A 72089-nucleotide genomic window follows, 5' to 3' on the forward strand; every position below is an offset into this window, starting at 1 on the left:
CATGAGAGAAGAACTTATGTGAACTCAAAATAACTAAAAAAAGTGGTAGTGTGTTCATATCTAGCATCCCAATCTACCCGATAGAGAGCATGGGTCCTGCTTTAACCAGACCTGCAGAGCCTGGAAGAGCCCAAACATGCTGTCACAAGTGAGGCTTCTGCACCACCTCCTCCGCACTGACTGTTTCAATTCGGACTCCAATTCCCTTAAACCCACTTACCTGGGACTGATTGCAAACACACACCTGCTAATCACCATCCTCTCTCCATATGAGCACACCAAACATACACATCAGCGAGAAGTCTTGATTTGCCTAGGTAATCATTTGCATTTATTCATTGTGGATTATTATTTACGTTGTGACCTGTATTGTTTACTGGACTGTGATTCTCTGCTTCCAGCCCTGATCATGGCCAGTACTGTTTATGATTTCATTTCCTGTGTTTCCTTGCTGTTAAATAAACTGCAAATTTATCCTCACTCTCCAAGGCTGACTCATCATTACACATGCATTTATTTTTATAATTTTTTCACTCAGAAATATATCAACAGAGATACATTAGTTGAGTGGAGCCCAAGGTGAGTACCAGAGCCTAAGCCAAATCAGAGAAAGGGAATGAGGCTGACATTGTATAACCCTTACCATACAGGATTTTAGAAAGTGTGCAAAGTGCTTAGAGTGCACACTTACCACAGTGTGGATTTAAGAATGTGCAAAAAAGCTTAGCGTGTGCACTTACCATAGCATGGATGTAGAAAGATTCCCAAGCATCTGCTCACATATGCTCAGAAGTCTTCAGACACTCAATTGGGAGTGGTAGGCTCAAAGACAAACCTCTGAGGTGAGTGAAGCACTGCCTGGCTTTAACCAAATGGAGGTAACTTATCAGGGAAGCAGCAATTGGTCCAACTATGTTGTCACTGCCACAGAGCTCAAGTGCGGAGGGTTCAACCCCTAGCAAAGAGAGAGAGGAAACCAGCTCGACCGAAGTGACCAATAGCTCAGGGTAGAGGACCTAGCCAGAATCTGTGAGCTCAAAGGGACCTTCTCCTCAGTGAGGGCAGAGAGCTGTTTCTTCTCAGTGCCAGAGCACTCAGGAAGAGTTTCCGCAGAAATGCCGCCCCCTTATACCTCAGGGAACCCAGTGCACTGAGACCCACTCCACAGAGGGGTGACCCGCTGGCTCACCATGATGGCAGTACTATGCAATAAGAGGACTGCAGAATGGAATAAACCCGCTTGACACCTCAGTGAGAAGAGCCCCATCTTGACACAGGAAGCTCCTACAAACATGGATATGGCGTCCGAGTCAGTGCCGCCTAAGAGGCGTAAGCCTTGGTCAGGTGGATTTGATGGTGGTTATAGGGGAATTTAGGAATGGTAAGATGAGATATTAAGGCAGATATTAAGCCCCCTGAAGGAGATGAGATGTTTAGATCTTTCTCTGGTTCGGACAAGAGTGTTGGGAATGCATTGTCTGGATCACCTCCCTCAGATCTTGCCTACCTCCCATTAACCTGTGCATATTGCTAACCCCACCCACACGAGACGTGACACTAGCCTTCTGTGCCCATCTCTGATCCTCACACCGAGACCTGTTTTGAAGGCCGCTGAGTGCACCTTCACCTCCCAAAACTTCTCGACCACCGTTTCTACGGACGTATCAAAAAGTTCTGAATGTGAAACTAGAGTATCAAGTAGAAAGCTGTGCCATGTTCCATAACCTGAAATAATTCATTATTCGCAGGACAGGAGGATTGGGAGGGCTCAGCCTCAACTTTGAAATCACATCCTTAAAGTCATCGGCCTGATCCGCCTGCGATCCCTACAAACTCATCTTCTCCATGCCTCAGCAGCGGCGGCTCCTGAACAACTGCCCCTGTTTCCCCGAAAAGAGAGACAGACAAGAGCAGAGCTTTTTCATCAAAAAAATGCTTGCAGTGGATAGAGACTCCCCTCGAGGACATTACGTGGGTGCTCTTCACCAAAACAAACAATGCAGAGATCATCAGGTGTCAGATAACGAGGACACGGATCCACCTCTTAATCGTCTTGCTACTGCATGCCTTAACATGGGAAGAAAAGATTGTTCTTACCACAGGAATGCACGCTTCAAACAGAACAGTCACTTGAAAATGAAGAAGAGGATGACGTGTTCTCCTGGCGCCTATACTGTGGGCACCCCGGAAAAGGCTGTTGCCGGCCATTGTGTCGTTGTTGTTTTGAGTGTATGCTTCAGACATTGGTCAAGTCGAGGCATTCCCCATAGTGACCCCTCGAGGATTCAGTTCGAATTCCCTTGAAAGGGAACTGAATTATGGCTTGACTATATAGCCTATTTTTTCTTGCTAGACTGTAATGTAGAAATTGCTTATGAATAGGATCATTATTTTTATGTTGAAAAATAAAACAATTTTACAACCCGTTTATCCACATCCATCCCAAGCACAACCCCCTGGAAATAAAGTAGAAAATAAGGTAGTTGAGTGAAAGCATTATGGTTTGTTTAATTCATGCTTAGAGAAAGGCATTGAGGCCATGGCAAGAAGATAACATATCCAGCATCCAGTTGACCACACAGTCATGCTTTATTTCAACATCCAAAATAATTAAAAACATCTCGAAATACTATACATGTACAAAATAAGTACAGATCCTTTGTTGGAAACTGTCTGAAGGTCTTTTTCGCATTTGTGGTTATTCTTTTTTGCCACCTTGATAAACCTTTCACTGGAAACAAATCAAACAAACAAAATCAAAAAGTGAAAAGAGATGTGCATTGCATTTTGAAAGTAGAAATAAAATCTGGAAATGGGGGGAAGTGGCATGTACAGACAAAAATAAAACTTCTCAGGAATGGGAAACGGAAATGAGACGAACTGGCAATCAGTCCATTCGCTTAAGCCATATCAGATTAAGTGCAAATCTACAGTAACCAGCCGTTTTATTCTCCTCATCTGCTGACACTTTGGTAAATGCATCACATTGACATTCTGTTGACAATTAGCACCAAAACGGCCCTGCGAGTGACAGCACCAAATCAAGCGCTTGGTTTTCTAGCAAACAAACACACCACAGACAGGACCTGGAGAGCAAGTAGCACCGTTTCATACCTGTTACTAATCGCTAACTTCACGTGAATTAAAAAAAAAAAAAAAAAGTCCCATTGTGTTCCCCCCCAACATCTGTTTCTGTCCTGAGGTAGCCTTTATATCAAGATGACGTTGCACCATTGAGCTAACTGTGATGTTTGGTGAGTTTCCTCACTTAGAAGGAACAAGACACTCGGCTGTCGTTTGTCATATTTATTCAACACCAGAGAATGGTACATTAGCATTTGCGTGTTTCTCATTGTCCTTTTGCAGTGGTTAAAAAAAAAACGGCACAAAAAGTCACCAGATGGTCATTTTTCTGTGGACTCCAGGGGGTGGGGCAATTTACATGTATATATTATTTTCTTGTTGTCAGCTGATGCAAAGGATTCTCGATAAGTGTCCATGATGGCGATGCAGTGGTCCTCAATTTAGGTTTAAGAACTTTTTTTTTTTCGAGATTGGAATGGCACCGTCCTCAGGGATTCAGGGTTAAGCACATGGACCGATTGCAGCCGAATAAGAGTTCGGGATTTTTTTATGAACAGGAAAAGATTTGAAGATGACTGCTAGAAAAAACAAAACAGCAAAGTCCAGATTTTTCTTTTTACAAGAAGCAGACTGGGCCAACTTCTACACCGAATTCCTGATCGGGAGCACCAATGTCCATAGGAGCGATATCAATGATCGGCAGACGAGATGTTTTCGTTGTCTTATAGTCAATGACTGTCTTGCCCCATGTGCCAGTGTGTGACTGCGGAGAAAAACAAGGAAGAAAAAGACGGATGCAATTAGAAGAGAAGCATTCGTGCATTTTTGTAGTTCAAACCCCAAATTGACTATCCTGACATCAATCTGTGGTTAAAAACCAAGCTCAGGATATTTTACCACTTTATTCTACAACAGACAACAGAAAATGTATCGGTGACATCAGTGAGCTGTCATAAACTGTCATATACATTGCTAAGAACTGAACAACTTTAAAGATGATTTTCTCAATATTTAGATTTTTTTGCTCCCTCAGATTCCAGATTTTCAAATACTGGTATCTCAGACAGTATTGTCCTCCTAACAAACCAGACACCAATGGAGAGATGATTTATTCAGCTTCTAGATGATGTATAGATCTCAATTTCACGAAATAGACCCTTGTGACGGGTTTTGTGTTCCAGGGTGGTCATATATGATGAACAAGCTCTCACCGTGCAGCCGTCCTCGCTGACTCTGTATGTGAAGCGGCTGTTGCCCTCTGCTCTGATCTCGATGTCGTTGGAGCCCTGCAGCAGCAGAGCCTTCTTCAGGTTCCCTGTGGTCTGGTCCATGTAGGCGATGCTGTTCTTGCAGTGGTAGGTGATGTTCTGAGAAGCCTCGTTGGACATCAGACGCATGAAGGTCAGCTGGATGCTAACATCCTCAGGATCAGAGCCCTCGCTGCCATACTGGAACTGTACAGAAGACACAGCAGAACATGACTACCGTCGCAGGGTTCCAGAGCACCAGAGAACTTGCTGTAGTTTTGTACTTTCATGTTCCAAAGATCTTATGCTTGAGTGGAAATGGGTAAACATGTATTTAAATATTATTTCAAATGTCAAATATATTTCAAACAATGTAATATGTTTTATAAACTCTCAGGTTTCTTCTCAGACTGTAACTCTCTCTATAAGCTCTTGATGTACCTGGAAGCCATTGGGCATGGACTCTCCGAACCACACGTGCTTCTTCTCTCTGATGTTCTTGCTGGTGTACCAGTTCTTCATGGGAACGGTGTTCTGAGATGGGTTGACGCAGGTCTCACCGGTCTCCATGTTGCAGAAGACTTTGATGGCATCCAGAGGAGAGCCCTCGTTGGGATCCACCCAGTAGGAACCTTGCAGCAAACACAGGTTCCAGTGAATTTCAGAGCTTCAAAGTGCAAGACAAGTACGACACACAGTGCTGGCCAAAACGATAAGAACACAGTATGTCCAGCAGCTAAAGAATGGTTTTGAGTCAGTTATTTCTATCTTATGCTGTAGTGTGTCAGTAGGAAATATCAGGCCACATTCCCAAACATTAATTTAGCCAGTAATTATAATAATGCAGTGAGTTTTAGCTTGCTACGACTAGTGTCCAGGAGTCTGAAGCTGCTGACCGCTCTTCCAGTCTGGATGGCTCATCCTCACGTCACGGCACATGCGGACAGGGTTGGTCTTGGTTCCCTCGGGGCTGCGGATGTTCTCGATCTTCTGGCTCAGAGTTTTTAGGCTGGTGTCCACCTCGGTGTCGCGGTCACGAACGCTGGCGTCGTCGGCTCTGTAGCCTCCACGCAGAGGATCTGGACCCTTCTCTCCCAGAGGCATGTGGTGGAACTGCTCGCCGATGCCTGGGGGGCCAGGAGGCCCTGGGGGTCCGGGGAGACCAGGAGCACCCTGGGGAACAGAGAAAACCACATCAGACCAAAAGCTGAGAAGATTAATTTAGCAGTAAAACTGATTTCAGACTTACAGCAGCTCCCATTTCTCCAGAGCGACCTCGGGGTCCAGGAGGTCCAACAGGTCCAGGCACACCATTCATACCATCCTTGCCAGGCATGCCATTGGAGCCAGAAGGTCCCTATCAGCAGAAGAAAACCATTTGAGGATTAAATCACAGCTTGTCAATATGTTACATGGTGCATATATTTAGCAAAACGCTCCTCTCTAGATCTCTCCAGCTGACTAGCACGTTTATGGCCAGCAAATGTTTATTCTGAGGTAAATGTGACATTGTTTATGAACTGTTATATTCAAATCTGATGAGAAAGGACATGGATTCCAGTAAGTTGTACTCTTTCTTTAAACACATCTTCAGATGTTCATGCTGAAACTGTTATTAGAGCGGAGGAGACGCTTGTTGAACAGTGATTTCACTCACATCAAACACAGCCAAAACAGCATTTATTGTTAGATTTTTCCAATAAAATGGTAAGAATTTGACTTTGTTTCTTATTAAGAGTAACAAAGTACAAAACGTATTGTGATTTATTGTATACAATGTTCCATTCGTTGACTGAGAACTGTCTAGATGAATTGATTCTTGGGATTTAAGAATCTATATTGTATTGAAAAAATTTGAATTGATTAAAATCGAGAAAAGTATACTTTTATGGTATTTTGAGGTGTCGCACACCTTACTATTGTTGTATGGAAAATAGCAGCATGCACATTCTTCCGAACATCTACTTTCGTCTTTCACTGTACTGTGAAAGCTCTTTGGAAATTAATTAGACTTTATATAAAGTTCATCATCCATGTGCTACTTACACGAGGTCCAGCAGGGCCAGATGGTCCGGCGGGTCCTTGGTCACCAGGGGCGCCCTAAAAACGTTTAGAAATCAACGTGAGTAAGACACTTGGAGTATTTGTGAAGGAGTTTGTGGAGATGTTTAGACTGACTCACAGGGGGTCCAGGAACTCCAGCCATTCCAGTGAAGCCGCGGTGTCCCTTCATGCCTCGCTCTCCGGCCTCTCCAGCCTCACCCTTATCTCCTCGAGGACCAGCTGGACCCTGCAGGACAGAGACCACAACCATCAGCCTGCGGAGGCACAACAAGCTGGAGAACTGATCAAACGAGAAGCTCATACTAGAGCACCACGAGCACCAGCAGGACCGGCAGGACCAGCAGAACCAGCGGGACCCTGGAAGAGGAAAGAAGATAGTACAGAAATGATACTAAAGCAATACGTATACCATGGCACCTGTGTTTCATTATTTGATCAATTTAAAAATGCAAACAGAGGTTTTTGATTCAAAGGATTCTGGTTAAATGATGTATTAATTTTTTAGAATCTGCTTGCGTATAGAAACTCACAGCCTCTCCACGATCTCCAGTCTTGCCCGATGGACCCATGGGGCCGGGAGCTCCAGGAGCACCAGGGGCCCCAGGAGGACCGGAGTTGCCATTCTCACCGCGGTCTCCCTACAGCAAACACAGAACTGCTCGTTCATATCTACAGCTTAGGCATTCATTGGTTACATATAGGATAATACATGCTCCCAGATTGGATCCGGCTGGATTGGACAGGGTTGCGCTCACCTTCGGTCCAGGAGGACCGTCACGGCCAGGAGCACCATCATGTCCAGGGTTACCCTGCACACATGAGGCACATCACACACATGACTCCATCTTCCTGCGCAGAATGAAGCTGATTCTGGTAAAAGGAAACTCTCAAGACGGGTGGAGTTATCTCACCTCACGACCAGCTTCACCTGGAGCTCCACCCAGTCCAGGAGGACCCATGGGTCCCGGAGGCCCCCGCTCTCCAACAAGCCCCGAGGGCCCCTGCTTCCCTGGCTCTCCCTGAGGAGATGAAGGGCATGCTCTTTATAATAACACCATTAGAATAACAATTATGCATAATTACATGCATGTAACCCCAAGTCACATAGTAAGTACATGTAGTTAATTAATATCACTCAGTCCTTAAATCTATAATTACACTGTAACAAAGACAACTTAAAATAAAGTGTAACCTAAAATAAATTTAACTGTAATCTGTTACAGTTACTGAGAAAAAAAGTGTAGTTAAATTAGAGTTACTCATGAAAATGTTAACAATTACACACATCTGAACACATCTGAGGTTACATCTGAATATTTTCACACACGTATAGATTGATTGATTTTGCTCCAAAATTGCAGTGCTTGCTATAAAATAAGAGACATGAACGAACAGTGTAGGACACGATTTTTCCATAACTGTTTTATTTCCTATCTGGGTTTGTGTATATGCTTGATTTTTTTAAGATGAACTGTTTTTTCCAAATCATTGTTAGATGCAGTGTTTCCTGTGCAAAGATTTGATTTAAACAACTATAAACGTAACTATTAAACTATATCTTATGATTTTAAACCTGTATTTAAACTTAGAATGATCTCGAAGTAAGACGACTCGTGTTATTGTTGGCTGTAGATGATTGGGCATGTATGAATCCATCAATGGTGTGGAGCAATTAAGCCTTCGGTTTGGTGATGCTGAACATTTTTATAAAACATTATGAAATCAAATGTGCACATCAGTGAATCCTGCTCAATATGATCAGGAACATGCATTAATAAAGTAAATGATTTCAATGTGTTAAAACAGCAAATCTGAATCAAATGACTTACAGAAGGTCCGGGGAGACCTCCGAATCCTCTCTCTCCTCTTTGTCCAGGAAGACCGACGATTCCACGAGTTCCAATAACACCAGGGGGTCCAGGAAGACCAGGGGCGCCCTAGAGAGCAGAGCAGTGTTAATGTGCAGCTCTCAGACTCATGGATCTGTGCTGAAGCTAGTGATTACATACAGCAGGGCCATCGGGGCCGATGCCACCCTTCTCTCCGGAGGGTCCTGGGGGTCCAGAGGCTCCGGCTTCTCCAGGGCGACCTGCTGGACCTCGATCACCACGGGCTCCCCTCGGCCCTTCTTTACCAGGAGCACCGAGGGGCCCTGGGGGTCCAGCAACACCCTGAGCCAAGAACACATGCCATTCAATTAAATGTTCAACAGTTTGACAACAATTTAATTATAGATTTATTTCAGTGATTTTGAGGATGACTCACAGAAGGACCTGGAGGTCCGACCCGACCGGCAGCACCAGGGAAACCAGTAGCACCCTGTTAACACACACACACACACACACACACACATTACACAGGAGACAGCACAAACACTGGCAACAAAGAGTATTTTTTACATATTAAAAAATATTACTGTCAGCGTTTAATAGATAATTCTGTGTTGTGTGTTTCTGATTGGTGACAGCACAGTCTCTTACGGGAGGTCCAGCACCGCCTCGAGCACCCTTAGATCCAGTAGCTCCAGCAGGTCCCTGTCAAACACAACAGCAGTCAGTAAGTGAGGGATGTTCAGATACAGCAGAGCAGTGGAGCTGGGGCTGTGTGTGTCCACCTGAGGGCCAGCGGCTCCGACCGGTCCAGTGGGTCCAGGAGCCCCAGCATCACCCTTGGGTCCGGAGTCACCGCTCTGACCCTTAGCTCCAGGCTGTCCGTTAGCACCCTGCATTGAGAACAGAGAAACTTCAGCTCAGTGGAGCTCCAGACCAGATGATGGAGCTGACTGGGATGAGACTGTTACTCACAGGAGGTCCAGCAAAACCAGCAGGTCCAGGAGGACCGAGCTCTCCACGCTCTCCCTGGAACACACACACACACACACCGGCTCGCATTAAAACACTCGCATACTATTCAGATGCACTCCTCCAAATAAAAGCACATGCTAGAAAAATGACTTAAGTACTATATTTGTTTTTTCTACTTTTAAAATTTCACAACTTAATCAATGTTTTACTTGCCATTTCTTTTTGAAAGTTTCTAAGTGAAAACTGATTTAAGTGCTTGGTTAATTCAAGTCATCTGTTTTATTTGTGACATTTACTAGCAATTTAAGAGTGAGTGATTTGTTTGTTTTTGTTTGTGTGTTTTTACTTAAAAAAAAAGTTATTAAGTACTTGTGCAGTCTCGTTTGGATTATACACATGAATGCATGTAGTTTTAGGATTATATTTGGTTTTTACGTCTATGTTTCATGAGGTTTTCGGTATCATCCTGATAACTTACAGGGGATCCACGAGGACCAGTCATTCCTTGAGGTCCAATAGAACCAGGCTCTCCCTAAAACAATCAGGAACTTAGATCAAATGATTCAGAGCTGAAAATAGTTTAGGTAAAGCATCAATAACTTCCAGTGTTAACGATCTTTTTACCTTCTCACCAGGAACACCAGAAGGTCCAGAAGGTCCAATAGGGCCGGTCATTCCACGCAGGCCATCCTTACCAGGAGCTCCATCAGGACCCTTGGGTCCTCCATCACCCTGAAGAGGAAGACAACAGGTGTGAGCGTCCAGCAGGATATGACATCATGAAGATTTTCCATGAAGATATTTTGTAAATGTTTTATCATAAATATATCAAAACTGCATTTTTGATTAGTAATATCCATTGCTGAGAACTTCATCTGAACAACTTTAAAGATGATTTTTCTCAATATTTAGATTTTTTTACTCCCTCAGATTACAGATTTTCAAATAGTTGTATCTCAGACAAAAACTGATCTATCCTAACAAACCAGACATCACTGGAGAGATGATTTGTCATTCTATTATTCAGCTTTTAATATTAGAAGCTGAAGTTCTTCAGTCACAATGCTTGAGGTCTTACTCTGTCTCCTCTGGCCCCAGGCATCCCTCCGGAGCCGCGCTCTCCAGGCATGCCCTGCATCCCAGCGGGCCCCACACCACCAGGGGCCCCAGCGGCTCCAGGCTCACCCTAAACACACACACACACACAGACGGAGATCCATCATTTCTCATATCACCATTCTGAGTCACAATGACACCGAACTATGAGTCTTACCTTAGCACCCTCATTACCAGGAGAACCCGGGGCCCCTCGAGGACCGGTGGGGCCAGCAGGTCCATTACTTCCTCGCTCTCCGGGGAAACCTCTATCACCCTGTGTGAGACATTCACTAACATCAGTCTCCTGCATCTCATCCAGTGACAAACACAATCTGTGCACTGGAGCAGGAAGAGGAAAACCACTGCATTAGACGGATATTATATTATATATTCTAAACATTTTTAATTTAATTTAATTTAATTTAATTTCAAGAATTCCAAACAGGTCAGTGCTAATTCTCCCAAAGTATTATAATTTTATTAATTTTTTTAAATAAGAATTTGGGAAAATGTTGTCATATTGAGCAATTAATTGTTTGCCTGAATTGTGTAACTTGCACTTAAAAAAATGGCTTCAATAAATAAACTGGACTCTTTTCTGGTCTCTTGAATTATTTGGAAAACTAATTTTGAGTGTTTTTAGCACAAGTGTTATTAATGTGGTTGAAATAAGACCAAGTTGATAAAAGACAAAAATGGGTTTAGTTCAATTTGTATATTTGAAATTATACAATTCATGTAATCATTTGATTGCTTAATATGATATTATACGTTTTTTTTTTTTTTTTGTTTTTTACAAAATTAGCACATGGACTGTTTTTATTCTTGAAACAAGATTTGCAAGAATTTTATCTTGATATTGACTAAACTATAAATAAATAAATAAATAAATAAATAAAAAGTTTATATAATTGCAATATAATCTAAAAAATATATTAAGATACATTGCTATGAGAAATGCAAATTTTGCTTCTCAAATAAATTAACTTTACTTCAAATACATTTTTTAGAGTAAAACGATACTAACAAGATTCTAATTGTATTTTATTTTCAGTATAAGCATTAATGTATCAGAACAGACTGTAAGTCTTGTACTACTCTTGTTCTATTATTCTTGTAATGATTGATTGATTCAGACTCATCTGTTTGTTTTATTATTATCATGCAGGAGATACTCACTCTTGGACCAGAAGGACCATGAGGACCAGCTTCACCTGGAGCACCCTGTTGAACAGCAAACATAAGAAATAAGAACAAACAGAGCACAGATCTGTACTGTGTAGATAGTGAGAGCACAGTTGTGTCTAATGACCTGATCTCCAGGTTTGCCCGACTCTCCGGTCGCACCCTGTGTACCTGGCAGACCCTGCGAGAGAATAAACAGGGATGGTTTAACTTCCAGCCAATGACTAAACCAAAGATAATCAGGCACTAATCTGAAGTCAGATGAAGCAGATGTGCACACCTGGAATCCAGGAGAACCTGCAGGACCCTGCTCTCCTTTCTCTCCAGACGGGCCCTAAAACACCACAGAGCGGGACAAATCAGAGTCTGCCAGAGCAGATTCACATCACCCTGAACCCTGAGATGCTCAAACACACTTACAGCAGGTCCAGGAGCACCAGGAGAACCAGTATCTCCATCCTTGCCAGGAGCGCCCTGCAGAAACACACCACAATGCACTGCTCAGACACGATCTGCAGGTTACACTGTTGAATAAAGCTCAGAAACCGCTTTAAATGCCACGCACCAAAGCACCAGGAGGTCCAGCGACTCCTCTCTCACCGGTCTTACCAGCCTCTCCCTACGAGGAACACATCAGATGTGTTAGAAATCACTTCAGAAAAGCATGCAATTCCAACATTCATGAAGAAATCAGTAAAACAAACCTCATATAGCCTGACAAATGAAAATCAGTCAGAAAAACATTTATGAAAATGCATCAGTTTAATGAACATGTATTGTTGGCAGATATCCCTGTGCTACTGAAGACTGCTTCTGTGCTGCAGGACACAGGTGTATAGTTCATGATCGATGGAGTAACTCACATCAGCTCCCTTTGGTCCAGGGAATCCCATCACACCAGGAGCACCACGGGATCCAGACGGTCCAGGGGGTCCAGGACGGCCGTCTTGTCCAGGTGCACCCTGTCATACACACATTACTTTAACACAAGATTCAAAATCTCATATGAGTCTTATATTGCAGTGATTTATGAATGTAATATTGGTCTTACAGAGGGTCCAGCTTTGCCATCAGGTCCAGGGCTCCCAGGGGCACCAGTCATACCCTACAACAACCATCAGGTCAGGAACCAATGCAGACTCTTCATGCTGCTGATGTGCTTCTACAGAGCTGTAATCTCTATCTCACCTTGGATCCAGGCAATCCTGCCTCTCCTGGGCGACCAGACTCTCCGGTGGCTCCTTGGGGTCCCATCGGTCCGTTGGCTCCACGCTCTCCAGGGCCTCCCTGAAATGTGATGAAAGGACCCGCTTTAGTGACTCAGCAGCAGAACCCATCTACAGGACCCTGGACAGCTCCTTCTCAATGCATTAAAACATTAGTCTGCAGGCTAACACTAAAACACTTCAAGTCTCTTACGCTCACCAAGGCTGCTTTTTCTTTTTATCGAAGATAGAGTAAAAATATTATTACAACTTTAAAAAAAGCTGTTTTCTATTTTAAAATATTTGGCCTATATTTTTGCATAATATTTTGCGGCTTGAATGTTTTTTTTAGAATGCTTTGATGGATAGGAAGTTCAAATAAACAGCATTTATTTGAAATAGAAGAATTTAACAAGATGTTAAATGTCACTTGTAATCAGTTTAATGCATAGTTGTCTTCTTTCTTTATCTTTAATTGTGCTTGCCCCAAACTTTTAAACAATAATGTATCACAGTTTCCACAAAAACATTCAACTGTTTTCAATGCTGATTAAAATAAGAAACGTTTCTAAGTAGCAAATCAGCATATTAGATTAATTCCTACAGGATCAAGACATGAGCAGTGATGCTGGAAGCTTCAAGGTATAATTTTATTTAAAAATATATTAAAACACTAATTTTAGATTGTAACAATATTACTGTTTTTACTGGATCAAGTGAATGCAGTCTCAGTGATTCCAAACTTTAAAAGCACATTCTCCATTCATCAGAGAGAGCTGGGTCCAGATTTAGGGTCTGGTTTAGTACGGATCAGTAATCTCACCCCGGGTCCAGGAGCTCCATCACTGCCAGGAAGACCTCGGTTTCCAGGAGCACCCTTCAGACAGAAAAACACAAAATATGAGAGACAAACAAACAGAACAGCAGTCATGAATGGATCCAACAGGTGAGTGACACCTACACGGCCTCCGGGGGGTCCGACAGGTCCAGCTCCACCCGGCTCACCACGAGCTCCTCGCTTCCCTTCTTCACCAGCAGGTCCGGCCAAACCCTGCGGTCCAACTGGGCCCTGGGACAGACAACAGCAGCTATTACCACCACAGAGGGGCTTTCTGTGAATATTAGGAAATCATGTTAGCCTCAGCGAGACTTACAGGTTCTCCCTTAGGACCCGAATCTCCCTTAGAGCCTTGGGGTCCTGGATCACCCTGGGAATAAAAGAGCACACCGTTTCTGATCTCAGTCTGTCATGCTTCGTTCTTCAGATTTATAATGCATTAGACATAAAGACTTAAAGTAAAGTGTTTCCATCATTTGTGTACACCTGTATGCATTTCTTACGTCTAAAGGAGAATGTTGGTAAGCAAACAGTTCCATTTCTTTATAACTTTCATTGTATTTTTGTCCATGTAAATGGAAATCAACAGGAACTGTGACTGTGGATACAGGTTTTAAATGACACATGGCAGGGTGAGTACATAAGGAAGGAATTTTAATTTTTGTAAGATCTATCCCTTTTAAAGTACATTTGTGAGAGGTTCAGCTGCTCGGTGGCACTGAGATGATTGTTCTTGAACTATAACTACATCACATCTCCTGTCATCTCAGATGCAGATAAACTAAAGGCTGCTAAAGTTATGTCCTGGATGCACGGATGCATGTGTGTATAATAATAAGATGTGTTTACACACATTGTTTCCCTTGGGGCCAGGAGCACCAGAAGGACCAGGGGGTCCCGCAGGTCCACGAGATCCTGGGAACCCAGGAGCACCACTAATACCAGCGGCACCCTACAAAACATCAGGCAAACCAATCAAATCAGTTGTGTGATTAAAACTGGCCTAAAACAGCATAAAACAGAGATTGGTGTGAGATGTACATGTATGTTTATGTGTGTGTGTGTGTGTATACAGTACATATATATGTTTGTATGAATGTATAAATGCATGTATGTATATATACAGTACATATAAAACACTTACAGGAGATCCTTTGCCACCAGGAGAACCATCCGCACCAGGAGCTCCCTGTGTAATGAGAAGAAAAAACACAGAATCATCTTATTAACTCAGTTTAGATTTAGAATATATTCTAACTTTGCTTTGCAGATAATTTAAATTCTCTGTGGGCATTTTCCATACATTTAATACATGCATTTTTATGGATTAATATCAATCTCAAGCTACATTTCATCTTTTATCTCTTAAATCAACTCAAATGCACAGAACGCAGCTCATTGTAAATCTTTCCAGCGGTGTGTTTGAGCTGGAGATGAACACTCACAGCAGGACCAGCAGCTCCAGCAGGTCCAGGGTTACCCGGCTCTCCACGGGCTCCTTGGGGTCCTTCTGAACCACGACCTCCAGCAGGACCGCTCTCTCCCTGCAGACCACAAGAAACCACTGGCTCGTCAGCTTGTCTCATTGATTCTTTTAGTATATAATATTGGTAGACTATATGCACGACAACAGGGGGTTAACTCAGTCGCTGTCTGTATGCTTTCAGGAAAATGCAGTGTATGATCGAGCACATGCAATCATTTTTGCTTTGTCTTTATGGACACATAAACTGCTCTAATGAGCATAAAAACATAAATGTGTGTTTGTACCTTAGCACCAGCACCACCAGGGAATCCAGGAGCACCAGAAGGACCAGTGGGTCCCTAATACAATAATAATGCATTTTATTACTCATGCACTTTGACTCAACTGCAACTCATGTATTAATACATCTACTTTAATAGAAATTCTTGAATTTGCAAGCGATTGTTGTAAACAGTAACTGCTGTATTATGAGGGTATTGTTCTTCAGAGACTTACAGGAGGTCCGGCAGCACCAGGTTGTCCATCATTACCACGTGCTCCCTGCAGAAGACAAGAAAACATCACAATCACCGGCGTTCACGATGCTCTTGAACCCTGCTAGCATGTTATCTGCATGCCTCCAGAGCTGTGTCATGTGTTGAGTTTGCACATGTCATTTGTTTTGATTGTGTTAGGTTCATGGTGCATTCTCATTTTGACATGTACACATGTTTGCTTCTGGTGTTGTGTTGAATACCTGAACGGTGTCTCAGACATTATAGTCAAAAATGAGTCTGCTATTAATTGACTGGTCAAGATTTAGTTTTAGTCCACAAGATGACGCAAAGCAGGTGTTTAGGAACAGGGCATGGACGTGACACTTACAGAAGGGCCGGGAGGACCAGGGCGACCTCTCTCACCGGGCAAACCACGAGCTCCCTGAAACAAGCAGAAGATGTGAGAAGATGGACCTTGTTGAGAAGAACTTCACATGGTCTTACACTCACCATGACTCCAGCAGCACCGCTCTCACCGTGAACACCGGGCTCTCCCTGCGATCAGAGACACACTCAGTCAACAGAGACACAACACACACGTGTTCACAGAGTCAGATCTGACATCACTCATATCTGCATGTGTGAGAGAATCCAACCTTGGGTCCAGCAGGTCCAGTGTCTCCCTTAGCTCCATCTAGACCAGAGAAACCCTGCAGGAGGACACCACATCACTACTGCTGAAGGAACACAGCTACACACTTTCAGATGAACAAAACATAGGTTGCTAATCTTAATGAATAAAAAGATCAAACGTAATAAAGTGCTAGATAGAAATTTTGTGATATATATATATATATATATATATATATATATATATATATATATATATATATATACATATTACACAGTATTGTACAAAAAAATACAATATTAAAATAAATTATGAAAAATTACTAAATAAATATTAAATAGATAAAAAACATGATATGTTAAATATCTAAAAATATATAAAATGTAAAATAATAAATTAATCGAATTATATACACACACACACATACATTTTAAGCAGTATTTCACACAAAACAAAAATAAATAAAATATTAATAAAAATGCATGAACAAATAGATAAAAGATATGTAAAATCTTTCAAATGAATAATATTCACATGAAATAATAAAAAAAAAGAAATATAAAATATACACATATATAAATATATCAACATGAATAATTGAATAGTGTGGAAACAGAATAAAGGTTGTGTAAGGTGCTCACTCTGTGTCCCTTGATGCCGGGGAGTCCAGGCGTTCCTGGGAATCCACGAGCACCCTGAGAAATAAGCAAGAGAATATAATGAGGATGATTGCTTGAATCTCTTTCCACCCATACTGATTACTTGACTAAAGGAAATAATGAGTTTAGAATGGTTTAATTCCTATGAGCAAGCATCATATCTTCTCTAGTTTGAGATTCATCATCTGCTGTATGTGTGTGTTATGATGCTGTGAAACACACCTGGGGCCCGGCGGCTCCACGCTCTCCAGGACGCCCGGATTTACCAGCTTCACCCTGCAGAAGAGCAGAAGGAAGATAAGAGGAGACTCAGAGCGGTATTATATGTAACAGATGCAGCGAGGGAAGCAGAACTCACATCCTCTCCATTCTTTCCAGGAGGACCGAGGGGACCGCGAGAACCCATCGGGCCCTGCAATCATCAACAGCAGAAGAACAATCACAATGTGCATGCTTTTGACTGTTTTCATAATATTATACTGAGAATACATTTCCAGAAAGGAGGCAGAAGATACTCACAGGAGCACCAGGCTCTCCAGGCTCACCTGGGGGTCCGGTGAATCCCGCAGGGCCCTGTGATACACACAGATAAACACAGTTATATATCAGACGCTGCACGCACAATAAACCACTGGAGCAATGAAGAATATAATCAATAACTGTCTAGAAAGAATTGCTGATTTATTTGCTCTAACAAATGAACAGTGCATTGTAGTATGAGGTAAAACTCTAGAAATAGACGTACAGATGAACCTGCAGGTCCAGGGGGGCCACGGGGACCCGGGGGGCCCTAAGAACCAGAAAACACAATGTTAGAAAAAATATTTGACATTTAAAACCCTGTTGTTGTTGTTGGAGTACCATGAAAATGCATAAAAATTTTGAACCAGTTTTTGAATGACAGATGTATGTTAAGCATATATCATAAATCATCAGGTAAATGCATGATATAAGTGAGTTATGATACATGAGATGTACACAACAGGGATAATAAGTGAGGGATCACTGAGGGCAGATTGCACATGATGTATTTTGTGAGTTAATGAAGGAAAGGAGCTGACTCACTGGGAGTCCGGGGACCGGGGGGCCGCTGGATTTCTCACTGGCGTAAGCCATCTGGGAGAGGAAAGACTGTAGGGGACAAGAACCAGAGAGTGAGGAGCTGAGGTTTGCTCTGAGATTTGATCTCTACTGAACCGTGTACGACTGAACTCCTGGAGGAGAGTTGCCCTTTAATTCAGGCGTATTTGGAGAGAATCAACTCTTAGCTAATACACCTGCTATGACATCACCTGAGTGACATGTCCCGTGTACCTGAGCTACGGCAAACCCTTAAAATACAGCTATTGTGCTTTTATAAAGTGCATAGTCTGCTTCCATCCCTGTCGACCCACAGTTTTCATTATAGGAGCTGTTCACTGGAGCTGGTACTGAACTACCCAAAACAGAGGCTTCATGCATCTCTTTTCCAGTTCTAAAATAAAATAAAATAAAACTTTTGAAAAATGTTAATTATTGTTTTTTGTTTTTATTTATTTTATACTTTTTTTTTTAATCCCAAATGAAGAAATCTATGGGGCAGCAGCAGTGTGCATCATGAAGACAACAGAAGAATGTATGTTTCTGAATCCGGGCCAGTTTGACAAGATTCTCTCAAACCTAATGTTAGTGAAGCCTCACGTGCAGATTGTAATATTATAAGCTGCTTACTCCGCCGCCGAGGCCAGGGGTTCCAGGAGGACCAGGAGGTCCAGGGAGTCCGTTCTGTCCAGGAATACCGTCTCTGCCAGGAGGCCCAGGAGGACCCTTCCAGACAAACAGAGGAGAACACAATCAGATCAGCAATGCTCAGTTCATCTGATAACTGCTACACCTGATCATCCTTTTCAATGCAATCCGCAAAAAACGCAATGCTTTCGTATTGAATGCATGCCACATAACGACTGAAACTATAACACACTCATGTTGCATGCAAGTTTACAAAGGTCAAAGGTCACCGGGACATTTAGAGGTCAGCCGGCTAAAAGCCACCGATGTCCCATAAATCACCCTAATTATTTCCATTTGAAACAGAATTTCATATCAATGCAAACTTTTTGTCTCCTGCAGACTTTGAAGTCTTGAAAACAAATGTGCAGTTGTTGTTGTTTTCCTTTGTGCTAGACTAACCCAGGTAAATATAAATACATTACAATGATAATCATAAGCAGCTTGTTCATAAACAAATACTGTACTCACTGGATCTCCAGGTGGACCAATCTCACCAGGACCCTAAAGATGGGAAATTAGAAATATTAAGATTCTCTACATCGGTGTGTGTTGTAAACATAACAATTATGTGTTTGATCTACATTCATATATGCTGTGACAAAAGTAGTGTGTGTGTGTGTGTGTGTGTGTGTGTGTGTTTGTGTGAACAAATGTCCCCACAAGGATAGTAAAACATTTTTTTTTTACATTGTGGGGACCAACCTGCAGGAAAAAATGATTAAAAATAGTAAATGATGTTTATATGAAAGTGTAACGATGCACACAGGTTTCTGTAAGGGGTAGGTTTAGGGTTAGGGGATAGAAAATATCATTTAGTCACTATAAAAACAAGAGAAGTCTATGGGAAGTCCCCCCAATTATCAGAAACAAATGTGTGTGTGTGTGTGTGTGTGTGTGTGTATAAATATATATGTATGAATTCAATCTTTATGTTTGTGTGTTAATATTAATAATTGTTCTGTATATTAATAATAAATACATGCATAAATGTTAGGTAAAAAATGTTAGCCCAAATGCACAGTAAGTCGCTTTGGATAAAAGCATCTGTTAAATGCATAAAATGTAAACACACACACACACACACACACACACATGAAAATTAATTCTCACTAACCTCAGTCACATAGTCTGCATCTAAGGAACAAAATACAAATATATTTTAGAACCTAAATCAGCATAAGTAAATTAAGTGATTTATATATAGTATCTCAGAGATAGGGGCTCCTTCAGGAAAATGATTAACAAAAGATCAAAAGATCTGCAGTTAATGTGCATTCAAAAAGTTTCATTAATATATATTCATATTTGAATGCACAGGGGAAAAAAATGCTATGCATTATATACGGTTCAGAAATTAGGTGAAATTAGAAAGTGCAATTAAAAGAAAAACGATAATAATAATGATATATCAGTGAAAAAAAATAGCAATTAGCCAAATGGTTGAATCCCTGAGTCCCATGTGAGCGCATGAGTGAAGGCAGAGATAGTTCCACTAGAGGGCGCCGGACTGAGCGTCTGTACCGTCGGGGCAGATGGGGCAGCATTCTCCCTCGGGGATCTCTGGATTGTCACAGCCTGATGTGTCCTCACAGATCACCTCGTCACACATCACTGTCCCGCTGTCGCACACGCAGATCTGGCAGGGCTCAGGTTTCCACACATCCCTGTCGTTGTAATTCTGACCGTCCAATGTACAGCTACCGAATGAGCCTGAGAGGACGACAAACCTGGATCAGCACAGCACAGTCACATTCACCGCTGAAGGATTCCACAAAAGATGTTTTTTTAAATGGTACAGACACACAAATCCTAGATATGGACTGTCTGCATATATGAAGCGAAATAAACTCTTTTAATTTAACTTAAGCTAGTATGTTGCTAGTTAAGCACTGGTTTCACTCTTAAGGCAAGGAATAAAAAAGGTCAATTTAAATGATAAAAAAAATCAGAAAACACACACTTCTGTGTCTTTCAAGAGAATGAATTTGGCTTTTCACAATCTGAAGGCACAATGAGCAATAGAGTTTCACTCCTGCATATGCAGAGAGTTTTAACTAAACAGGAACGATGATTGTAACCTATGATCTGCTGTAGCACTGTGTTAATTATTTACTTATTGTTTAATTAATATGTTATAAGCAGGAGCTAAAATAGCCTAATGGAGCGATGTGCACACGATGATGAGTACTGGATGAAGAAAGGCCTGCATCTCTGTGTGTTTCAGACCCATGCAGTACTACACCCCACCGCTGGGGGGCGCCAGAGTCTCGCGCAGAAAAACCCCGTCACACCCCGATCACTCGCAATTAATTGAAATCAAAACCAGAGGTTTTCCCCATCAAACAAAATGCATTTAGAAATTCTAAAACGCTAATTTCTCTTAACATTTTAGTAGTGTCTAAAACTGTCAAAATGTGTATTACTCAAGCGATAAATCACTGTAATCCAAAGACAAGCAGTTATATCCAGTTATCAAAAGACTAAAAAATATGACAGAGCATTAATAGATGAAAAAAGGATGCGTGACATTAAAATCCCTTTCATTCTTTCTCTTTCTCTTTTTCTTATCCGTGTTGCGTTTTTCTTTCAGCGCATCCTTCGCTTCAGGACATCATACAATGCGAAACAAACAAAGCACTTCCCCAAGATGGAAAAATGAACATCTCTAGAAGATTAAAACAAGTGCTGATGGGAATAAAAGGCTGTTTTTTCCTCCTCAAGTCATTCCCGAAAGTTTTCTGTGGCAGGTTGGTTGTAAACAAGAGCAATGAGAAATCCCCTGTGGAGTTCTCCAGTCTCCGTCCTCAGACAAGCATCTGTGCTAAAGCAGGAGTAAGAATCATATACTCACTATCATCCTCTCCTTGTCCTCTCACCACGAGGACCGCCGCGGACAGCAGCAGCCCTAACCGGATATCCACAAAGCTGAACATGTCTAAATATTAGACATGTAGACTCTTTGAGGCAAGGGGAATCCTGTTTTGTCCTCGATCATACACGTAGGGTCCGGTCTGTGTAACTCCAATCCAGACCCCAGCAGAAACACCCTACTGCCTAAACAAACCTGTGACCCTGGCTTTTATACGGCTGGGGTTTGGGGAGGTGCTGAGTGCGCAACATATCTGCTGCATGTTCAAGTCAGAGCCAGTCCCTCCTTCTGCCAAAACAGAGGGCCGCCCTCGAACATGTCAAACTGTTTAGAGTCCTCCTCACGACGTGGACGTATGAAACATGGAGAAGAAGTGGGTCAGGGTTTGAGATGCATCAGCCTGAAAGAGAACTGTGATGTGTTTTGAGAATCCAGGATGTGTTTGTGATCATTTCATGGGCTTTTATTTCATGAAGCATTTCTTTTATCTGCCATGAGATGATCACATTCTGTAGCTGCGTTACATGACGGTGAACTGTGACCCTGGAGCACAAAACCAGTCGTAAGGGTCCATCTGAAGCTGAATAAATGATCTCTCCACTGATGTGTGGTTTGTTCGGAGGACAATATCTGTCTGAGATACAACTATTCGAAAATCTGGAATCTGAGGGAGCAAAGAAATCTAAATATTGAGAAAATCATCTTTAAAGTTGTTCAGATGAAGCTCTTAGCAATGCATATTACTAATCAAACATTAAGTTTTGATATATTTATGGTAGGACATGTTCAAAATATCTTCATGAACATGATCTTTACTTAATATCCTAATTATTTTTGGCATTAAAGAGAAATGTATAATTGTGACTCACACAGTGTGTTGTTGTGTATTTCTACAGATCTTCGTCTGTGACACTGATGACTGCTTCTGTGCTGCAGGGACATTATTGAGTTGATTGAGTTTGAGGGACTGAGAATGCAATGAAGCATTAGGGTTTACTCTTCTTCCAAATGTTCAAATATGAAAGTTCAGTCATCATTTACTCACGTCGTTCCAAATCTCTGTGACTGACTTTCTCCTGCAGAATCACAGAAGAAGTGATTTTGTGTAAAAATGTCTCCGTGTTTAATGAAAGTTGACTTGTTTAGCACCCCAGCATCATTCAACATGTTGTCTTCTGCAGTTCACAGATGAAAAGAAAGCCGTTAAGTGAGAAAATGATAACAGAGATATGATGAACGATGTTTGATGTTCCAGCCAGAGAGAGAACATGAATACGTGTGCAAATGACCACTGCGTGCCTGAACACATGAGTCAATCTGTGAGCTATTAGCAGGTCCATATGCAGCATGTTAAGAAGAGACAAACAGAGAGAGAGAGAGAGAGAGAGAACATCTGGCATCAGATCAAACCACTCAATGCTCTGTGGACACGTTGCAACTTCAAGATCCATGGCCCTGTCTGACCTCCTTTCTCTTTACATTTACACACTTATTGCATGCTAACTATCACTTGTATATTGCCTCAGGAATGTTTTTCCTAATAATAATGTGGAATCATGTCTGTTGAGTTGAAAGCAGCTGAATAGGGGTATTTCTTTCAGTATGCATTCTTATTCCTTCTTCTCTGCATTGTTGCATTTAATGCACATGCAAAAGCCTGAGGATTGTCTTAGGATGCTTCAAGATGCTCAACTGGCTCACACGCTAGCGAAGTCCTCCATCATCTTTTATTGTGCAGCTGGAGATGGATCCTGTCCCAGGAAAACCATACGCTGATACAGTCTAAGCTGAGGTTAAAACCCTTGTTTTTATGTTGTCACTAGTCCAACACAGACATATGACATTTACTGTAGTCTCTGCCTACTCAGCACTTTTCTACATAATCGGCACTGTCTTTAATCTTTAGGAGCTACCTCTCAAGACTGTGGCCTTTATTCATCATGAAATTGGTATTTTAGTTATTGATGGTGAACATCTCAAATCAGACACTTATAAGGTGTTAGGGTTTGAGACACAGCTGTAGTTTTGTTCTCGTAAAGCAGATGTTTGATAGATCCTCTGACTCGTTCCAGTGTGGCCTACTACAGCCAAGCCTTTCATATGAAAGAATCATCATTCTGCATTTTCAATTACCTCACAATAGTTCAGCTTTTTAAGTTATAATGTAGATTTTATAGTAATGAGCTGTTTTAAGTTTCATGATGTGGTACAGTATGAATGAGAAAATGCTGCCATTTATTTTTAAAATGGTTTCAGTATTATTTTGTGTTTTTTTTGTAATGCAGACATGCACTAGGCTGACATCATCATCATCATCATCATCATCGTCATCCTCATCCTCATCATCCTCATCATTATCCTCATCATCATCCTCATCCTCATCATCCTCATCATAGAGTTACAAATGATCTTCTCTTATCATCTGATCGTGGGTGTATCTCTCTATTAGTTTTATTGGATCTTAGAGCTGCATTTGACACAATTGACCACAGCATTCTTTTGCATAGACTTGAACACTTTGTTGGCATTAATGGAAGTGCATTAGCATGGTTTAAATCGTACTTATATGACCGCGATCAGTTCATAGCAGTGAATGAAGATGTATCATATCGATCACAAGTGCAGTATGGAGTACCTCAAGGCTCAGTACTAGGGCCGCTACTCTTCACACTTTATATGTTACCCTTGGGAGATATCATCAGGAAACATGGTGTTAGCTTTCACTGTTATGCTGATGATACTCAGCTCTATATTTCTTCGCGGCCCGGTGAAACACACCAATTTGAAAAACTAATGGAATGCATAGTCGATATGAAAAATTGGATGACGAGTAATTTCTTACTGCTAAATTCAGAAAAAACAGAGGTGTTAATTATAGGACCTAAAAACTCCGCTTGTAATAACCTAGAACACTGTCTAAGACTTCTAAGATTCTTTTCCTATTTAGTGCCTAAACTCTAGAATAAACTACCTAACATTGTTCGGGAGGCAGACACACTCTTGCAGTTTAAATCTAGATTAAAGACCCATCTCTTTAACCTGGCTTACACATAACATACTAATATGCTTCTAATATCCAAATCCGTTAAAGGATTTTTAAGATGCATTAATTACGAAAACCGGAACCGGGAACATTTCACATAACACCCTATGTACTTTCTACATCATTAGAAGAATGGCATCTACGCTAATATTTGTCTGTTTCTCTCTTGTTCCGAGGTCACCGTAGCCACCAGATCCAGTCTGTGTCCAGATCAGAGGGTCACTGCAGTCACCCGGATCCAGTACGTATCCAGACCAGATGGTGGATCAGCACCTAGAAAGGACCTCTACTGCCCTGAAAGACAGCGGAGACCAGGACAACTAGAGCCCCAGATACAGATCCCCTGTAAAGACCTTGTCTCAGAGGACCACCAGGACAAGACCACAGGAAACAGATGATTCTTCTGCACAATCTGACTTTGCTGCAGCCTGGAATTGAACTACTGGTTTTCGTCTGGTCAGAGGAGAACTGGCCCCAACTGAGCCTGGTTTCTCCCAAGGTTTTTTTCTCCATTCTGTCACCGATGGAGTTTCGTTTCCTTGCCGCTGTCGCCTCTGGCTTGCTTAGTTGGAGTCACTTCATCTACAGCGATATCATTGACTTGATTGCAAATAAATGCACAGACACTATTTAAACTGAACAGAGATGACATCACTGAATTCAATGATGAACTGCCTTAACTATCATCTTGCATTATTGACACACTGTTTTCCAAATGAATGTTGTTCAGTGCTTTGACGCAATGTATTTTGTTTAAAGCGCTACATAAATAAAGGTGATTGATTGATCATCATCATCATCATCATCATCATCATCATCTTCCTCATCCTCATCCTACTCATCCTCATCCTCATCCTCATCCTCACCCTCATCATCATCCTCATCATCATCATCATCATCATCATCCTCACCCTCATCCTCATCATCCTCCTCCTCCTCATCATCATCCTCATCTTCCTCATCCTCATCCTCGTCATCATCATCCTCCTCATCCTCCTCACCCTCATCCTCATCATCCTCATCCTCATCCTCATATCTTCCTCATCCTCATCCTCATCATCCTCATCCTCATCATCATCCTCATCCTCCTCCACATCATCATCATCATCATCCTCCTCATCATCCTCATCATCCTCATCCTCATCCTTATCCTCATCATCATTTAAATCTAAGCCCAAACATTCCATCGCTAGGCAACAACTTACAATCATTTCTCCCTCTTCAAAGAGGACAGGACAAGGTTTAAACAGAAGTGGTGATTTTTTTGTGCATTTTAAAATTAAATTGCACCTCTGTGGTGACCGGGGTTTGAGATGGAGGTATACACAGTTAGATATAGCCTTCTCTGAACCAGGTGTATGAATTATTACATGCTCAAATATGACTCAAAAGTCACCTTTCATTCTTAGCACAGCTGTATTTCCCATCTAAAGCTCTTTGCAAATTTCCGTGTTCCCCAACATTTACCAGAGACCAAACAAGATGCCACAACACTGCCCTAGAGCCACTCAAATGCTCATCACATCAAACCAAAACACACTTTCAGATCAAATTCAAATAACAAGCACACAAACAAGCAAACAGCTACCAGTAATGTTATACAAACAACTACACCAGCCTCATCTGAAACACATTTATTCATTCAGATTTGACTCAACTAGTTTGTGCTTATTGTATAAAACATATTGCTGACCAACACAACCATGCTTCATCTGAAATCAGGAATCTTTACATGTGCCACCAAATGCTGATAACTGGCACCACATTAGCTCATTAAATTATAATAATGTAATTAAAATAGTTTAAGTTGGTTTAGATTTACATGCTTGAAATCCTTAAGGCTTTCTCCAGTTTGATACAGACTGACTCCAGAAATATTTTTCGATAGATTTATTTGGAAACATTAGTTTAGCAGTCTTCTAGCCTTACATTATAGCACATGTGAAGTTACCGAGAATTAAATATAAACTGAACATTTAAATGAAAATGTTCAATAAAAACAACAGCTATTACACATTTACCCAAAAGTCTTGACTAGTAAGCAAACTAACATAAATAGGAAGAAACAAATGTGATCGCAGATTCACTGATCTCCTACATTACTATTCACATGTGTGTTATTGATTTCAAAAAACAAGGTTGAGTGGTGTAAATATTACACACAGTATTGCCAGTTACTTGATCTGTTTTCTTTTGTCAGTTCATACTTCTGTAATGTATTGTAAATTAGTCACTATAACCTGAGGAGGAGTTGACACAACACTGTTTTCAACTAAATACAAAACACATTTAAATAGTTTTGGCCATTCATTTACGTGACAGGAGCTGAATATTAAAATCTTTGAAAACAGGTATCAAAGTGTAATGTATGATACCCTTATCATCTCCACGTAAACTGTGAAAACGCAAATTTGTAGTATTTCTTTACAAAGTGACATCGCCATCTACTGGCCCTGGCGTGAATAATACAGCGTTTTCACAGATTTCTGTGAATGTAGATTATTTTGTGTAAACACGAAGGAGCAGCTATTCCATTTTAGCACATCGTTTTGGTGTAAACGTACCCTAAACTGTAAAAACAAACAAACACAAAAATCAGTTAATGATTTTCAAACAGGTTTGAATAACACTCCCCTCGTCTGCCATTGGTCAACACATGGTTGGCTCCGCCCCAAACTCACACCATTGGCTGAGGTGTCACTCAGATCAGAAGAGTCGATCAAAGACAGTGATTGTTGATGTTTTAACACTGATAAAATTCCATTGTTTTAAACTAAAATGGAGTAAATGTTTAAGTGCCTCTCTCACATAAAATGACGTCCCAGATGTGATGAATGTTCTGCTAGGAAGTGGTGTTTTTGGATGGTGTTTAGTGCACAGGGAGGTGCTGGGGATTCCTCAGCCGTTCTCTTTACAAGCACAGCCAGGAAACACATGTTTCTACTTGCTGCAGCTGAAGTGCTGAGAGAGACCAAAACCCTGATTCCTTTCTCCATTCTGTCCATCAGTCCTCGCTGCATCTTCACTGTTCAATCCCCCTCCGAGGGCCTCCCACAGATCTAAACCAAACACTACAAGAGAATACTTCAACGCTTGTTCAGTTGTTTAAAACATTTCTTCTGGACTACCAACGTCTTGACTTCTGATACAAATATCTTGGATTTTAGCATTTCAGTTGAACTGTACAATAAGAGATTGACAATGCATAGCCTATAATACAGACAAATATAAAAATGGAGTTAAAAACCTGGAGTCTATAACCAGACGTCTCTGCTGGTGACACGAGAGCAAGATCTGCGTCTGACTAATGCTTTCCTGAAACGTGTCCAGCGTTTGTTTGCAAAATCAAGCTCAGTCTGAAGCATTCCAGAAGCTCTGCAAGATATCCTAACATGCTGCATACTTACCAGAGAAAAAGAGAAAGAGAAAAGAAAGCGTCGTCAAGTTTGAATTTGGCATGTCCTCTACATTAACATGAATTGAGTGGTTTCCTTGTTAAAAGAAGTGCACTTTTTAGAAGTCTGTACTCTCTTTACGTGACCTTTTATTTCATTAATCTGCAAGTACACTTTTTTACATTTAAATATACCTTTAAGATTTGAAGTTCAAAGAAGCACACTTCTTTTCTAAAAGAGTAACTCTGTAGTGCAAAAGTTCTCTGTTTTGAAAGAAATACTGAAAACTATTGCTATACTTGAAAACAAATCTTAATCAGTATTTCTGCTCATGTTTCCATTGTTCATTGATGTTAGGAAGGCCATCCTCCTTCACTCCTCCAGAAGAGATCTGTGTCCTCGGGCTAAAGGCAGGAATCTGGGAGATCAGATTGCAACAGGTCGTCATTTATAGGTTCAGATGCGTCAGTGCAAAATATCTAAACAGCTTGGACAGGCTTTCAGAATCACATTCACCCTCTGAAGACGAGGACTGATGAAGAGAAGTTAATCTTGGACAGACACCTGAGGGCAAACTCGTACATCTCCTTCAACAAGTGTCTTCATGCCACCTTCAGTTCACTGCATCGCTGCTTTAATGTATTCTTTGTGATATGCAACAAGCATTGAATCATAAAAGCTTTACGCTGATTACAGGATGGAAGATCTGCTTCCGATTGCTTGGCTCTTGCACTTTGAAAAGCTGGAATCATTGTGATTTGTATTTATTTAGTAATCACACGGCTTTCACTGTAAACCCAGCGCAGCTCTTTCATTTCAGCTTCATTTTCAGTCTCGCCGTTAACTTCAGTGAAGCTGTTACGGACTAAAGGTTCAGATGTTACTCTGAGAATCTTCTCTGTTGCCAAAACTGGCAGGAAGCTGATGGCTAACGAAAGGCTGTGTGAAATTAATTCAGACGACAGCCCAGACTAGCATTGTCCTGGTTAGCACATCACTAGCTGAAGAACTGTGGAAAAAAGTGCAAAGAGGAGGAGAAAACAGACATGTCACAAACTCAGACCACCCCAGAACAGATCGTAAAGATGATTTCTCGTTCCGCTCAAGAGTCTAGGGCTGCATAAGACTCTCAGAATGGGATTTTATAACTTGCATTTATGAGTTTAACTCGCAATTCTTAGAGAAGTCAGAACTGTGATGAAAATAGCATCACAAGTTTATATGTATATCACGGTTGTTTGCATACTTTATATCACACAATTCTGACTTTATAACTCACAAATGCAAACTATAGAATTCAAGTCTGATGGAAAAAAAATATAGAGCTTGGAGATAACTACGGAAAAAGTGTGAGATGTAAACAAGTATTCTATTCTATTTTAATCTTCAGGGCTGAGCTACACTCTGCAGGACATCCGCTGCCTTCACATATGATCAGAATTACCATAAATCTGAGTTTCCTATTCAGAAATTGGACATGAACAGTCTCTCAAGTCATATTTACGACTGGGATTATTCTGATATCTGGTCTGTGGGCCATACACTTTAAATCCTGCAGAGGAGAGACACCTCTGTTTTTCCCACAACATCTACATTGGTTTCTCTGGTGAATACAACCTTATACATAGTTAAATAACCATTGGATGTATATTTCATGTGAGATGGACTTATAAACTCCCAAAACTTCCTGCCATAAAGATTCAGGCAGACAGACAGCGTGCTACAAAGAGTCACTCTTAATCCATCTGTAAATCCTTCTAAGATCTGTCTTCATGTATTTCCCATCTCTTCAGCTTGTGATTGTTGTTAAGTGAGGCTCTGAGAACCTGACACCTCGTCCTTCAGGAGACTCCAGGGAGTTTACAGCTTTGGAAAAGTCACTAAAAGACACTGACTAGTTTTCCTTATGGTTGTTACCTTGATTTTACTTTTGCAATTAATATCTATTCTTCTGCTCCCTATTTGTTTAGTTTTTTTGCCCCATAATAAAAAAATTATTGTACAAAGGCCAATTTCTGTAGTATTGCGTCCTTCTTATGGGCTTATATATATATATATACACTTGAATTAATAGATAGAACAACACCTTTGACAATTTTGTCTCTTCTGCACACCATCGTCTCCATTTATTTAATAAAAATTAAGTATAAACAGTGGAATATTATTACAATGTAAAAAAGCTGTTTTCTTTGTGAATATCTGTTAAAGTGTAATTTATTTCTGTGATGTGCAGCTGTATTTTCAGCATCATTCCTCCAGTCTTCAGTCAAGTCAGGTCAGGTCAAGTCAAGTCACCTTTATTTATATAGCGCTTTAAACTAAACACATTGTGTCAAAGCAACTGAACAACATTCATTTGGAAAACAGTGTGTCAATAATGCAAAATGATAGTTAAGGCAGTTCATCATTGAATTCAGTGATGTCATCTCTGTTCAGTTTAAATAGTGTCTGTGCATTTATTTGCAATCAAGTCAACGATATCACTGTAGATGAAGTGACCCCAACTAAGCAAGCCAGAGGCGACAGCGGCAAGGAACCGAAACTCCATCGGTGACAGAATGGAGAAAAAAACCTTGGGAGAAACCAGGCTCAGTTGGGGTCAGTTCTCCACTGACCAGACGAAACCAGTAGTTCAATTCCAGGCTGCAGCAAAGTCAGATTGTGCAGAAGAATCATCTGTTTCCTGTGGTCTTGTCCTGGTGCTCCTCTGAGACAAGGTCTTTACAGGGGATCTGTATCTGGGGCTCTAGTTGTCCTGGTCTCCGCTGTCTTTCAGGGCAGTAGAGGTCCTTTCTAGGTGCTGATCCACCATCTGGTCTGGATACGTACTGGATCCGGGCGACTGCAGTGACCCTCTGATCTGGACACAGACTGGATCTGGTGGCTACGGTGACCTCGGAACAAGAGAGAAACAGACAAATATTAGCGTAGATGCCATTCTTCTAATGATGTAGAAAGTACGGTGTTATGTGAAGTGTTTCCGGTTCCGGTTTACCTAATTAATGCAGCCTAAAAATCCTTTAACGGATTTGGATATTAAAAGCATATTAGTATGTTATGTGTAAGCCAGGTTAAAGAGATGGGTCTTTAATCTAGATTTAAACTGCAAGAGTGTGTCTGCCTCCCGAACAATGTTAGGTAGGTTATTCCAGAGTTTAGGCACCAAATAGGAAAAGGATCTGCCGCCCGCAGTTGATTTTGATATTCTAGGTATTATCAAATTGCCTGAGTTTTGAGAACGTAGCGGACGTAGAGGAGTATAATGTAAAAGGAGCTCATTCAAATACTGAGGTGCTAAACCATTCAGGGCTTTATAAGTAATAAGCAATATTTTAAAATCTATACGATGTTTGATAGGGAGCCAGTGCAGTGTGGACAGGACCGGGCTAATATGGTCATACTTCCTGGTTCTAGTAAGAACTCTTGCTGCTGCATTTTGGACTAGATGTAGTTTGTTTACCAAGCGTGCAGAACAACCACCCAATAAAGCATTACAATAATCTAACCTTGAGCTCATAAATGTATGTAGATGTATTTTTGAGATGGAAAAATGCAGTTTTACAAATGCTAGAAACGTGGCTTTCTAAGGAAAGATTGCGATCAAATAGCACACCTAGGTTCCTAACTGATGACGAAGAATTGACCACCGCCATCAAGTCTTAGACAGTGTTCTAGGTTATTACAAGCAGAGTTTTTAGGTCCTATAATTAACACTTCTGTTTTTTCTGAATTTAGCAGTAAGAAATTACTCGTCATCCAGTTTTTTATATCGACTATGCATTCCATTAGTTTTTCAAATTGGTGTGTTTCAGTGGGCCGCAAAGAAATAAAGAGCTGAGTATCATCAGCATAACAGTGAAAGCTAACACCATGTTTCCTAATGATATCTCCCAAGGGTTACATATAAAGCGTGAAGAGTAGCGGCCCTAGTACTGAGCCTTGAGGTACTCCATACTGCACTTGTGATCGATATGATACATCTTCATTCACTGCTACGAACTGATGGTGGCCATATAAGTACGATTTAAACCATGCTAAAACCACCATTAATGCCAACAAAGTGTTCAAGTCTATGCAAAAGAATGTTGTGGTCAATTGTGTCAAACACAGCACTAAAATCCAATAAAACTAATAGAGAGATACACCCACGATCAGATGATAATCCGATTCAGTGTCACATGATCTTCAGAAATCAGAATAATATGATGATTTACTATTTCTAATTATTATCAATATTGAAAACTGTTTTTGTGAAAACTGATTATTTTTCAGGATTCACAGATGAGTAAAAAGTTCAAAAGAACGATATTTATTTATATAATAATCTGTTGTAACATTATAAATGTCTTTACTGTCACTTTTAAATCAATTTAATGCCTCTTTCCTGAAGCATCAGTTAATGCACTAACCCCAAACTTTTGAAAGTTAGAGTGTATATGACAGAGTTTCTCTCTCATAGTCCATCTTATTCTCATTAATGGCTGGCTTTACTTTCTGCAGACACACCTACTTAGTCTTGTTCTCCTCCTCCAAGTTCAGTCCCTCCTTCATCCCTATTCAGAGAGAGAAAGAGACCGAACAGAATGGAAAATATGACTGAATTCTACGCAGACTGCAGATAATGCATTTGCGCAGCTGGAACTCATGACAAAACCTGCTGAAGCGAAAGACACTGAGACTTGGGGAAAAAACAGTTAAAAACAGCCTCAGAATGCAGAGAAAACCGAATCCTGAAAAGCACTGCATTTGTTGACTATGTGATGTACTGGATGTTCACACACACTACATCAGGATGAACACACCACAGATCTGTTTCTTTGAGGTTATTCTTTATTCTCTTCCAGACACAAGTTCCAGCCGCTTTGGCAGACATTCTCAGAAACCTCTGCCTAGAGAAACATCTGAGAAAGAGCTTTTCCACAGAAAGAGCTCTAATACATTGTTCAACACTCCCTGGTGCTGCTGACTTTTTTTGTTCTGTCTCTTGTTCCTCGTTCTGTTAGTATGCACTTCTTTAAGTGGCAAACAACTGGAGGCCACAAACTGTTTTCTCTTTTGTTGTTTTTGTGTGTGTTCAGTGTAACTCAACTGGTAAAGCATAGCACTTGCGATCATGGGTTGAATTAATAATAAATAAAAAAAAACACAAACTGATAAAACTGTTTAAGTGCTTTGAATAAAGCCATCTACCAAATAGATAAACACATTTCCAATGAGAGGAGAAGTTATCTGAAGCTACATTACACTATTGATTCGTTTGTAAACTGGACCATGTGTCTAAACATCTGCTGTGATTCAGAGGCATAAGATAAATAGTTATTTCATGTTCTCTGAGGAGGTTTGAGAGCTCAGTCAGGGACGAGCAATTCTTGCAATTCACACTGACTTATCACTTATCATTTTGTCAAGGTGTCATGTTTGGGTATAAAAGGAGCATCTCTCTGGATCATGGCTCATCACTTTGTGCCAAATTTCACGAGAGAAGTGTCGAACTAAATCAAAAGTCACATTTCACAATTCAAAATAACAAAGAATTTGGGTCTTTTACCACGTACCATACATAATATTCTGAAAAGATTCAGGGAATCCAGAGAAATCTCAGTATAATGTAGGGCAAGGCAGTAAACCTCAGTTGGATGTGCTTGACCTTTGACCCCTTAGATGGCATTGCACAAGAAAGTGTCATGCTGCAGTGTTTAATATAGCCACATGGGCTCAGGAGTACTTCAGAAAACCACTGTCATCAAGAAATGAACCTGAATCTCCTTTACTCCAGGAGACGGGTATAGATCAGTTCTGTGCAGCGCCAGAGCTCATCTCTGAGAGTCAAAGAGATCCTAATGAGCCCATGTTTCCAGGAATAAATGGATTTGAAGTTCTGAAGTTGAAGTCTTTTATCAAGCAAGACAAACTTTAACAGTTGGTCTCCTCAATCCCCAAACAATGAAAGATTGGAATTAAGAGGAAGGTTGATGTGACACATGCCTCTGTCCCAACTTTTTTGTAATACGTTGCAGATATAAACAACTAAATTTGTTCATATTTACGAAATACATTTCTGAATGTTGTTGCACTGAGATGTTACATTGTTTTCATTCTGATTCGTTTACTAATAAAAACTAATAAAATATTACATTTATGTAGATCAGTGAAAACTTTGGAAATCTTTCCTTTGTTCTTTTGTCAATTAAATAAAAGTAAATGAAAGTTAAAGAGAATGAACAAATCACAGATTCTCGATTTTATTGAATTTTAGAAAAAGTGCCAATTTCTCTGTCATTGATTACTCCATAATTCCATTGTCAATAATTATATTATATTGTTAACCTGATAACTGTCACTCACGTTATTGAAGATAGACTTGAATGTGCATGATACAAACCCTAATTTTTATAATTCTTGACTGAAAACATTTTGTAGCATGATTTTGATGTACCATTTACATGGTAATGCAATGTCTGATTTTAAAGTGGGTTTTAAAGGATGAATTTTGAGATTTTATGTTTTCAAGTGATATATAACTTCTGATGATTTCTAAAATGTGATAGAGAAAAAGGCAACGAGGAAGTCTTTTTTTTAAACAAAGGTCAAAGCTCCTTTTGTAATGTAGATTTCTGAGGGTGCACTCTTGTCATAAATTAATCTATTACTTTTCCTACATAATTTTTAGCAAAAAATATTGGTATAATATATATTTGGGAGTCTTAGACCTTTCCAACGATATATAGTTTGTCAAGATTAGATTAGATTTGATTGTAATATAGTATAGTCAATGTAGGCGTCCAGTATACGGGACGGGGTGACATTTAACAGGTTAAAGTGTTTTGGAAGCATGTTAAGTTGTTATAATATTAATGCATATCATAATAATAATGGCATCATATAAATTATATAAATTATAGTATTTTTCCACATAAGGACTATTTTGTTTGACTTGTTTAATTTCTTCAAAGTTTGTTCATTTCAGTGGCATCTCAACCTTTTTTGATTTTCCATGGACATTTGAAATGCTTTGCTGCAATGCCTGAATGCATGAGCTGCTGGACCTTGAATGCATTAATGCAATGGAAGTTGCTTTGGATAAAAGCATCTGCTAATTTCATAAGATGCACATCTATCAGATAAATGTATGTGTCATCACAGTGTGGCAGTGGCATTCCTGAGATCTGCCTGTGGGCGAAGAGAATCCATTCTCTTGTTTAGTATTTGTGAGAGAGCTGAGCGACTCGGAGATGTGTGGGGAAATGAGCTCAGCGCAGCGTCTGGAAAGCTCATCATTCCCTGACGCCACCGCACAAGAACTCATAAATACTGCTGCATGCACTTAGAGAAATGGAGGAGGGAAAAAAAGAGTCACAGAGATGTGGGGGAGAAAAGACCAGTCAGAAGACATGACAGAGCTGAGACAGAGAAAGAGATCGTGGGGCGACATGAGGAAAAATCTGCTGGAGAAACATTTTTCACTCACAAATTGCCCGTAAATTTTACAAACAAACAAAGAAAGTTTTTCTGTGTTTACTTCCGAATGTGTTCCATTGTTTCTTCACTCAAGCTCAGTGTAGTAAGACAGTATTTCCTGGGTACTGAAAGAAATGAAGCTGAATGAAGGATCTCTAGCAGTTTGTATGTGCACAGAATAAAGAGAGCTGTTTTGCACACAGATGCAGTGAGCGTCTCATGAAGCATCTGGAAGATCCTGAAGAGAAGCAGAAGGAGTGTGTGTGTGTGTGTGTGAGTCAGACATCACACACACATCTCACACTCACTGCAAAAAAGGCTTATCTTACGAAGTATTTTTCTTATTTCAAAATATCTTAAATCTCCTGAATTAAGATGCATTTACTTGTTATGCGAAACAACATATTTAATCTTGTGGGAACAAAAACTACAATTTGCTTAACGAGTAAATGTATCTTAATTTAAGAATTTTTTTATATATATATATATATTTTGACTACAAACAAGACAAAAATACAAAGTGAGATGAGCCTTTTTCCAGTGCTCATATTCTCCACACAGTTGAAGTATTCTCCAGAACAGATGGAGCTGGAGATGAAGAGCTGCTCCTGTAGCTTTAAGACGTGTGTAATGAAGTGACCTCTGTGATGATTGGCTGCTCACTGTCGCTCAGGACTGAACTGCTGAATGGGAATCGAGATGTGATGACAATATGATTATGATTTCTGAATGACCCATTTCTGCATCTTATTCCCCATGAATGGTACTGAGAAAGAAGCTTTGAATTGTAAAGGGTGGGCTCTTTTTTTAATTAAAGCATATTATGCATGCCCACTTTGTCAGCAGTCTTGGCTTTTTTTTTTTTTTATAGGGATTTAAAAAAAAAAAAAAACTTTTAAGGGTTATAAGCATTGATACAAACCAACCAGCAATGAGGTGAATCACAATATTACAAACTTTAATTTAAAGCAAAAAAGGGTACAAGACTGTGAACTTAACTAGTTTAATGAGGGAAAGAACTACCATCCCATGAAGCATTGCAAATGACATCAATTAATTAACAATGTCAGAGACTAAACTTTTTATTTCAATAATAAATTAATAATAATAATAATTTCATTTTGAGTATTTGTGTACATAGAAACAATATAAATGCATCTTTTTTACCAAATTTGATAGCGCAGAGCTAAAGAGCTCTTCTGGCTCTCTGATTGGTGGAGATTTCTTTGCAGAATTGTGGATAATGTGGTTTTCCGCCAGAAAACAACAACAACGACAAAACATGCAAAATGACCGCTTTAATAAAAGCATATACTGTACCATTGATTAATAACCCTGTAATAACACTAACAGTAATTTTTAAAGTAATTCTCTTTTATGCTATATATATATATACATATATATATATATATATATATATATATATATATATATATATATATATATATGTGTGTGTGTGTGTGTGTGTGTGTGTGTGTGTGTGTGTGTGTGTTTATATATAAGGTTTTGCTTTGAAATTTCACATTTAATCTAATGTGTTACTTGTCATTTCTTTGTATTTTTTGTCAAATGTACTAGCAATTTCTTAACAAGGAAAAATTTTCATTTATTTCTACTTTAAAATTTCATGTTTAATTCAGTGTGTTACTTGTATTTGTTATGCTGTGACAATAATGTAAAAGCCTTTAATTGTGTGCAGTATATTGGTTGAGCTGGATGAGCTGAACAGGTGTGTGTAACAGGAGTGGAAGACTCTCAAGAGATGATGTGATTGGCAGCGGTTCTGTGTAACTCTGAAAGTAAACCCTTACAAGAGAGAAGTTCCCTGAACACGTCCAAGTCCTGCTGCTGCTGAAGAGAGCCAGCTCTGTCCCGTTCCCAGTCGCTGTCTGTGTTCATCACAGATCTCTGCTGTTCACTTCTGCACATCAGGGAGATCCATCTGTCCAGAGAACCGGCCAATCAAAACACACACACAGCTGCTGAGCCCCGCCCACTCCGCTCCTGACAGGATGAAGAAGAACAGCATCACTTCATCCACAAATCTCTTCTAGATTTTATGAGAGGAAATTATATCAGATAAAGCAGTATATCTAAAATTATTTGCAATGAAACTTCTTTTAGGACACTCCACATGAAAAATAAATAAAAGTTATAATATTTTAGTGGGTTCAGTAATATAATACTCGCTTCTTTTTTTGTGTGTGTCTGGATTTACTGTCAGTTTTTTCAAAATGCGTTGATGCATGATTTTTCTTTTATCAATATACAGAATGTGTATATATATATATAAAAATTAAGATCTACATTTTTTGAACAATATAGTAAAGTATTTTTTCCCATTCATATATTTTTAAATCATCTTTTAAGAGTAATCAGTTATGAACCCATCCTTCCAGCTATGAGGGGAATCACAAACTTTGATTTTAAGCAAAACACTTTAAATAAAATTTAAAGTATGTAAGTTAAGTTGTTGATTATGCATATAGAAACAACAAATTGTATATTTACTGTAAAATATACATTTTATTCATATAAACATGCAACTAGTTTGACAGCATATAGGACTAGTGCTACAGTGCTTTTTATTTTATTTTTATTATTTTGGAAAGCACATTTTACAGGATAATGCTGTTTCTGTCTTTACTTCCGAATGTGTTCCATTGTTTCTTCACTCAAGCTCAGTGTAGTAAGACAGTAATTCCTGGGAACTGAACGAAATGAAGCTGAATGAAGGATCTCTAACAGCCTAACGATCACACTGTCCATCTGTGTCTTCTAGAGACAGAAAGAAAGAGAGAAGAGGAGGACACGGGCCCGTAACGGTGCACTAAAGGCAGGATGGGTTCCTCATGATTATACACAGGTTTATGCTCAGACACGTTTGTGATGCATGTGAACATCCAGCTCAGAAACTTTAGATCACCTAAATATTCCTGTCTGTGTTTATCTGAACCGTATCAGTACTCTCTCTGCACAGAATCTGCTTCTCAAGAACTAACTCCTGCATCTGCTCCGACCTCGCTGAGCACTTGAGAATACAGTGACTTCAATGGAAAAGAATGTCTTAACCCTCCCCAGACTCGGCCAGTATGTTCTCTTTCTCTCTCACTTTTACAAACCCACAGTTTTGTGGTGAATAGGAAGGACTGCAATGTGATGACCACAGCCTTCCTTAACTTTTCCTCTGGCTCGCTCACTTCTGTAGCGTTGCCACGTCTGATGCCCGTATGTTCACGAACCTGGAGCGGTGACGAACATGTCTTCAGATGAGTAAATCAGCCGTCTGAGTCAGTCTGGAGTCTCTGTAAGGACAACTCACAAATGTTTTCATAGCTGTCCACCATAATCATAATCATAATGCCCAACAATGAAAAAAAAAAGATCAAACGTATTCTTTATAGACACATGCACCATATTAATTGACTGTTTCTGCTTTACTTCCCATCTTGAGTTTTACTCCAGTTTTTGGAATAGCTGCACACTCACAGAGAGAGAGAGAGAGAGAGAGAGAGAGAGAGAGAGAGAGAAAGTGTGCTCACCATATGTTCTGATTGTGGGACTAGAAAGAGAATGTATTTTCTTCACCATGGAAATGTTGCTAATCACTTTCAGATGTCCACAGCTTCATCCTGTCGAACCCAGGCAGCAATAATATCCCCATTAAACACAACCACTAGTTCTCCAATGTTTCTTATATTGTTTGGAAACCAAAATCTGACTTTTGAACAACATCACAGTATGACAGAAATGTCCTAACCATATGACTCAAAAGGGATTTTATAATGAAAGGATTTAACAATGTATTAAGAGCCTTTAAGTGATCCCTTTTGCTCAAAGACCTGGAAGGACTAAGTTAAGCTAGAAATTGAGATGACAAATGACCATGAAAGTCCACTTCACTTCCTCTTCAGAGTTGAAAATAAGTTTCTTACATAATTTTCACAATATTACAATAAATATTGCAAATTAATATGTTGTACTTCAAAATGTTTGAAAATTTTCCTTATCATAAAATAGGTGGAAAACAATATGATATATTTCAGGTTTGACTTTTTTTGTGACAGCTCCATAGAGGGCCTCTTGTCAGTCTTGTAAATCTGCTATCGATTATGTTTTGAACTTCCATGTACTTCATGAACAAAGAGAGAAGACAGACTGGTAACCTGTCCGAACATGCACAGAGGAACATAAGTCAAGAGGACCTTTCCTAAGGACACAGACTGATACTCTTCCCACATCCGTAACTGTCATAAAGACAGTGTTAATATCAAACTGCGCTATGAATTGAGATCACAGATAACCCTGAATTTCTGTTTCAGTAAAAGAAAATGGTGATAAATGGAAGAAAGTCACATTGTGAATTGCAAAGTTGAAAACATTACAATAAATATGGTTGCAAAATACACTAAATAAAATTGCAAGTGTCTCAAGTGCCTCTCTCACACTACACACTGTGTTCTCACACAGTAAACAATACTAAGTATTACTAATCCACCATCACATCACCCAGCACTACCTGCTCCTCTGCTTGTGCCTGTGTTACTGTTACTTTCAGCCTCCTGTCCTGGTTATCCGTAACAACATAAACATAACATAAGTGAAGTCATGACTGCAAAAAATTCAGTTGCAATTGCAAAATTAAGTTGCAATTATTAGAAATAAAGTCACAATGACAAAATATAAAGTTGGTATTATGAATATGCATATGCAAAATTTAGTTGCAATTATGAGAATTTGCAATTGCAAAATAGATGCAATTATAAGAAACAAAGTCACACTTTGCTTTAATTATGAGAAATTAAGGCACAACTGCAAAATATGAAGTTGGAATTGCAAAATATAACTGTGAGGCAGAAGTGCGTTCCCATAAATGACACTTTCGATGCTCTCATGGATTTGATCTTGAGGTTTTAACATTCATTGTACCTAAACTACAAATCACATGAAGCCACATAAACACATGAGAACTGACTGTCTCTTCATGGGAGAGAACACATGAACATTATAATACAATGAAGCTGTGAATGCTTTAATTATAGGTCAGTCGTGGTCAGCAGAGGTCCAGACACACACTTCCACAGAGAAAGCAATGGGGCACAGACAATATCACTGTGGACTCACTGGGCACTCAGTTAAGGCTCAGTAAACTCTGCTTAAAATAAACGACCAAAATGAGATGCTGTAAACCAAACAGGGAAAAAAGTGGCAAAGCAGCTCTTTAAAATGTTTAGAGGGATGTGTCTGTCCCACACAGCAACAGAGGGAGAAGACTTCTGGAGGACATCCAGTCAGTTTATTCTCCTTCTGTCTGTCACTGGATCTGAATCTGCAACACAACTCAACTTCATCAACAACATCACGCACCTTTCTAAAACTCTACCCAGCCTGTCAGACGTCATGCCCTTTAACTATATGTGAATGTTTGCAGAGTAAAACTGAGGACAAATTCAGGGATGAAGTAAAGAAGAAGAGAAGACTTGAGACTAGGAGGAGATCTGGGTGGCATAAATCAGACATGAACCCTCAGAGAACCTAAAGGAAAACACATCTCATTAATAAAATCTTGACTGAGAAATGGATTTGACTCAAACAAAGTGATAAAAAAAACAATCCAAAATTAGATATAGAGTTTGCAGGTTTGTTTCTGATCTTCAGAGACGTCTGCCAGGTTAAATGCATTTCGCAGGCCACCTTCTGACTGCCGTTTAGTTCTCAGAGATGTTTTAAAACCCAGTGATGATTCCAGATGCTCTTTTATAACGAGCGTGAACACTGCCAGTGGAAAAACATCCTCGTTACTGTTAGAATCGCATCAAGACGTGCTGCTTTACCTGAGTGAACCAGCAGACGTCTTTAAGAAAGTAGAACAGACTAACTTTTTCCTTTGCACTTTCACCTTTTAGTGAAATTCTACCATATCATTTTAATTCATAGGCATTCTATTATATAGATAAATTCCATTAGACTGATAAAAAAAAAAAAAAAAAAATAATAATAAACGATTATGGCATATGATTTACTTTGAAACAATTTCTACTCAAAAAGAATGTTTCACAAATAATTACAGAGAAACTATGGAAGCTTGTTTCTGCCAGAGGATTAAACAAGGTAATTGTGACTTTTCTCTCTGAATTCTGACCTTTCATCTCACAATTTGGACTACTTTTTCACCAGGTTTCCAATAGGTTTCCACCATGAAATAAAAAAGTAAATTACAGGTGCTTCTCAATGAATTTGAATGTCGTGGAAAAGTTAATTTACTTAAAGGTCCCCTTCTTCGTGATTCCATGTTTTAAACTTTAGTTTAATGTTGTTTAAGCCATGTTGTTGCAGCACATTTTGCTGAGGACATCTTCCTCAGTCTCAATCGGTTTAATGCTGGATTCGGTAAGTGTATTTTATTATTTAAGTTGTTGCGTTTAACAGTTTCTGTAACTTATTACACAAAGGGCAACGCTTTTTAGCTTTGTTAACTAGATGGTAGGGCTGTGCAAAAAAACAAATGCGGTTTTCATGCGCATCTCGTCAGTAAAAACGCTCCTGTGACTATAAATACATCTCCAGCACGTGCGTTCTAGTCCAATCACATTACCAGGAGGGCAGCCTGCTCTCAGCTGCTGTCGAATCACAACACAGGAACCGCTGGCCCAATCAGAACTCGTTACGTATTTCTGAAGGAGAGGCTTCATAGAACAAGGAAGTCATCAGCCCGTTTTTGTGACAGTGAAAACAGCGGTATACAGGTGAATTGTGTGAAAAATACTGTGTTTTTTTACACGCGAAACATGAACACATGTTATATTGCACATTGTAAACACAATCAAAGCTTCAAAAAAGCGCGTAAAACGGGACCTTTAAGCAATTCAACTCAAATTGTGAAACTCATTTATTAAATACAATGCACACAGACTGAAGTAGTTTAAGACTTTGGTTATTTTAATCGTGATGATTTTGGCACACATTTAACAAAAACCCACCAATTTTTCATCTCATTAGAATACTGCATAAGACCAATAAAAAAAAAAAACATTTAGTGAATTGTTGGCCTTCTGGAAAGTATGTTAATTTACTGTACATGCACTCAATACTTGGTAGGGGCTCCTTTTGCTTTAATGACTGTCTCAGTTCAGCGTGGCGTGGAGGTGATCAGTTTGTGGCACTGCTGAGGTGGTCTGGAAGCCCAGGTTTCTTTGACAGTGGTCTTCAGCTCATCTGCATTGTTTGGTCTCTTGTTTCTCATCTTCCTCTTGACAATAGCTCATAGATTCTCTCTGGGGTTTAGGTCTGGTGAGAAATGACACCATGGTCATTTAACCAACTTTTAATGATTTTGTTAGTGTGGGCAGGTGCCAAATCCTGATGCAAAATGAAATCAGCATGTTCAGAAAGCTGGTCAGCAGAAGCAAGTGCAGAAGGAAGTGCTCCAAGATTTCTTGGTAAACAGGTGCAGTGACTTTGTTTTTTAAAAACACAATAGACCAACGCCAGCAGATGACATTGAACCCCAAATCATCACAGACTGTGGAAACTTAACTCTGGACTTCAAGCAACTTGAGCTAGGACCTTGGTTTCCAAATGAAAAAACATCTGAAAAGAGTACTTTGGACCACTGAGCAACAGTCCAGTTCTTCTTCTCCTGAGCCCAGGTAAGACACCTCTGATGTTGTCTGTGGTTCAGTAAATCTCTTGACACGTCTGTGTGTGGCTCTGGATGTCTTGACCCCACCTCAGTCGATTTTGCGTGACAATCCTCATAAGGCTGCGGTTCTCTCGGTTGGTTGTGCATCTTTTCCTTCCACTCAACTTTCTGTTAACATGCTTGGATACAGCACTCTGTGAACATCCCGCTTCTTTGGCAATGAATGTTTGTTTCTTACCCTCCTTGTGAAGGGTGTCAATGATTGTCTTCTGGACGACTGTCAGATCAGCAGTCTTCCCCATGATTGTGTAGCATAGTGAACCAAACTGAGACCATTCTGAAGGATCAGGAAACCTTTGCAGGTGTTTTGAGTTGATTAGCTGATTGGGATAATTTATTGAGAAGCACCTGTATATTGTGATATTTTATTCACAATTATAACTCAGAAATACAAGATTCAAACTTGCAATTCTGCTTATTTGACATTTTTCTCAGAATTTTTTAAAATAAATTTTCCGGTTTAATTAAGTTTTCTCATAATTCTGGATTTATATCTTGCAATTCTGAGGTCATATCATTCAGAATTATTAGAAAAAAAAAGTCCAAGCCGAAATTACCTTTTAACTTCTTAAGTAACACATTGATCTAAACCTGAAATTTTACAGTTAAAGGACTGAAATAGTATTTTACTCCTGTAATCTTTCATTTAGTCTTATTTACAGCTTCAAAAGATGCCATTTTACAGTGTAGAGATCAGAATTGAATAATAACTCATCTTCACAAACTGAGCAAAGAGACTCTTTTATTATTTTCTGATCATCAGTTTCAAATTCACTTATATTAACAAACACACCTTATATCTGTAGCATAGGATGCATGTTAATACTGTCATATTCTGTCAGACAAACAGATGATTGTCAGTAAACTGTGTCTGTAGAGTCGTATAAAGTCTGTCCCAGCAGGATCACTGTAGTTCCCCGAGGGGCAGGAGTCTATAAAGATGCCTGTCGAGTTAGCAAGTAATTACGACCACACTCACATCTCAGCATATATGAACAATATTTGATTTTTACATTATCAAGGGCTTTATTTTTTGGCTATAACATTCAAGTTGTCCCTGTGCTCTCTAAACAGTGTCCTGTGATGCTGTGATCGACAGCTGGATGTTATATATCTGTGATAATCAGCACAGACGGAGCTCCAGACCGGATCATTTGTGAGGAAACATTTGGAAACACAAAATAAACGTGAGCCTCGGGTGGTAAAATGAGTCTGGCTTTCTACCGAAGACTTGCTCCTAGTGAAGGATTCCCATCGCTGCGAGACGCCTTCTGTTGGTCAGAACAAGAAGCACAGCCTTAGAAGAGGAGACATGACCGAGAAGACGTGTGTGACAGAGGGAGATTTAAATAGCTTTTGCATCATTTATTTCAGCTCAAACACACAGTAAAAAAATAAATAAATAAAAAACATAGCTGCAAAATGATCGCATTAAAATCAATCAATGTTTCTTGAGCAGTAAATCATCATATCAGAATGATTTCTGAAGATCATGTGACACTGAAGACTGGAGGAATGATGCTGAAAATTCTCTGATAAAAAAACTCCTGCATTTTGACTCCATCATGAACAGAAGAGCTTCAGGAGTGCAAAAGCCTTTGAAATCAGCCGCAGTTCTGATATACAGCCCTTCTGAACCCAGCACACACAGATGGGAAGCATGTCCTCAAATATCTCACAGGATATATCAGGCAGGAAACACAGAAGGGTTTGGATGGAAAGTGGAAAAAGGGGAGACACTTGTGTAAGACTGAACATGATACTGTGAGAGAACATGCTTTGTGTGAAGAGCCTTTATCAGAACAACGCATGATGTTTTGCCACACATTTCTATTAATGTGCACCAGCCACAGAAACTACTAAAGATCACATGATCCCAGGTTTCTGCTTCATGTCTGTACTTCATTTTCTCCACATCGTCTCATTTGCCCAGAAAAATAAGACAAAGACAAGGAGGAAAAATACTTGTGCTAATATGGAGTGGGCGGGGCTTATGCAAAAGCTCTCTGATTGGCCGAGTGCAGCTGGCCATATTTAGTTGAGTCATTTCTCAGACCACAGCATGGTTGTGTTTTTGCTCTTTTTCTTCTCCTTGTCACATCATGGAAACTCTGGCCAAGTACTCAGACCCCTGCCGGCAACATCTCACAGAACAGCTCTATGTTAGTTTGTTAAAACAATGGTGATTCAACGGTAAAGGACTGTAAAAATGAATAGTGCACTCCTTCAGGCCACCCAAGAATTTATTTCTTCACGGGAAGAAGTTTGTAGAAATGTAGCACTGCATCAGTGTCTCATCAATGGATGCTCTGCAGTGAATGGGTGCCGTCAGAATGAGAGTCTGATAAAAACATCCCAATAATCCACAGCACTCCAGTCCATCAGTGAACATCTGGAGAAGACAAAAGATGAAACACATCCAGCATTAAGATGATTTTATCTCAAACACATAGAGTCTATATATAGTATACTACACTGCTGCCATATTGTATTTTACTGTGAACCACAGCTGCTGTTTTATTACTGTACATTTGATTTCACATGAATTCACAAAGACTCTGAAAATGAGCTGGAGAGTACAGATGATTGTTTCTGAGTCATGCAACTTCAGCTTTCAGTATCTGCTTCTCATTAGTTCCTCACATTTTCCCATTTCTGTCTGATGCCAATATCATGAACACAATCAGTCTGAAGGAAAGAACTAAGATCGACCCAGAGCTCAGCGCTTCATAGGTTTAGACGTGAGATCTGTGTCATTATTAGCATTATTATCAAATAATTTCTGTTGAACTTGCAAAGACTAAAAGATGCAAGCATATGCATGACTTTATACAATATTAAAATGTGCCAAATACGTCTTAAAGTGTATTTATTATTTTAATAAATGTAATAATTTATACTTTCTAATATTAATTATATCATATTATAAATTAATGTATTATTTCATATTACATATATATATATATATATATATATATATATATATATATATATATATATATATATATATATCAATATTCAATATTATTAAAGAAATTATCAATTTTATTCAACAAGGACACATTAAATTGATCAGATGTAAATTAAAAGCTCTTCTTATTAACTTATTATTTAGCAAATAATCTAAATAACCGTGGTTTCCAAAAAAAAAAAAAAAAAGTTGCATATTAAGGTATATAATATTATAATATTTAATATGCAATATTATATTATAGTTATAATACTAAAAATATTAAAGACTTCTTTCAAAAACTTGAAAAAAATCATACAGACCCCAAACTTTTTAATGGCAGTGTAGTGTTCATTGTTTTTTTTGTACATTGTACAATCACAAAAGCCAAGAAGAAGCCCTTACATGAGAGGAAACACAGTCATGCCCATCTCTCTCAACAGGAGCTCAGTGGAGATACACAGATCTATTTTTAGTCTGACATCATGACTGTGTACATGGAGAGCAGTTTGACCCCCCCGTGCACACCGAGGGAAGCTATCCGACACCGGCGTCCCCCCCCTGCTCCCGACCAAACATGTGGAGACGGAGCAGACAGCATTCCTGGATCCCAGTGTTCAGCGCTCCGGAGTCATCGGCACACACTGAAACCCTGATCTCAACAAGAGAATATCAAACATTATATCTGGTGTCTGGATAACCTTTGCTCTGACTTTATATGCATGTATTTATCTCTGTGTTTGGCTTGATTGTGAGTAGGTACATGGCTCCACATCCTCAAAAGCTCAACTGGGAAAGGCAAAGTGAAAGAAAGCAGTCCATCTATCTCTCTAGTCCATGTCTCCACCTGCCCCTGAACACTTCTCTCACGCCTCAATCATGAGAACACACCCAGAGCTCAGCTCCAGGTCTCTTAAAGCCACAGTACAGTAAATAAATGTGCATTTACAGACACTATCACGATCTGAAGTGCTCTTAAAGGGACAGTTAACCAAAAAAAAAAAAAAAAAAAGATATATATAAATTTGGTAATCATTTACTCACCCTCAAGTGGTTCCAGACCTGTATGGTTTTATTTCTTCTGTTGAACACAATAGAAAATATTTTGAAGAATGTAGCCATTGACTTCCACAGTATGGAAGAAAAAAGAATACTATGAAGGCAATGGGTGCCGTCAGCTCTTTGGTTATACCAGTCATCATATCATAGCTCTGTGTGGACTAGTATCTGGGAATATAGAATCTATTTAAATATTAAGACTTTAAACATGAATTCTGTAAGTTTCTTCAGATAAAAGCGTCTGCTAAATGACTAAATGTAAATTATGATAATTTGAAACTATTGTGAGGTACAGAAGCTGAAAGTTGTTCAATACAACCCACCAAAATAAATATAGTACTATTATACGGTAGAATGTGCTTCTTAAAAAGCGATTAGAACAATAATAATACAGTGTATTATAACATTAAGTAAAATAAATGAATAAATAAAACAGTAATTCTACAGTGCAGCATTTTGTCAAGTCAAGGCAAGTCACACTTTTATTTATATAGCTTTTTATATACTTTTATTTATAAACAAAATACATTGCGTCAAAGCAACTGAACAACATTCATTAGGAATAATGTCAATAATGCAAAATGATAGTTAAAGGCAGTTCATCATTGAATTCAGTGATGTCATCTCTGTTCAGTTAAATAGTGTCGTAATTTAGATATATTTTTGAGATGGAAAAATGCAGTTTTACAAATGCTACAAAAAAAACGTGGCTTTCTAAGGAAAGATTGCGATCAAATAGCACACCTAGGTTCCTAACTGATGACGAAGAATTGACAGAGCAACCATCAAGTCTTAGACAGTGTTCTAGGTTATTACAAGCAGAGTTTTTAGGCCCTATGATTAACACCTCTGTTTTTTTCTGAATTTAGCAGTAAGAAATTACTCGTCATCCAGTTTTTTTATATCGACTATGCATTCCATTAGTTTTTCAAATTGGTGTGTTTCACCGGGCTGCGAAGAAATACAGAGCTGAGTATCATCAGCATAACAGTGAAAGCTAACACCATGTTTCCTAATGATATCTCCCAAGGGTAACATATAAAGCGTGAAGAGTAGCGGCCCTAGTACTGAGCCTTGAGGTACTCCATACTGCACTTGTGATCGATATGATACATCTTCATTCACTGCTACGAACTGATGGCGGTCTTATAAGTACGATTTAAACCATGCTAATGCACTTCCATTAATGCCAACAAAGTGTTCAAGTCTATGCAAAAGAATGTTGTGGTCAATTGTGTCAAACGCAGCACTAAGATCCAATAAAACTAATAGAGAGATACACCCACGATCAGATGATAAGAGCAGATCATTTGTAACTCTAAGGAGAGCAGTTTCAGTACTATGATACGGTCTAAATCCTGACTGGAAATCCTCACAGATACCACCTTTTCTAGTATCTTGGACAGAAAAGGGAGATTCGAGATTGGTCTATAATTAACTAGTTCTTTGGGGTCAAGTTGTGGTTATTTTATGAGAGGTTTAATAACAGCCAGTTTGAAGGTTGAAGGACCTATGAATTCTGGAAGCACCTCTTTTAGGAGCTTAGATGGTATAGGGTCTAACATACATGTTGTTGGTTTAGATGATTTAACAAGTTTATACAATTCTTCCTCTCCTATAGTAGAGAATGAGTGGAACTGTTCCTCAGGGGGTCTATAGTGCACTGTCTGATGTGATACTGTAGCTGACGGCTGAATGGTTGCAATTTTATCTCTAATAGTATCGATTTTAGAAGTAAAGTAGTTCATAAAGTCATTACTGCTGTGGTGTTGGGAAATGTCAACACTTGTTGAGGCTTTATTTTTCGTTAATTTAGCCACTGTATTGAATAAATACCTGGGGTTATGTTTGTTTTCTTCTAAAAGAGAAGAAAAGTAATCAGATCTAGCAGTTTTTAATGTTTTTCTATAGGATATGTTACTTTCCCGCCAAGCAATACGAAATACCTCTAGTTTTGTTTTCCTCCAGCTGCGCTCCATTTTTCGGGCTGCTCTCTTTAGGGTGCGAGTATGCTCATTATACCATGGTGTTTTGCAGAAAAAAAATAATGTAACTGTACTGTACTTCATTTGATTTCACTTTAAAATAATTATTAAACTGTCAGTTTTATACATAAATTTGATTGCAACTAGTAAATTTGTATAAAACAGAATACGGAAATATTAAAACACAAACGAAATTGATAGGACTATATTATTGTTATATTAATAAATCATTAGACTTTTTCTAAAGTTTCATAACTTAACTTGAAATTTGAATGATTGAAATTTAATACAACTTTTAAAATGGAATGCAGAGAAATCAAACTTTGGTGGGATGACGGAAATTAGGGGATTTCATAGGGTCTTAGGACCATTGTTATGGTTCATTTATAGACTTTTTCAGCTCAACAGCATTGATCTCTGTTCAGATTCACTACTTGGATAAGAGCTGCATGGATATTCTGCCAAACATCTCTGCAGAAGAAAATCAGAACATGAGTTTGAGTAAATGAGGAAAAAACTTTTCCAAGTTATCAATGATAAAAGCATTGACCAAAACCTTTGTGAGTTCTTTTTTCAAAGAAAGGGTACAGACATTTAAAACATCTTGAGTTGTCATGAGAAAAGAAAAAAGCAGGAATAATTAATAATGATTTAAACATCAATAAATCAATCAATATCCTGAGTATTTTCTGATTGGCTGATTGTGAAAAGGAACATCAAACAGTCAGATCTTCTCTGGAAATATAAGTCTCTTTTTCCACCACTATTCAAAAGTCTTACTTTTTCCATGTCCTCATGAGAACCCGACCCTGTTCTTTCTCCAGTAAAGAAGTCGACTCATCTGGGAAAGCTGGTCTGTTCTTGAACTCTCAAACACAGCGGTGAAGAACAATGCGTTTGTAATTGATTATCTTTCTTAATAATCACTGGGTTGATTGCCAGTGTTTTCAGACACAGCTGAAGTCAGGGGAAAGTCATTTCCTCACACAAGTGTTTAGGGCTCAGAAACATCTTGAAGTGTTTAAGATGGAGACTTCAGGCGTAACAAACCTTTACAGCGGGACACTGTGACTGAGACGTACAGTGTGCTTTAAAACAGGCCGAATCAGTGGTGAAACAGCCACATCACACCAGACGAGAGGGAACTGTCTCAAACACTGCGTCTCTGCTTCTCTCACACCCTGCTCTCTTCTCCTCCAGCTCCAGAGATCTGTCCGTGTGTGTGCTCTTGTGAAGAGAAACAGTGCGTCATCTCCCACAGCAAACTCTGGATCGCTCAGCTCTGAGACTCTTAAGAGTTATGTTGTACATGCAGGAGACGTCCAATCACAGAACAGCGGTGTAAAAGTACTGTGGCATAGAACTGGGATGTGGGAGAATTTTATACGGCAAAATTTTCAGATTTTGGAAATCATTGTTTGAAATTGAAGTCTCTTCTGAAACGAATGTGAAATAAACGTTATCTCAGGCTGCATTTATTTGGTCAAAAATACAGTAAAAACAGCAATAATGTAAAATATTATTCTAGTGTAAAACATCTGTTTTCTGTGTGAATCTGTGTTAAAGTGTAATGTATGTCTGTGATGCTCCGCTGTATTTTCAGCATCATTCCTCCAGTCTTCAGTGGCACATGATCTTCAGAAATCATTAACTATCTAAAATGTGTAACATTTAACCGTTTCAGAGAACACAGGCAACAACTGAACGTTTGCTAAAGGAAAGAGTGAATTATGAGTCAGACATGAGCAGAGGTTAAACACAGCTCTACTAAAATCCTCTCTGTCTTCAGACAAGTCATAAAAACAATCTCTTTCCCGGTAAACTCTGACAGATGTCAAGCACTTATTACCAGTAGAATAGCTTGGTTTTGTAGAAAGACCCACATTGGGAGTTAAAATTAGTTTTTCTTAAGAACAAAAATTTGAAGATTTTCATTATCCCTCACACAAACACAGTTTTCTGGACATTGCTTCAGTATAAACATTTCAGCCGAGCCTCCCCTCTGAGAACAAGCTGTAAGACCTCCTCCATTACAGCTGAAGACACTGAAGTGTGTCCAGAGAAAACACACACACACACACACACACACACACCCGTCACACTGGGACTGAACACTCAGCACTACATGGAGGAGAGGACAGAGAGCGGATACAGAGACACACTCGTACACACACTGACTAAATAAACCTGACTGCAGTGGATTTCCCTGTGAAAGAGAGAAATATCCTAATGCTCAGTCCAATGATTTAATCATTATTCTAAAATCACAGTTTCCTTTCACATCTTTTACAAATACACAGACACAGCATTCTCCTCTTCGAAAGAAAAGTTACTCTATATTATTATACTCTTTATTATTATTATATATTATATATATATTACTATTAATTTTTCCTATATATGAAATAATAATAATGATGTATAACTGATGATATTGTGAAATGTAAGATCTTGTGTTCTGATCTGCTGTATAAGGGTAAAATCAATTGTGCAGTTAGTCTAAAATATCAGACTTGTGATGTTGCTACATTTGATCAGTCATATAACATCACAAACATACTCTTTCTTGAATGTTTATAGGTATGATTCAGAATGTTTATATGCCGTATGGTATAGTTTTATCCCTCGTTTATTGTCTTTTAATCGCAGAGAATGGAGTGATTGCAGTTGCCACCCAAACCAGTTCAATGCAATTATGTGATACTGCTGAGATGAGGCATGTCTGTCAGCCGGTGCTGATTTAGTTCAAGTAGAGGGTCGTTAGTGTGATGGGAGTCTGCAGGAGATTAGTGTGTGTGTGTGTGTGTGTGTGTGTGCAAACTGCCTCAAGCTTTACGGTCTTCACCTTGTAACATTTCAACCATGCACAGACTAATAGCTATATATTAGGTTAAAACAGAGCATCACCCGGTGTGGTCTTCTGCTGCTGTAGATCATCTGTTTCAGGGTTCGGTGTGTTGTGTGTACCTCGGTTTTAACGAGTGGTTATTAGAGTTACTGTTGTCTTTCTGTCATCTCTAACCAGTCTGCCCATTCTCCTCTGACCTCTGACCTCTGACCTCTGACATCAACAAGGCATTTCTGTGCACACAACTGCTGTTCACTGGATATTTTCTGTTTTTCAGATCATTCTCTGTAAACCCTAGAGATGGTTGTGTGTGAGAATCCCAGTAGATCAGCGGTTTCTGAAATACTCAGATCACTCGTCTGGCACAAACAACTATTCCACGATTAGAGTCTCTTAAATCCTCTTTCTTCTCCATTATGATGCTCGGTCTGAACTTTACCAAGTTGTCTTCACTCATCTAGATGCCTAAAGCACTGAGCTGCTGCCATGTGATTGGCTGATTAGCAATTTGTGTGACCAAGCAATTGAACAGGTGAATCTAATAAAGTGTACACTGTAGGCCTATGTATTTAAGGCCCCGTCCACACGGAGAAGGAGCTTACCCCAGTCCGATCTTTTTTTTCCTCGTCTCAAGAAATATCCGCGTCCACACGAATCCGCAAAATGATGTAGTATACATGCCAGACCAGTATGTGGCGCTGTAATTCTGCCACAGAGATACACTAAAAACAGAGAAGAAGACTTGGACTATGCTCATAAACCTTGCGCGTGGTACACAAATGAACATGGAACAATACATGTATTAATCTGTGTTAATGTTAGTTAATAAAAAGACAATCGTTCAGTGTTTGTTCATGTTTTTGTTGCTGTTACGTGACGTAGAGCTGTCTGACTAGTGGGGAGACGTGGGCTGATGACGTCATCGTTTCTGAAAATATACAGATTAGCCGTCCAGATGAAAACGCAAAGACGGCGTTTTCAAATGTATCCACTTTGGGACCCGGTTTTAAAAAATAGCGGTTTCACCTTACGAAAATGCCGGATCCGTGTGGACGAAATGCAATAAAAAATAAAAAATAAAAAATAAAATAAAAAATCCAATAAAAAATTTGTGCGTATTCACAGAAATGCATCTCCGTGTGGACGGGCCTTACATGCTGTATATTAAAGCCCTTTTAAAGTTCACTGGTGAAACTAATAACTTTTTAAAATACAGTTATTCACTATGTGACTGGATCAAATGCAGACGTGTAATGTGATGTTAGTCATGAGCCAGATGCATCAGTCCACAATCAATGCTCTTTGATCTGCCTGGGCATTCGTTTTGCTGAATAATGACAATTTTATAATAACATGAAAAAAAGAAAAGGCAAATATATATATATAAATCAGAAATGTATTTTAAAATCATTTGAACTTTATCATCCTTATTCCTGGTTCTTCTAACCCCAAATTAACTTGATCTCTGAACTAAACTCATTTTGTAAATCTACACCACTTTCCTCCCTTTATAGCTGCTTTCCTATTAAACCTCATTATGTACTGTTTTGATTCCCAAAAATATACTTTGTGCTATTAAAAAATACTAGATTTTTTTTGTTTGTTTATTTGTTGTAGCAATACATTATAGAAGAATTGGTTGATTCCCCAAACAACCAACAACGTTTTTAAACGAACCATTTATCTGAATAACTTTTTTCCCCTTTTTGGGGGAAATGGAGGGATTTCATGGAGCCACAGATGCCAAGAACCTTTGTCTTTAGAGTTTAATTAGAGTCATAATTTGGAATTAACTATAAACTCTAATGTGAAATTATTACAATATTTTAACAAAACTGCAACTTTTAGAAAACTACTAGAACTATAGTGATCCCCAGCTTCTGCTGTAGAATATTAAATCGAACTGAAAGAAAATTGAGGCGTACAGGTTTCTGTGAAGGCATCTGCAGTAGAACTCAATCAAATCAAGACAAGAATTTAGCTTCATTATTGGGTCCAATTTGCTAAATGTTCCCATAGGAACCCTGTTCACATTCCTCAAAGTTCCCTAACTAGAGTTTGAAGAATCCTTGTCTTGTTTATGTGGGAAGTCATCATTTCCTTCTTTCCTCCTCCAGTTTTTCCAGTGTGACATCACTTCCTGTGTTCAGACCTGAGCTTCTCCTTCACAAGGCCTCCTCCTGCTTGCTTCCGCATGTAACAGACCTGACACTGCAGGCAATATCTCAAACAGCTGGAAACAGAGAGGAGAGAAGCTGCCAGAGAGGATTCCAGCGCGGTGAGTCAGACCCAAGCTCCTTCAACAGAACAAGACTGAGAGAGTCTGACGAGTGATCACAAAGAGCTGATTCTGTCCTCACAGATGTGCACGACTTTGTCTTATTTAGAGGATTCTGCATGCACTAAAACCAGTCCATCTTTCATTGTCTTGTAGTCTCAGTGCCGAGGTCAAAGCCATGGTGTAGTGTTTGAGTCTGCTCTGTTTTCCACACACACGGAGAACTCTTGTGTTTAATAGGGAAGTGTTGCATTGGCCAGCAATGCTTTCTCTTACACACACACACACATACACACACACACGCATACACACACACACACACACACACACACACACACGGAGTTAGATGTAGAACAGCACTATTAAAGATAGCTGGGAAAGACACAACCTCACTCTTTTATTACTTAGAAAAAATAGGATACTTCCATTCCCAAATTTTCAATGATGAGGGTGATTAGAGTCAACTAAAAAAAAAAAATTTTTTTGCAATAATATGAAGTACTTAAAAAAAAAAATTATATATATATATACATCTTCAACTTCACAAGCAGTCCACGATATTAAAACGGATCGCTTTGAAATGTCCTTATAGGTGATGATACACTACTATAGTTAAAGAATTACAGTACAGCTTACAGTAATTGAGACATTTTTTGGAGTTTGCTTCTTCTCTCTTGAGCTACAAGCATGTTTCCTATCTCTCCTCAGAGGTCTGGGCTGGTATTTCTGGCTGGGACTCTGGGAACAGCCCACTCAGATTAGAAGCAGCTGGATCTTCACACAGCAGATGCCCCGCCCACAGGAGGAGCTAAACCCTGCAGGGGGCGGGGCCATCACACACCCGGACTCCATCACCCATCATTTACTGTGATTGGCCAATTACTGCACTCCGATAGTTCAAATGATGATGGGCACAAGTGTATCCAGTAGTGATGGGATTTATGGCTCTTTGAGGGGATCCGGATCTTCGCGATCCGTTCCTTTCAAAGAGCCGTTCAAAAGAATGGCTCTTTTGGCTCTTTTTAAATATTTAGTCAGTTTTAAGAAGCCAGCTTGGGAGCATCTCAGTTTATCCTGGAAATAATCACTGGGAGGTATTATGAGGTGAGATTTGTAGTCAAATAATTAAAGCTCAGATATCACACACCAATATCTGAGTTTGAATTATTCTGAAATATTGATTGTTACCTCATTTCTCATGTGTGGACTATATTCCATAGGGTTGCACAAATCCCTCTGCTTAGACAGTGACATCATTATTTTGATTTACCTTTAGTACAAAGTGTGTGTGTGTGTGTGTGTGTGTAAAACTACGTTGACTTATGTTATTCATACAATACCTACTCACAAATAAACATAAAAAACGAAGCCGGCTGCAATGAATTTCTGTGCAAAACAGCTTTTACTACAAACACTTCCACACAAGAACATTGTTATCACACAAGAACATTTTGATAGAAAACTATTTTTTTTTTAAAGTAGATAAAATTAGAATAAATAAAATGGAAATGTCTACATACTACATACTATTACTACTGTAAACTTTGCAAATAGGACATCAGCCCCTTCAAGTCAATGAACAATAACAAAGTGGGCTGCAATGAATGTCTGTGGAAAACAGCTTTTAGTGAAAAATTTCTATACAAGTACAGTATCACAAAAGAACATTTTTAATGATTTTAAAATAAGTTTTAAATGAACACAAAATGCAATGTAAATGCATGCACAACTAATAACTAATATCATCACGCTATAAAGGGTTGGCCTGCGATGGGTGCGCCCCTCCCCCTATAACTGTTCTGTCTCCTGGAGGAGCTCATTTGTATGAATCTGTGTGAAACACGCATAGGAAAAAAGAACGATAGAAAGAACGGCTCCTCTCCAGTCGCGACTCGGCTCCCATCGTTCATGTTTATGAGCCGTTCAAAAGAATCGGTTCGTTCGCGAACGTCACAACTCTAGTATCCAGCTGAACTCTTTGAGCTTGTGGTTTCGCTCATGTGCATCGTCCCTTCTGTAACCTCTCTACAGGCCTTTACTAGAGCGAAGAGACACAGACTAAACTACAACAAGGCTCCATCTGTTCACAGTTATATATAACTTAGTTAATGTTGATTCAAATATTTACTAATACTTTATTAAAATCAAAAGTCTTATATTAATGTTTTTTTAGTTAAGATGGACTAAAAATTAACAGCTGTATTTTTTATTGACTAGCCTTCACCTTAATTTTAACTAAAGTTTTGTAATTTTATTGTTTTATTATTGTTATATTATTATTGTTATATCACCCATTATCCGCTCATTCAGCTGGGTTTTAATTCTCTTTTGGTGTCCGTTCAAACAGAAAGATGAATAGGTACAGTGTTCTGAACTTCCTGTCTGTGTCTTCCTGTACTTCCTGTCAGCTCTGATAAATGAGCGTTTAATGGAAGCTGCGTGTCCTGAAAGGTTCTCCAGCGCTTCAGTGTATCTGATGAAGACTGAAGCAGGCGATTCTTTGGACTCAGTAACAGAGAGGCGTTCATATCCTCCTCCTGTCCCACATCTTACACCAGTCAATCCCACGGGACATGTCCACTTAAACCAGGAAGTCTGAGGTTTCCCACAAATCTCCAGAGGGGTCAGATACAGGTCAGAGGAGCTCAGGTGAATCAAACACACCTCATGTGTTGATGTCAGTGATGCTAGTTTTACAAATCACTCTTCTGACAGGTTACAACTTTTTTCATTGCACTGAGATTCTTCTGCTGCACAGATGATATATGAAACAAGGAACAAACACATACAGACTGACTTTAAAATATGATGAAAAGTAACAAAAATTTAATTCTCACTAAACATTAACTTTCTAAATTAATTTTTGGTTTCCTTTTCTGCTGTATATCAGACCCACATAGACACCGGTACATCAGTATTTATAGGTCCTTCTAAAAAAATTAACATATTGTGATAAAAGCTCCTTATTTTCCATAATGTAATGATAAAAATTAAACTTTCATATATTTTAGATTCATTGCACACCAACTGAAATATTTCAGGTCTTTTATTGTTTTAATACTGATGATTTTGGCATACAGCTCATGAAAACCCCAAATTCCTATCTCAAAAAATTAGCATATTTCATCCGACCAATAAAAGAAAAGTGTTTTTAATACAAAAAAAGTCAACCTTCAAATAATTATGTTCAGTTATGCACTCAATACTTGGTCGGGAATCCTTTTGCAGAAATGACTGCTTCAATGCGGTGTGGCATGGAGGCAATCAGCCTGTGGCACTGCTGAGGTGTTATGGAGACCCAGGATGCTTCGATAGCGGCCTTAAGCTCATCCAGAGTGTTGGGTCTTGAGTCTCTCAACTTTCTCTTCACAATATCCCACAGATTCTCTATGGGGTTCAGGCCAATTGAGCACAGTAATACCATGGTCAGTAAACCATTTACCAGTGGTTTTGGCACTGTGAGCAGGTGCCAGGTCGTGCTGAAAAATAAAATCTTCATCTCCATAAAGCTTTTCAGCAGATGGAAGCATGAAGTGCTCCAAAATCTCCTGATAGCTAACTGCATTGACCCTGCCCTTGATAAAACACAGTGGACCAACACCAGCAGCTGACATGGCACCCCAGACCATCACTGACTGTGGGTACTTGACACTGGACTTCAGGCATTTTGGCATTTCCTTCTCCCCAATCTTCCCCCAGACTCTGGCACCTTGATTTCCGAATGACATGCAAAATTTGCTTTCATCCGAAAAAAGTACTTTGGAGCACTGAGCAACAGTCCAGTGCTGCTTCTCTGTAGCCCATTTCCTGCACACGCCTGTGCACGGTGCCTCTGGATGTTTCTACTCCAGACTCAGTCCACTGCTTCCGCAGGTCCCCCAAGGTCTGGAATCGGTCCTTCTCCACAATCTTCTCGTTGTGCAGTGTTTTTTGCCACACTTTTTCCTTCCCACAGACTTCCCACTGAGGTGCCTTGATACAGCACTCTGGGAACAGCCTATTCGTTCAGAAATTTCTTTCTGTGTCTTACCCTCTCGCTTGAGGGTGTCAATGATGGCCTTCTGAACAGCAGTCAGGTCGGCAGTCTTACCCATGATTACGGTTTTGAGTAATGAACCAGGCTGGGAGTTTTTAAAAGCCCCAGGAATCTTTTGCAGGTGTTTAGAGTTAATTAGTTGATTCAGATGATTAGGTTAATAGCTCGTTTAGAGAAACTTTTCATGATATGCTAATTTTTTTAGACAGGCATTTTGGGTTTTCATGAGCTGTATGCCAAAATCATCAGTATTAAAACAATAAAAGACCTGAAATATTTAAGTTGGTGTGGAATTAATCTAAAATATAAGAAAGTTAAATTTTTATCATTACATTATAGAAAATAATGAACTGTTATTACAATATGCTAATTTTTTTCACAGAAATACATTACACTTTAACACAGATTCACACAGAAAACAGATGTTTTTAGATTATGCAGTTTTGCAGATTTTACTGTATTTTTGATCAAATAATCGCAGCTTTGGTGAACGTTTTGATTGGTGATGTTGGTCAGATGTTGCTGGATCTGGTGATGAGCATCATGGGAATGTTCTCTTGTGCTCCGTCTTTACTCATACTGAAGATCTTACACAAGATGCATTTCATGTGCTCACAGACATACAGTTCATCGCAGAACAACATGAGAGTACAGCGAAGCTTGGAAAGGACTGGAAATATGTTTCCCACAGGCAGGGAGATGAGAATTGGTTCTTGGACTGAGAGCAGAAAACCTGTCCAGACAGAAGTGTAGAGAGAGAGAGAGAGAGAGAGAGAGAGAGGGAGAGAGAGAGAGAGAGAGAGAGAGGGAGGCCATGCTTTAGGTGACAGCACCACCTAGTGTTTGATTTGCACAACTGCAAGTGTTTCACTTTTCCATGTTGCCTTTTTCTTGATTTCCATTAATTGACTCATGTTCTGTCTGTTATTTCATAGTTAAAGACATCCTGAAGGGTGGTGCTGGGGAGGTGGAGGGTTTCTGATTACAGCAAACACTATTTATATGTTAAGCAGCGAGCTCATTGGCTGCAGTCATCAGCAGAGGCCAATCAGCTTGCATCATATGTGTGATGTCATCGTTTGCTGTTTGCATTAAGATCCAGCACCATGAAAGAGTTTGATGTTGTTCAGACACATAACATGTACTGTTAAAGGTGTAAGTGTTAATCAGTTCATGCATGTTCATTTCATTCGAATCAAACCCATGTTATCGTTGTGAGTTTTAGGAACGCACACAGAAAATACAGTTTTATTATATTATATACACTTACACTAAAATAATGTGTTCTAATGTTTGTGTGTGTGTCTGTGTGAGAGAGAAATATAAATATTAAATGTGTTTACCTTTTTTATTTATTTGTTTTTCATAATGTGACTTTTGGTGAATTAATTTATTTTGTTTCATGAATAATTTTGGTAAAAAAAGAAAAAAAGAAACGTTAAAATAGTGCCCAACATACTGTACTCACAGCCACAAATGCTTACAGTAAAAAAAAAATAATAAAAAAGTTTACTTTCAATCTTGCGTTCACGTTTACAGTACTTTTTCAACATGTCTCTGAGAGAGAGAGAGAGACAGAGAGAGAGAGAGAGAGAGAGAGAGGGCCGTGGTGCAGTGGTACAGAGCTGGAGAAGGAGCTTAAAGCTCAATCCTGAGATGAGGATCAGAGAAGGAGCTTAAGTTCTGGAAACACAGGAAGACAGAGAGAGTTGTTTGACTCCTGAATCCTGTTCCCACAGCAGCCAATGAGCACACAGAGTCACAATAGTGTTTCATTCAGACACAAAACACTTGAACTGCGAGGAGTAAAGAGTTTATTTTAAAAAGAGACAGGTAACATCATATCACAAGAAGTATTGAATGACATGAGGGCATCTTCTGTGTAGTATCCAAAACTAAAGTGGCTGCTAAAAAAAATCCTAGTTTCTAGTACAGATATTGATGGTTTATACAAAACTAGTTGTTGAACAGAGCCCTGGTGCGTCCAGGGCCACTGCTATGTAATAATGCATCCACCCTTCTCCTTGAAAGGGTTCTTGTCTTCTGGGACACCTTTGACCAGCGGGTCTTCAGCAGACAAGCCCTCCACGAACGCTATGATCTCTGGAGCTGTTGTGGAGACCTGAGAAGAAGAGTCAGGACAGATCTGAGTGTCATCGACCCAATCAAACACGTAAGCCATCACAGGAGGAGGCCAAAACTCTCTAATCTTTTAATCACACTCATGTCCTGCCAAAACATTACAGAAGATGTTTTAAAGAATGCTAGTAACCAGAGAGTTTGAGATCTCTTTGACTTCCATTATATGGACCAAACTGACTGTGTGTTTCTGTGTTCGTTACTATAATGTTTGTCATGCAGGTCTGGAGTAAACGATGACTGAACGTTCTCACCGCGATTCGAGGAGTGTTCACTTCCACCTTCAGCTGATCCAGCTCCATCTTTAGGATCTCTTTATCTGACATGTCCCGAGCCATCCTGACTGTCCAGAGGATAGACGTCAAACAACATACTGATCCCATTACATCTTTAATCATTTAATCCAGGAAATTTGTATTTTGGTCTATTCAGTGAATTAGTTTTTTTTTTTGTCAGTGTACTGTTAAAAGCACTTAATTAAAAAAAAGGAAAAGGAAAAAAAAAAAACAGTGTTACAAAAACACAAGAAAAGGCTTATGAATGCTCATAAAATTGTTCCAAATATACTTTAACACATATAAAAAATCTGTGCATTTACAGAGAAGATAAAATGACTGTTAAATTACTGAAAACCACATTGTAAATATGATTTTGCAAATTTATTGGTGTATTTTGTACCAGAAAACCAAATTTCAGCATTTTGTCTTAGAAATGCAATGCTTGTTCCTTGTATTAGTAGCCATTTATTTGTAATTATTTGTGAAAAAAAACCATTGCTTCTGAGCCAAGTGTTTTTCACTGAAAAAAAAATCTAATAAAAAATTGTTAAATTAAAGGTAAGTGGTTGCAAACAATTTATTTTAGCTACATATAATTTTTTTAAGTTAGTCAACTAAATGTATTTAAATTTAGTTTAAAATAGACTGATTGCAACCACTTAATTAAAAAAACAAACATATTAATTAATGAATCATTTTCCCCCAGTGATAGCAAAAAACTCTGTTTGCCTGTTGTTTCAGTAAAATAGATTCTCAGTGTGACACACACACACACACACACACACACACACACACACACACAGAAGTGGTGAGTTACCTGTTGAATGGGACTGTGGCAGCAGTCAGACTCCAGAAGACGATCAGCACTGAGACTCTTCTCCTCTCCTCTCGTCTGATCTCTGATCCTCGCTCCTCCTCAGCTGTGGACTGATCCTGGAGGGATTGTGTTCTGATGTCATCAGTCTGTCCTGATCTCATTAGGCCAATCAGAGCAGGTAGGACAGCTGTGAGGAGTCACCTCTAAACACTGCAGGACAGACCCGATGTGTCCCTCAGATCCTGCACTGAAGGACTTACTGTGTCAGCAATACTTTCTACTCATCTGTGAATCTAGAACGATAACATGCATGACAAATATTGAGCAGCACAACTGTGTTCAACACTGATAATAATCAGAGATGTTTCTTGAGCAGTAAATCATCATATTATTCTGATTTCTGAAGATCATGTGACACTGAAGACTGGAGGAATGATGCTGAAAATACAGAGAAAAAAACTGGTGTAGGATTTACTTTAAAGGAATTTACTCAGAAATTGTGAGCACATTTCACACAAAAATACAAAGAAATTCCTAGAACACACTGAAATTAAAGTGAAATTTAAACCTTTGTTTTATTTAGTACCTTGAAAAATCTCTCTTTATTAATGTGTGACATACCAGTTGTGTGTGTGTGTGTGCGTGTGTGTGTGTGTGTTTGAAGCCCATTGGAATCTGGTTTAAAATCAGTCCTGATATATAGAATAGTCTTGAGATCTCTGAGATGATTGTGTTAAACTCAATCTGAGGCTCCAGGAACGTTTGGCCCAGGATTAATGCTGTCTTACATTCCTCCAATCATCTGATGATACGAGTGTTGCACGTCTAAACAGCTCTTCTGGATAGTTTCGAGGAGAACAGTGTCAGACCTGATCATGTGTGTGTGTGTGTGTGTGCGTGTGTGTGTGTGTGTGTGTGTCTGTGTGTGTGTGTGTGTGTGCGTGTGCGTGTGTGTGTGTGTGGTGCACTCTGGGTAATCCGCTTCTCTGGATCTGGGTCTGTCCAGGATTAACAGCAGAGAGCTTGATTCGTGATCAGTGACTGCACAGAGCTTCTAAAAGCACACGGCTCCAACCACTATACATCTTTAAATCTGATCCATTGTTTTTAGAAAGTGTCCTTGCTAATTTGATTTTTGACTATCATACACTATTACCATGATTTACACCAAAAAAACAAATATAATAATAAAAATGCCACCATGAATTGTCTTGATTCAGGTGAGACGGTTCTGTCATCTAACATCCATTAACACGATCACTAATCTAATTCACACCAGATGTGAGTGTTTTAGTGATCTATGTGAACACTTATACACTGTGACTATTTTTACTAGAGTATGTGACAATAAATTTGTTTCTACTTCAACATTGTACATTTAATTGTATGTCTTACTATGTAATTATCTTTGAATTTTTTTTTCACTTTAGTGTACACTAAAAATACTACTTTGAAACAATTTACACTACACGTACCGTAGTATTTCGTAATATATCTGTGTTATTGTATTATTAAGATTTAATCAGTTATTAATTACATATAATTTTGATGCTTAGCATATAAGAGTGTGCCCTGTTATTACTAGATAAACTAAAAGCATTTCCACTTATCTCTGAGGCAGTGAGAGAAAAACTAAATGTGTTTTACCTGCATTTTGAATGTTGTACTTCATTGCATCATGTTTTTTTTTTAGATTTTAATGTATTTATTCATTTATGTTTAGGTTATAATATAGTTGTTATTGTTTATTATTATTCCTAGGTTAACAGTGCGTTTTTCAGTGCATTTAAAATCAGCTGTTTCTCAGTGTCAATATTAGATTTTTTAAAAGGTATTCATTACTGCTAAAGTTAGTAGCACAAGAACTGAATTGTCATATGATGCCACTTTTAAAAGCCATCATCTGAGTGGACCGATTACAGAAGTATAACTAAATAATTGTATTTTGGGTCGTCACTCGTCAAACTGAAATAACTTGAAACGAATCAATCAGTTGATCTGTTGAGTAAAACACTTCTCTGGAGGCTCTCTGCTGCAGCATGCGCCCCCTGGAGGAGAAACTCTTTATGACCGTCAGTGTTTGCCAACAAGGCTCCTGAAAGACGAATCATTCCCGCGATCCGGTTCTTTTGAACAGTTCGTTTTAATTAACCGATTCAAATGGTTGATTCACAATTCTTACTTCATAATGTCTTTACGTCCTTGTTGGAACTCGTTTTCCAAATGTTATTATTGAATCGATATTGTACTTATTCAGTTATATTGAGGCGTAAAGCACAGAAATTTACCAATAAAAATATCCAGTATTCAAGACCTCTTTCGTTTTACAGCAAAATCTACTTTTACTTAAAATGATCTAAAGAGTATGTAAAACGCTTTTATTCAACGTATTTATATTTATGACCAGATTTCACAATCATACATGCAAGTTTACTCGTAAAAAGGTTTTGTTGACTGAGCTATATGCAGTCTTTAAGAATCTTTGAGTAAGAAAGCTACAAAAATATATTTAAAATTGCATTAAAATTGTACAATGTTCAATTTCTCCATCTGAAAGAAAACAATGAAGTTTAGAACAAAAGTGTAATTTGTAAAATGTTTGCATCTTTTACGCTCGAGTTCGAAGACGAATCGCTCCTCTGATCCATTCAAAGGAATCGACTCAAAAGAACGATTCGTTCACTAACCCTAGGAAGAAGGTGATCCGGAGTCATGGCTGCTGTAACCAGCAAAACATCTCTGAGGTTTTTCTCTCTTCTCTCAGCTCGAAGCTTTTATTCTGACTCGGTTCAGCTTCTGAACTGCTTCAGTATGTTGATGCTGTTCGCGGTTCGAACAAATAAACACGTGACATGCAACAATGTAACAAATCCCCTTCACACTCGCGCGCTTGTGTTTAAACTGCATTCGTGCATCAGCATGTTTAACGTGATGATAACGAAGCTTCATTTAAAGAACTGGTAAAGAAGCTGGCCAAATCTAGAATACAACTGATACATATTGTCCTAAGCTGTTTAGGAGAGGAGTGATGAGATGCAGGTTTGGCCCTCTCTTGACTCACACCATTGCTTGATGGATTGTTAACATCTAAATTAAGATATGATTTTTAAGCAAATGACTTGCCTAAGTTGATCTTCCTATTAATCTGTGCCTCTGACTGCTAATGGAAATCATTAGCCATCTGTGATATAATGTTATATATCTGCAGTAATATCTGTCTGATCATAATACAGTGGTCAGGGGATGGTTTTCTGGAGTGTCCATCATCCGCAGCTTGTTTGAGGCAGTGTGGACCGTGTAGATGCACTGATAACCGCTGCAGGTGAGGATGTTCTCCAGAGCCACGGCTATCACAGGAGCGTTTCTGGTTCCTGTATGTTTAGTTCACCATGATGATCCACACAAACACAACTTTTATAAATGTTTAAGCCTAAATACAGTCGCCAGAAAGCTAAACCTAGAAATAAATAAACTACACAATGGTCACATGATTTCAACGTCCCACAATATCAGCTTCACACAACTTTCCTCCGAAAAATTAAACACGATTAAACAGTGTTGGGAAAAGTTACTTTTAAAGGTAATGCACTAAAGTGATATTGTGCTGCTTCCTTAAAAAAGTAACAAATTAAGTTAGTAACTTTATATGGAAAGTACTTTAGATTTGAGTGTCTGAATAATTGCTGGTCCCGTATTCTACTGTTAATCCACTGTATGAATACATGAAGGAGTTTTAGTGTCCTGCACCCACTAGTAATAAAATAAATACAGATATCTGGTGTCTGAATGATTTCTGGTTTGACTGTAGATAAGTACTTAATAATCTGCACAAATGAAGAGCTGTTGTGTTAAATAAGACTCTTGTTGACTCCTTTCTTCGTTTGGGAGACTCCCAAGGCATAGGATAATTTCCTTATTTTTCCAGGTTCATCTTCTGATTTTGCTTGCGTTCTGCCATGACCAGAGCCGCCACCACAGTGACCATCACGGCTCCTGTAATGAGCAGGACAGTGGCCGTTTCTGCCACACACAGCTGACTGTGCATCACACCCAGAGACAGCGGAGCATGGCACGTGAGGTTCATGTAATCGTCCACGTGGAGATGCCTGACGTGGAGAATCTTACTGAAGACGCGATGTAACTCGCAGTCGCATGTCCAGGGGTTCTCCGACATCTGCAGATGTGTGCTGGCCGTCTGGAGGTTTAACAACGTCTTGAACTTCAGGCTGCTCAACTGGTTGGCTTCTAAGTTCAGAAGTGTGAGGGTGTGTAAGGGGGCCAGAGCTTGGGTTTCGATCTTGGAGATATTGTTGTGGTCCAGGAAGAGAACTGGCAGACTCTGTTGCATGGTGAGCAGACCTCGCTGCACGACTGTGAGCTGATTCCAGGAGAGGTTAAGCAGCTTCAGCACGGAGAGACCACGAAATGCACCAGCTTCGATAACCTGAACGTGGTTGTGACTGAGATCCAACCTCTGCAGACTCTCTAGGTCCTCCAAGGAGCGGGACTCGAGGCGTTGCAGAGCATTGTGGGAAAGCTGGAGATCTTTAAGAGCGGTCAAGCCTTGAGAGAAATCTGGAGGAAGGACACGGAGCTCGTTGTAAGCCAGGTCCAACTTTTCCAGGAAGGTCAGAGAGGAGAGCGCCTGGAACACAAACAGGACACAAAGATAGAAGTAGAGGAATATGTATATTTTTGTTCACATTTGAAGATAGTTCCCTTAGTTCAGCAATCGTTCACTCGACCTCGTGTTGTTCCAACCTCGCATGACTTACTTCTGAGGAACACACACGATGAGGTTTCAAATGTTTTTATCCGTACAATGAAAGTCATCAGGATGCAAACCAACATTAGACACTTTCATTGAGTGGAGGAAAACTCCTGGAGCACAAAAGCATAAGTAGAATAACCAACATTATACATTTTTCTTTTATACCAGAAATCATTAGGAGAGTAAGTAAAGATCATGCTCCATGAAAATATTTTGTAAATGTTCTACCGTAAATATATCAAAACTTAATGTTTGATTAGTAATATGCATTGCTAAGAACTTCATCTGAACAACTTTAAAGATGATTTTCTCAATATTTAGATTGTTTTGCTCCCTCAGATTCCAGATTTTCAAATAGTTGTATCTCAGACAGATATTGTCCTCCGAACAAACCACACATCACTGGAGAGATGAATTAGAAACACATTGACCCTTATGAATGGTCTTGTGCTCCAAGCTCACAAAATATTATTATTTTTTAATCTCTTGTTTTGTATATTATATATGTTTTTGAGAGTGTAGACAGCAAGATGAATGGGATCACACACCTTGGAGCGCAGCAGCTGTATGTGGCTCTGTGAGAGCAGGAGCACCTGGAGAACCCTCGTCCCAGTGAAGGATCCGCTCCTCAGCTCCCACAGATCATTCCCACTGAGATCCAGGAGCTGCGTGCCGTGTGGAATACTGCGGGGAACGTGTGTGAACCCTCGGGATCCACAGTCCACCAGTTCAGACGCATCGTAACACAAACACTGACGAGGGCAGAGCTTGGAGCTCCTCACCAGGAGGAAAGACACGAGTAACACCAGCACACCGAGCATCCTCAACAGATCAGGATCTCCATCCAGAAACAGAAGGATCCTCCAGATTACCCAGCACACGCGCCTCGCTCATCCTCAAGTCGAGCTGAAAGTAGTAGATTCCACTGGTGTATTTGGGGTATTTATGATGCAGTTTCTAACAGCTTGCGGTCCGAGATCTACAAGGATTTGTGGCTTGGCATGAGAAGTCAAATCATATAAAGAGCTCAAATCCTTTAATCCGTTTATCATTTTACACAGAATTAATCACTTTTATGTTAGTTAGTGTCTCCTGGACAGATGTGCAGAGCTCTGTAATTCAGATAGATCATTTATTGTACTTACCGCGGTCTTCATGATTCAGATGTCCTCTGAAAACTGAACTACAGCGCTAACGCTCGAGATCCTTCACCTGATGGTCTCTGACACAGACTGGATTTATCCTGGAAGCACACTGCGTCCCTCACGAAACTAGAGCACTTGGAACATGATGAATATTTGAGTGACCGCTCCATCGGTCCAGAAGCAGGACGTGTAGTCTTACAGCTCTCAACAGAGCCCTTCAGGAGCACCGTGCACGGTCTGATCTTTAACGGTTTGTCTAGAGATGGACACGGTGCCAGCGGTGTGTATAACAGTAATAATCTGACCCCAAGCTTTAATTATTCATGAACAATCAAGACCTTTTGATGCTGCTATAACAGAGTCCAGGGAAGTCAAACCCTTCATAGTTCCTGGCAGTGAACACACACGTGTGTAATGAACCCAGGTCTGCAGCTGGAGAGCTTTCAGATGAGTGAACCTTACCACAATCACATCGCTCTGATGAGGTCTATAAACATGACACTAGAGAATAAATGCTTGCTTTTGGCACAGAATATACTCTACACTGCCTAGTCTATAAACAAAGATATTAAGCGATATAAACCTCTGAAGTTCACCTCGTGTGTTTCTTGCTGCTTGATTATATTTGTAAAGCAATTAAACCCAACCCCTTTCTGCAAGCAGTGTTCAAAGATTGTGAAAAAGCAACTGAAAGTACAATGTTACAGTCAGAATTTGTTACTTTTATTTTAGAAAATGTCCTTTGTAACGCGTGGCATCATACGTCACATTTCTTTTAAAATACAGAACAGACAGACAATTGTAGAACATAAACAGCCAAAAGAAGGAGAAAAAAAAAAGCATAAAAAGTAAAAGCTAACAAGCTCTTCTGACTGATTTGTTTTTCTTTTTTTGACAAAAATGGAATAGAAGGCGAAGGAGGGATGTAAGAGAAGAGAAGAAACGCAGGATAAGACACTGTACGTTAGTCAAAGAAACTATGGAGGGAGGGGGTTTAAATTATCTTCATAAAGTCTAATTTAGAATGAACTCTTCACTCTGGTGTTTTCTCTTAAAACATTTTTCCTTTTTTTTTTGCTTTTTTGTCTGAATGTGTTTGAGTTGGTGTTCCCTGCGCCAGGCCCTGGTGCCTCCACCCTCGGAGCGCCGCACAGGTGGAGGAGAGCGCTGGCCCCCAGCAGCTCTCGGGCCCTCGGTGCCCTCCCCAGAGCAGACACACACCCCCTCACGAGGATAGAGACGAGTCCTTCTGTGTGTGCTGGCCTGGTGTGCGCGGGACACACTTCTGGCTCTCCACATCTTTCAGATGTTTCTCCACCTGCAGGAAGAGCACAGATCGATTCAGAAACCGTGAAGAGTCAGTATGGATACAACAAAATTAACTCAAGCAAGAATGGAAACCTAGCGCTTGTGAAATCACAATATGAAGTGCATTTTACACCAGTTTCACACAGCTGAGAGTATGAGGACTGATCATAGCATTATCCACTTGATTCAGTTCACACGGAGACTGAACGTTAAAATAACTGCTGCCTTTTCTTTTATTATTGTCCATGTTGTAAGCCTACAGGTGCCGCTGGGAGAGATGTATGGAAGTAAAGCATTACTGAAATGAAAGGTTGCGTGACACTCACAATTTTGCGTATATGACTGAGAGCGCTCCCCTCTTTTCCTCGGCAGTTCTCCACCTGATACGGTGGAGAGATCACCACATCATCCATCACAATGATGTTCTTCTCCTGCCACTTACAGTCTTTGATGCTGGAAAACAACATCTCAACGATCAATCAGACACAAACACACATATCACTCTTACTTTACTGTGATCATCGTGAAGAACGTAGAACCCTAATGTACTGAACGCATTCTTACGTTTTGTGTATGGTCTGGAACAACTGCTGTCCCTCGGCTGACACCCCAGCACTGATGGCATAGGCCTGGGACAGCTTGTCTTCCTTCTCTGTCCTGGCACGACTGGCCAGCTGCGGAAACGAGACGTGTCAGGACGATCACGAGGTGTTATTAACCATCACACGTTCATCTGATGGATCTTCACTCACAGCACTCATGTAGAAACTAACATTAACATTAATACACACTCAAGTATTCTTTATTCCTTCATGTTATCCAAAGTAGTTAACTAATGAACTTTATTGTAGTGTGCTACTAATATTGATACACTAACAATTCTACAACACTTCACAATAATAAAAAAAAAATCATCATTTTGACTTAACACCATTGTTTCAGGTTAACACTGCGTTGCATTTCGGCTCAACTCAATTTAAACGAAGTAGACCAAAAATTACTTTTGATGCTTGATCACTTTTCTTTGGTAAGTGAAGTTAATTCTTTACAACCAATCGACTCGATTCATTAGAGAACATTAATGCTTTGCTCAGCACAGCGCTGGATAGAGGGAGTAAGTGTTATTTTATGCATTTCTTTAGTATTTGTTCATGTTTAATGCTCTTCTATGTTTGTATTTGAGTGTTTCTGGTGTGTTAGTGTTTGGGGCTTGGGTTGAGCACCTGCTATCACGAGTTAAACATTATTAATAATAAAATAAGATCTTTGCTCATGCCACGGATATAACTAAACCATCTTGTGGCTAACGCCTAAAGTGAAGTGAATCAAATGTATCGTTTTTTGTGAGTCGTTTAGAAGGATTTCTGCCTAAAATGTTACTTTCCAGTTACAGGATGTTGTCTGAGTTCAGCAGGCATAAGTTAAAACTTGTCAAATGTATCAAATTGAGTTCATGAATTGGGATTCAACAAATTTATTGGATGGAAGTCCTGCCCTCAATTAAATTGAGTTCATCCAATTATTATTATTTTTTTTTGAGTGTATAAATTCAGTCCAATTTTATTGTTTTACTTTCAGGAAAACGTTTTTTTTTTTTTTTATTCAGTATCATTCAAATGGAGTTAAATTTAAGTATTTTAATATTTATTTACTTACTTAATAATTACAAAATCCATTTTTGGTTTCTGTTTTCAGCCCAGAAGTTTCGTTTCGTTGCATCCCTTATTGTGTGAAAACACCGTATGAATATGATAAACCAAACAGCATCTGATTATCCTCACATGTACACAGCAGTGTTAGCGTCTCCTGATGAATAACTGTGAGGCAATGCTGACGTCTGGACCATAGAGGCTTAGAAACTGATGCAACATTTACAATTACATGTTTTCCATGATAGATAACGAGACGTGGCTATTAATCATATTAGTCATGGAAAAAAAACTGAAATTAAACTCCTTGCGTGGGACAGTTACACTGATGAAGGGATGCAGGATATATTAGTCACCAGTATCTGCCCATAAACGCTCTTTATACCCTTCTGATCACACCAATAAGAAGATCTGGCTGATTAAAGCTGATAATGCATCAAATCTCCCTCAGAGACACTTCAGATTCACACTGATGGTTTCTAATTGCCTGAAATATGATTGGAATCACTTCGAAAAGGACAATAATACAGTTAAGTGTGATGAAGAAGGGCAAGGCTGCATCAAATTGTGTTGAGAAGATTACTGTAAAATAGCTTAGTGGGGTTTGACAGCATTTATCCAGAATTTACAGGAACACACAAGAACACAAACACATCCGCTGGGTTAGATATGATCCAGATTCACCAAGTGTGAGAGTCTGGAGCCCACCAGGCATTATACTTTCACGTTACCGTTCTTCTTTTGTTGTTGGAAATAAATATTCCTGTAAATTCTCACTGATGGTCAGAACAATCCGTTTCATAATATCGGTCTCTCTTTTTCTGAGTCTTTGTTTCGAAAATGTAATGTTTTTGCATTAATGCCAGACTTCGTCAAGAATGAGCTCGTCTTTCGGTTTGCACCCAAACAAAAGGAAGAGGAAGTCAAGTAAAGGCACATTCACAGCATTATCTTGAAGTCTAACTACATTAGCATCCGTTCACACCAACAGAAGAGTGTATCTGAAGCTCAGACGGCTTCTGATTGGCTGACAGCCACTGACTGTGAAGATCTTACCTTGCTAATATTCAAGGATGCTAGAGGAGGCGGAGTCTCGGAGCGGTCATTAATAACATCCACGTCTGAAACATAGGCTAGGTTAACCAGGATGACATCACTGAGGTGGGGCTTAGCGCTGGAGGAAGGGCATTCTGGGAAGACAAGGGTTAAGGAGAAACCAAACCAAGACTTCCAGAGAAGATTATTAAACATCAAATCAAGCTGAATCCTGGTTTGGGAGTGATTTTAACTAATCATGGGCAGCAGGTGCTAGCACACCTGTGTTACACAGCAAACACACACTGGTTTAAGACCCAGATATATAAATGAGCAAAGAGTCAATCGAGAAACTGAAACTAACAAAAACTGACATGAGTAATTAGCTGAGCGGGTGTACAAAACAGAAGATGAGGGAAAAAGTGACAAGCTGAAGACGTCAAAGCAGCAAAGGTCATGGCGATATACACGTGTGATTTATAGAGATGAAATCTGATGAAGATCAACTGCAGACGAGTTCATCACCACAAACACTCCAGAACTCTCTCACACACACACATCCCCAGACATCCTCCACTCAACACAGAGTGTGTTATGTTTTATACACCGTGATCATCATCACATCTTCGTGATCAAAACATGCTGAAAGTCCTTCACACACAATCTAACACAGGCCTCAATGATATACTTCTATAAAAGTAGAACACTTTTTACTGCAATTGTATAAAAGTCCACTTAGCTGTGAAATCATTGTTTTTTAATGAAATAAACCTGAGT

General features: G+C 39.3%; 4 protein-coding genes across 5 annotated transcripts in view; all 4 read right to left on the reverse strand.

Moving 5' to 3' along the window:
• Positions 1-2565: 2565 nt before the first annotated feature.
• On the reverse strand, positions 2566-21607 carry LOC127968702 (collagen alpha-1(I) chain). Its single transcript, XM_052570041.1, has 51 exons — positions 21399-21607; positions 20069-20257; positions 19662-19681; positions 19016-19048; positions 18488-18583; positions 17843-17908; positions 17523-17567; positions 17297-17350; positions 17136-17189; positions 17000-17053; positions 16760-16813; positions 16144-16197; positions 15998-16042; positions 15876-15929; positions 15507-15551; positions 15296-15349; positions 14971-15069; positions 14670-14714; positions 14379-14477; positions 13842-13895; positions 13649-13756; positions 13511-13564; positions 12671-12769; positions 12534-12587; positions 12346-12444; positions 12048-12101; positions 11903-11956; positions 11763-11816; positions 11610-11663; positions 11477-11521; positions 10473-10571; positions 10278-10385; positions 9824-9931; positions 9678-9731; positions 9200-9253; positions 9010-9117; positions 8876-8929; positions 8661-8714; positions 8405-8566; positions 8225-8332; positions 7307-7414; positions 7151-7204; positions 6926-7033; positions 6699-6752; positions 6514-6621; positions 6378-6431; positions 5581-5688; positions 5228-5504; positions 4773-4963; positions 4296-4538; positions 2566-3847 (listed from the first exon to the last, which is right to left on the reverse strand). The coding sequence occupies exons 1-51, from the start codon at positions 21478-21480 to the stop codon at positions 3701-3703; spliced, it is 4332 nt and encodes a 1443-aa protein (XP_052426001.1). The 5' UTR covers positions 21481-21607; the 3' UTR covers positions 2566-3700.
• Positions 21608-59967: 38360 nt separating this feature from the next.
• LOC127968727 (guanine nucleotide-binding protein G(I)/G(S)/G(O) subunit gamma-T2-like) lies at positions 59968-61547 on the reverse strand. Of its 2 annotated transcripts, none has more exons than XM_052570072.1 (3): positions 61405-61547; positions 60564-60652; positions 59968-60292 (listed from the first exon to the last, which is right to left on the reverse strand). In XM_052570072.1, the coding sequence occupies exons 2-3, from the start codon at positions 60645-60647 to the stop codon at positions 60167-60169; spliced, it is 210 nt and encodes a 69-aa protein (XP_052426032.1). In that variant the 5' UTR covers positions 60648-60652; positions 61405-61547; the 3' UTR covers positions 59968-60166. The 2 variants fall into 2 exon arrangements, with proteins under 2 accessions (XP_052426032.1, XP_052426031.1); XM_052570071.1 differs by having other exon boundaries at positions 60564-60648; positions 61405-61542.
• Positions 61548-61578: 31 nt separating this feature from the next.
• Positions 61579-67237, reverse strand: LOC127968719 (slit homolog 1 protein-like). Its single transcript, XM_052570059.1, has 2 exons — positions 66724-67237; positions 61579-66049 (listed from the first exon to the last, which is right to left on the reverse strand). The coding sequence occupies exons 1-2, from the start codon at positions 66994-66996 to the stop codon at positions 65318-65320; spliced, it is 1005 nt and encodes a 334-aa protein (XP_052426019.1). The 5' UTR covers positions 66997-67237; the 3' UTR covers positions 61579-65317.
• Positions 67238-68021: 784 nt separating this feature from the next.
• Positions 68022-72089, reverse strand: part of LOC127968724 (protein LSM12 homolog A) — a 4927-nt gene continuing 859 nt past the window's right edge. The window contains exons 2-5 of the mRNA XM_052570067.1: positions 71334-71467; positions 69193-69302; positions 68955-69081; positions 68022-68638 (exon numbers count right to left, since the gene is read on the reverse strand). Of these exons, the coding sequence (XP_052426027.1) occupies positions 68546-68638; positions 68955-69081; positions 69193-69302; positions 71334-71467 (464 nt within the window). The 3' untranslated portion in view covers positions 68022-68545. The remainder of the gene's footprint in view (positions 68639-68954; positions 69082-69192; positions 69303-71333; positions 71468-72089) is intronic.

The sequence above is a fragment of the Carassius gibelio genome, chromosome B12 (genome assembly GCF_023724105.1).
Source record: "Carassius gibelio isolate Cgi1373 ecotype wild population from Czech Republic chromosome B12, carGib1.2-hapl.c, whole genome shotgun sequence".
NCBI classification, from domain to species: Eukaryota; Metazoa; Chordata; class Actinopteri; order Cypriniformes; family Cyprinidae; genus Carassius; species Carassius gibelio.

Coding starts and splice junctions, on each gene's coding strand:
- LOC127968702 (XM_052570041.1), bottom strand. CDS start 21,480: ATGTTCAGCTTTGTGGATATCCGGTTAGGGCTGCTGCTGTCCGCGGCG. Junction 6,622..6,698: donor CTGGTGCTCGTGGTGCTCTA/GTATGAGCTTCT, acceptor TCTGTCCTGCAG/GGTCCAGCTGGTCCTCGAGG. Junction 5,689..6,377: donor CTGGCCCTGCTGGACCTCGT/GTAAGTAGCACA, acceptor TTCTGCTGATAG/GGACCTTCTGGCTCCAATGG.
- LOC127968719 (XM_052570059.1), bottom strand. CDS start 66,996: ATGCTCGGTGTGCTGGTGTTACTCGTGTCTTTCCTCCTGGTGAGGAGC. Junction 66,050..66,723: donor TACAGCTGCTGCGCTCCAAG/GTGTGTGATCCC, acceptor TTTGTGTTCCAG/GCGCTCTCCTCTCTGACCTT.
- LOC127968727 (XM_052570072.1), bottom strand. CDS start 60,647: ATGGCTCGGGACATGTCAGATAAAGAGATCCTAAAGATGGAGCTGGAT. Junction 60,293..60,563: donor TGAACACTCCTCGAATCGCG/GTGAGAACGTTC, acceptor TCTTCTTCTCAG/GTCTCCACAACAGCTCCAGA.